This window comes from Periplaneta americana, chromosome 3 (genome assembly GCF_040183065.1).
Source record: "Periplaneta americana isolate PAMFEO1 chromosome 3, P.americana_PAMFEO1_priV1, whole genome shotgun sequence".
Lineage (NCBI taxonomy): Eukaryota > Metazoa > Arthropoda > Insecta > Blattodea > Blattidae > Periplaneta > Periplaneta americana.
The window spans coordinates 157,106,069-157,178,157 of record NC_091119.1 but is presented as its reverse complement, the minus strand read 5'-3'; the positions used below and the strand labels follow the sequence as shown (position 1 = coordinate 157,178,157).

At 34.8% G+C, this 72,089-nt stretch overlaps 2 protein-coding genes across 4 annotated transcripts in view; one reads left to right on the top strand and one right to left on the bottom strand.

Moving 5' to 3' along the window:
• The window catches only part of LOC138696758 (UV excision repair protein RAD23 homolog A-like), a 111,079-nt gene extending 101,728 nt beyond the window's left edge, over window positions 1-9,351 (top strand). For all 3 annotated transcript variants that reach the window (XM_069822144.1, XM_069822145.1, XM_069822143.1), the window contains exons 7-8: window positions 3,141-3,217; window positions 8,862-9,351. In XM_069822144.1, the coding sequence (XP_069678245.1) occupies window positions 3,141-3,217; window positions 8,862-8,978 (194 nt within the window). In that variant the 3' untranslated portion in view covers window positions 8,979-9,351. The remainder of the gene's footprint in view (window positions 1-3,140; window positions 3,218-8,861) is intronic.
• Window positions 9,352-14,785: 5,434 nt separating this feature from the next.
• On the bottom strand, window positions 14,786-46,807 carry LOC138696753 (uncharacterized). Its single transcript, XM_069822136.1, has 10 exons — window positions 46,674-46,807; window positions 42,318-42,433; window positions 37,053-37,316; window positions 31,173-31,259; window positions 25,039-25,228; window positions 23,542-23,635; window positions 22,952-23,076; window positions 18,180-19,098; window positions 17,494-17,666; window positions 14,786-15,114 (listed from the first exon to the last, which is right to left on the bottom strand). Exons 2-10 carry the CDS (start codon window positions 42,417-42,419, stop codon window positions 15,107-15,109), a joined length of 1,962 nt encoding a protein of 653 aa, XP_069678237.1. The 5' UTR covers window positions 42,420-42,433; window positions 46,674-46,807; the 3' UTR covers window positions 14,786-15,106.
• Between the last annotated feature and the right edge of the window lie 25,282 nt (window positions 46,808-72,089).

Below are 72,089 nucleotides of genomic sequence, written 5' to 3'. Positions count from 1 at the left end.
AAAATGTCAAGCTTCTAGTCAGTGACGTCACGACGGTTGTACAAATATACAATGAACAACAATTACCATTTATAAGCAATATTTATTGATCATATTAGTATTAATTATTACAATATTATTATGCATACTTATGATTTCCCTTTCATATTTTCATAACATCCTGCTTCATATTTATGTATTGACAGCGTTTGAAAAACCTTCACAATAATGTCGCCATTTTTCACTTAATATTGTTGTTATACATGCTAAATTCTGTTAACAGACGCTAGCCTGAGTATTGAGATCAGGATGCCATCAGCCAACCTAGCCAATTCATAAGTAACAAGAAATAAACTTGTTAGTCTCTTGATTTTCTTCAATATCGGGTTCAATCTAAAAGTAACAAAATAGAATATTTAAAATCTCAGTACTGGTATATGGAGGAAATAAATATTAAGAATGCTAACAATATTATTATATTCTATACCATACCAATATTAGTAATATTGCATTTCCACACGGACAGCTAAGTCATTAACAAGGAAATATTCATGTTAAAGTATTACAAACTTACGTTTTCTCTCAAGTCTGTTAGAAACAGAGTCCTTTGTTCTCCTTGGCAGTTTATATATTGTTCCACATGATGGGAATTGTAGGGGTGGTTCAAACTGCTCTTCTTCGTACAAACCAAACAACGTGCATCACCTCCATGTTCCTGACTGAGAAACATTAAAGCCCATTTCCCCTTAAATTTGGTACCGGTATATGGTTGTTTGTGTGCTCGAAAAGCCGCCTTTAACGCAGTCTGTTTACCCCTTGCAACACTGAGCAAGCTACCTGAGCAGTTGAAGGTTGGGCTGGAAATTAAGAGGTATATCAGCCGGAAAGCATGCTACAGAAATGTGCGCCGTGCAGTGCAAGCCTGATGGGCTGTGTTTGGGCGTGCCTGGTTTAAAGAATACGAAATCCACACAGCAGTGTCTTGACAAGAATATATTTAGATTTTTTTCAGGGATATTAAATGCAGTTTCGACTACAAAAATAACTCACATTATTCCTCAAGGATTAAACTTTATTTTTTAATTGATTGTTTAACGACGCTGTATCAACTACTAGGTTATTTAGTGTCGATGGAATTGGTGATAGCGAGATGAGGCTGAGAGGATTCGCCATAGATTACCCGACGTTCGCCTCATGGTTGGGGAAAATCTCGAAGAAAAAAAAAACCCAACAGGTAATCAGCCCAAGAGCAATTCTGGATCAGCAGGCAAGCACTTCAGCCAACTGAACTACACTGGTGGTTGGAATTAAACTTTTCAAGTTCTTATAGACGAGGGTCATCAAATAATTTTGGCAACACATTCACTGCAAGTAGACTGGGCCATGTCTGAAATTTTGACGTAGAACTAGTCTTTCTCTTCACTAGCTGTGGGACTGTGGGAGAGGGGATAACTTGGGAATTGATCATCACATAAAAACGCAACCCCCTTTCGCCATTGCTGCTTGTATATCCCTTGTTCTCCTTGTATTCCCACGACATGCTCATTATGCTCACCAGTAATTTCAACATAGACATATCCAAAAGTGAGAATGCCGTCTTCCTTGATTTCATGTATGACACGCGTTCGGTTTCAGGCCCACCTCAACAATGGTACCTACAAAACTCAGCAGTTCATGTGTTAACATAGTCTTTGTAAGAAATGTGGATGGCTTGCCATACAGCCACCATATATCACACTTATATCATTGCCACATTCTTGCACTGTATAATGGAATCTTGCTTTGTTGCCTAACAAATGATTTCATACACAACCTCATTTCATTTCTCGCATAACTCACACATAGTTCTACATAAGATATGCAGCATAGCAAAGATATGTCTTTTTTTTTTTTTTGCTATTGTTGTAATCTAATCCTTTACTAACACAATTCTAACCTGTAAATGTTCTGCACTTTACTTGATAGTACCTATTAAACATTTGAGTACTGGTTCTGAACAATGTTCTCATGATTGAACAGACTGCATTTATTGGGTTCAAGTTAACAGAGAGCAAAATGCAACACAGTGTTACAAACCTAATCAAATCTGTTATATTTGAAAACCAAAAACCGATAATTCATAATAATGCACAATTCCATATTGCCTGTGGTCGAACAATGGCAGTGGGAGGTGTTGGAGCATACTCCATACATTCATGATGAGAGTCCTTATGACTTCGACATAATAATTATGGAGTGATTACATGGGTGAGTGATATGTTGAGGAACCCCGCAGTGGCTGAGTGGTCAGACATTCCGCTCATCATGCAAGCGATCCGAATTTGAGTCAGGTCTGGCATGGCCTGGGATTTTTCAAACACTTATGGTGGGCAAGATTGGAGTTATGGTTTTTCTCAGGATTCTCCCGTTTCCCCATATAAGGCATCAATATCATTCCGTAAACAGTCCACACCTGTGGGGTAACGGTTAGCGAGTCTAGCCGCGAAAGCAAGTCGGGGCAAGTTACCTGGTTGAGGTTTTTTCCGGGGTTTTCCCTCAACCCAATATGAGCAAATGCTAGGTAATTTTCGGTGCTGGACCCCGGACTCATTTCACCGGCATTATCACCTTCATCTCATTCAGGCGCTAAATAACCCGAGATGTTGATAAAGCGTCGTAAAATAACCTACTAAGGTAAGGATTCCGTAAACATCTCTCCATTCTGTCATCATTCCATAGCATTACCCGAATGATGGCTGGTCTAAGGATGTGTGGAGTTGCCTGCTCGAAACCTGGGTACGCAAGAAACCTTAGCGTAGTCAGCCGATGTGGGTTTGGGAATAAGCCTAGCTCGAGGATTGGCGCAGTAATCTTGAAAGACCTCAGTACTGGGCCATAGTGTCCCCTTCTGAAATTCAATTCAATTCAATATGTCGAGGAATTGTAAAAGTAAAATTACTCATACCCTATTGAAACTCAATGTATTATGTTACCAATAAACATTTAATGACTCTAGTATGTCGATAGAGATTTCTTGAAGCTGTTAAGCTCATTAACATGGTGAAGAAACACAGGCTGAAGCAAATTTGTTTGTTTGTTCTGTTTTGTCTGTTCTTAATTAATTAATGTTACCATTTCCCTTTTACTTTATAATAATTTCAACATGTTCTTTCATATGCCAGATGGAAACAGTGAAGACAGCTCCACGGACAGTGGTGTAACTGAAATTACATCCCAGGACAGGGAAGCAATTGAAAGGGTGAGTGAAATAGGCATTCTGAATGGTTCACAAAACCGATTTTGTATTGTTACTCTCTCCAGAATGAACGAAAAGAATTTATTTTTATAACCAAGCTTTGAGAATATCTAATTGAACAAATGTTTAAGACAAGAAATAAGACAATTCATGAATAGAACCCGAATTTATATGCAAAATGCATATTGTATGCAAACTAATTTATCATATGCAAACATGTTTTTTTCTTCGATTATCATTACAATAATAATAATTGTGCATATTACATAAAAGGTACGAGAGATGCAATTGGACTGCTAAGAACAAGTGGCGAAGAATACTCAGAGAAGTGTATACAATATTTGTGGACTTAGAAAAGGCTTTTGACAGAGTGGATTGGAATAAACTGATGGTAATCCTAAAGAAAAGGCTGTCAGTAATCTTTATATGAAACATCGAGTCAAAGTCAGCATAGGAGAAGAAATGTCAGGAGGAAGTGAAATAGGAAGAGGAGTACGTCAAGGATGCCCTTTATCACCTACCCTGGTCAACATCTACCTGGAGAATTTAGTGAAGAACTGTTTTCAGAACATGGGAGGAGTAATAGTAGGAGGAAGAAGAATAAAGTGCACAAGATTTGCTGATGATATGGCATTGTTAGCAGAAGAGATGATACAAAAAGAAATGCTACTAGAGCAAAATGACAGCTGAGAGTAGTATAGGATGAAGATAAATGCAAATAAGATGAAGACCATAGTCATAGGAAGAAAAATAAAGAAGGTAAACTTGCGAATTCTAAACGAGGTGATAGACCAAGTGGACAGCTTCAAATACTTGGGGTGTATTATATGCAGTAACATGAGCTACAGCCAGGAAGTCAAAAGGAGGATAGTATTGGCAAAGGAAGCTTTTAATAGAAAAGGAGCATCTTTTGCCGACCTCTAGAAAAAGAACTAAGGAAGAGACTAATGAAGTACTTTGTGTGAAGTGTGGCATTGTATGGGGAAGAAACATGGACATTACGACCAAGTGACGAGAAGCAAATAGAAGCACATGAAATGTGGATCTGGAGAAGAATGGAGTGTGTGAAATGGACAGACAGAATAAGAAATGAAGCTGTGTTGGAAAGAGTGGATGAAGAAAGAATGATGCTGAAACTAATCGGAAGAGGAAAAGGAATTGGTTAGGTCACTGGCTGAAAATAAACTGCCTATTGAAGGATGGAAAAGAACAAGAATCATATGCAGAGACAAAGAGGAAGACAGAAAATAGTAAAGATTGGAGAAAGCTGGGTTTGCAGTAAAATACCTGCCCTTGGGCAGAACACTGAATGAACGAATGAATGAATGATTGCATGTTCTGATGTATATTTTTTGTAATAAAGATGGCATAATTCAGTAACTTTCCGAATGAATAATTCACACTCTGTGGAAATGCAGAATTATGCTCATCTCATTTATTTTAATATCACGTGAGTCTGTATATCTGAAACAATAACAAAAATGTAAGCAGTGTTCTCCACTGCAAGAGTCTTTGTCCTTAATTCAAAATGTTATTTTTGCTCTGACCCCTCAAAAACACGAAATTGCAAAAAGAAAAGTTTCTGAAAAACTTCAATCAGTGCTTGCAAAAAATCCGGATAACATTCTGTTTGTAAACAAAACTGTTACGTGGTGAAACAACAGGATTGTAAGAGGAGTTGACACAAGAAGAAATATGTAGTTTACCCCCTGCACCTTTGACTTCTTGTGATGTGGTGAGGTTATTCTCAATGTACAAAAATCTGCTATCCAATAGGCATAGGAGCTTCACCATCGAAATCATGAAGAGGACATTCATCGCTTCCTGCAATTCTCAGCTTTAATGCAGTTAAAAGATAGATATTTTATACAGTGGCAGTGTGTCTTATACGTTCAAAGGTTCAGAGAACCCCAGGAAATACAATTTAATTGCTTAAATAAATTGATTTATAATCTACACTATCATTATTTGTTTCTTGCTCATCTTTAATAAGTTTACTTGTGCCTCTAATGTTTTTTTTTGTCGTATGAAAATCTATGAACTGCAGAGATCGCACACATATACGAATACATGCTTACGAGTGCTTCCGAAGTTCAATTTCTCCTCTGAACCTCACCGAACCAGCTTCTGGACTTGCGTGGAGGGCAAAAGACAGGGGAAAACACTGCAGGAGAAACGTGTGTATGTGCTGGTAAGAGGACCAGTGAAGCTGTATAGTGACACTGTAATCAGCCAACACGCTCTGGGGGAAACATAAGAAATACGAAGTGATCCAAATCAGAAGTTAGCTTTAATCTGTAGCTGAGATTATGCTTTTAGCACGTGTAAGTATGTGTTATTGTTTTATTTATTAGTGATTTCTTACAATCTTTTAAATGTCCATTTAGTCCTTATTGGTGTTTTAGTCTTAGTATAGGGCAATTCCAATGAAAAGTGGACATGATCGATGAAAAAAAAGTTCTGTTATTAAAACAAAAAATTACCCTCCAATTAAGGGATGATCTGTAGTTTCTAAAACAAGAGTTGACAATAATGTGTCACATGACATGCTGCCATATTGCTTCATTTCATTAATGACATCAGAGCTTCAGTTGGACACTGACTATTATCACTGAATATCTTCTGTTCTTTTTTGGAAACAAAGGTACGGAACTGAAACTAATGTGGTACTAAAGTCAAGCTGAGGAAATGTACTTTCAGAATTGCTATGTCGATAAGTAGTGTGGCGTGTGGTTTATGGATTTATGAAAGCATTAAAATAACACATATTTGATGTTACGTCAGTTACGATTTTCGATAATTTTTTTTTTATATTTCAACATTCAAGATAGATATATATGTGATAATTACCAGATTTCTAATGGATTATGTAATGATTATGGAATGGTATGTCATTTGTTCGTAACTCATTTACTTTGGTAGTTATGAACTGTAACAGACGTAACATAGTTTATGTTGTATTTGTAGCATTAACAACATATGCCCCATAACCTATAAATGCAAAATAAGCTTCCTTTCCCCTAGATGGACCACAGCCTATAGAAAATACTAAAAAGAAACCAATGACACCTGCAGAAAGAATGAGAAAATACAGATCCAGATTGAGTGCAGAAAAGGCTGAAGAAATGAGGAAGAAAATGCAGAAGACCAGGGAAACAGAAGATCTGGATGGAATCGTAGCAGAAGGCGAGCAGAAGCAGCGAAATCAAGAAACAGAATGGCAGAAATGCGGAAACGTAAACAAGCGAGTGACAATCAACAGACAACTGACAGCAGTCCCTCAAAATCATTTGCGTCACCACAGTCCTTTGGCAAAGCTCTGCAAAGAGCGATGAAAGTGCAACCCCAGTCTCCAAGAAAGAAAGAAGCTGTAGTGAAAAAATTGTCTCAATCTTTTGGATTTATAAACCGAGTGACACACAGAAGGCTACCTGATGAAAATCCTGAAACAAGGTTGTTAAATTTTACGAAAGTGAAAACAGGAAGGAAAGAAGACAACTATGCAGAAGAGAATTTTAAATATGAATGTCATGGAAGCATACAGACTTTTTAAAGAAGAAAATCCGAGACTGAAATAGGGAAGTCAACTTTTGCTATTTAAGACCAACTCAGTGGATGGCTTAGGTGGTGCCATAAAAGGGCTGTGTGGAGAGCAATCCTTCAAAGGAAAATCACAATCACAAGTGCTATGGAATTCTTTATGCTGCATTGGCAGTGTCTGAGAAAATCAAAGTTATCTGCAGACAGCAGAAGCAACGTGAATGATCGAAGACTAACACTGCCTCCATTCCTGGTCTTAAGAATTTCCACTATTTTCTACATGATTCTACAAGGAATGTGTTCCAAGCTTGTGAAATCAATACTAAAGAATACCAGAGACCATTTAAGGATATGTATGTCTCTCACCACCAGATACAGAACAGAATGTAGGCTTGAATACTATATTTAAAAGAGATGATTTTGTTGTAATTAATGAAAATAATTAATTTTATGAGATTGTGACATATCAATGGGAATGGAGAGTTCCGTGTACGGGTTATGCATCCAGCCGGATGTGGATGGGTATGGCCACAAATGGAAGATGAAATATGGTACTCACCTGATGACATTGTTAGAAAGATAAATGCACCTGTACCTGGCAATACAAGAGGATTCTTTTCATTTTCAACATAAATATTCAGTTGTTACGTCCGTTACAATTGTTGAGTTACGTCCGTTACGCTTATATTTCCTTGAACAATGCCACGGTAATCAGAGTGGTATACTTTTAAAATAGTACCACCATAACATGTATGATGTCTACTTTAAAGTAAAAAAAAATTGGAATAAATATCTGCTGTACTTTCAGAGAAATCAGACATTTAATTTAGTGTAGAAATTACCTTGTCCTTTCTTTGTTACATCCGTTACGTTTCAGCTATATATTATTATATAAAGACAACAATGGTTAGGTCCAGTCACACTTCATACATTCATGCACTGGTATTAGATACATTTGTGGTAAAATTTGTTTTTATAGATGTGTATTAAGTTTGAAACAATCCAGATGTTTTCCCCAAATAACAGGTCTGAGAGTTACGTCCGTTACATTGGAATTGCCCTATATTTCATCTGTGAGTGTGACCAGTGTTAGTTTCCAAAGAAAATTAATAGTGTTCAATATCTGTTACAAACAAATTTTTCGGTTTTAATTTTGGAAGATAAGTGTAAAATAAAGAAGTTTGGAAGGCTGTTACCTCAATTCGATATAAAGCAAGTACAAACAAGGCGAGGTAAGACATTTTGCAGAGCTTTTAATGTAAAAATATATGAAAGAAACAGCTGGATTTGCGGTTGTGAATCTACAAATAAATTATTTTGTTTCCCGTGTTTGTTTAAGCCATCTGACACAGAAAACTAAGCAGCATGAAGAATCTATTGCTCATAAGAATGCTTGCCTAGATTTACCAGTCCTTGGAAGAACAGAAATTAGGCAACAGCATAACTCAGCTTTCAGGCAGAATATCGAAAGACAGAATGGTAACATAAGGAAAAATCGCTATGTTCTTTCAAAGATATCATCATCATCATCATCATCATCATCATCATCATCACGCTCATTTTAAGGCAATGATCTAATTTAAAGAACTGTAGTATTTTTTAATTTTTCAGAAATGAGATATTAAATTGTTGGAAAACTATGTAATATCATGAAAGTAGTGAACCCCCTGCCATTTTAGGCACGAATCACTACTGATTTTATACTTAAGCAACATTAGTGAAACTCAAGATACTTGTTTATCAGTGCTTTATGTCAATGTATAACATTTTACACAACGTCCAACAAATTGTGCATGTATTGAGGTTTAAACACAGCCATCTTTTTGCTCCATTTAAGACTAAAACATTTACGAGCTGTTATTTTTTCGAAATTTATATTGCATATTACACTGCATATTTTAAGATTTTAGGTATCGATAGCATATTTCGAGCTTTATACATGCATATAAATCTGGGCTCTACACTTGACATTTTGTTGTAGGCCTACATTGAAGATTTTTGACAAATATATTACTCAGTCTCCTACATTAAGAGACATACGGATATTATTTTTGCTTCTCTCTATATAAGCATATACAGGTACATAATCAATTTGTTTTTATTTCAGCTGAAAGCTCTCGGGTTTCCTGAAGAGTTGGTGATTCAAGCTTATTTCTCTTGTGAAAAGAATGAGAACATGGCAGCCAATTTCTTGTTAACGCAAAACTTTGAGGAACCTGACTGAAACAGAAACTTGTATTCACCAAGACATATAGTCGTGTTCATAAAATTTGACATGATTCTAAACAGGCAATGTAAAAAAGAAAGGACCCCTTTCTCAGACTCTTTCTTTTGTCAATGCATAGGTGTAATTTTAAACTGATACTTTATATGTGTTTTCTAGTTACAATTACTAGTAGTACTGGTAGTGTTCAATGTTTATTATTTAAATATAGTTCAGAACATAAATGCACATGAAACAAATTAATTTCTTACAATGGTTATAGAAGTTTTCATTTAAAAAATCACAAAGTATAATATTGTTACACAGAATCTAATTTAAACATTGATACTGTGTGGATTGTCAAGAAAGAAATAAAAGTGGTAATAATAAAGAACATTTATTTCCAAAAATCTGTACCTTTAAAATTTATAATCAAACATTATTGGAATTAAGCAATATAACTGCGTTGAAAAGATAAGCTGTGTACAAATAAGTAAATGTAATGCAAGACATTCAGTTTTCTGTAATTTCAATTTTTTTTTACAATGGTTGGGAAGTAAAAATTATTTTTTATTTAGTTTGTTATTTTACGATGCTTTATAATCTACTAAGGCTATCTAGCATCTGGATGGGATGAAGGTGATAATGCCAGGGAGATGAATCCAGAGTCCAATACCGAAAGTTACCCAGCATTTGCTCTTAAAGGACTGAGAGAAAACCCCGGAAAAAGCCTCAATCAGGTAACTTGTCCCAACCAGGATTTGAACCCGGACCCACTAGTTTCAGGGTCAGACGTGGTAATCGTTACTCAACAGCGGTGGGCAGTAGAAAGTATATGAGCACAGAATTCATTGGAGTAATTTCATTAGTAGTACAAACTGGCAGGCTGCCACACAAGACAGAGATAGATGAAGATTACTGAGGGAGGCCTGAGCCTGCTGTGGGGTGTAGCGCCAATGAAAATTTCATTAGTACTCACTTTACATAATGTAAAATCTATATCACAGACACACTCATTGCTAAAACTCCAGTTGTGAACGAAATTCCTCCATGGAAATGGGTGATTCCAGAACATAGCATACAAATTCCAGGAAATCATTCCAAAAATGATCCTCCATACATTCTTAAGTTACATTCCATGGAACTACTCTGCAGTACATACAAGGATCACCTTCAAATTTATACAGATGGATCTCTAAATCCTAATAATGGGACATCAGGAGCAGGGTATTACGGTATATTCCAAAATATCAAGAAAGTTATTTCATATCATGTTCATCCTCCTCCAGTCTTGACACTGAATTACTAGCTATTGATGCTGCTCTTCAGTGTGTTACTCAAATTTCTGAAAAATCTATTTGCATACTTACCGACTCCAAGGGGGTATACTTAATATAATTAAATATGTACCAAACCTATATGCACATAGAATTATTCCAATTCAGAAACAACTAAGTAAACTAAAAGAACTCCAAAAGGAAATAACATTTTAATGGATACCTAGTCATTGTGGTATACCTGGAAACGAGAAAGTCGATAATATTGCAAAACAGGCAACATATTTTCAACTACGACCTCTTCAAGTGATATCTCTATCCAATGCTTTTGCTTCAGTAAAGTCTCATTTTACAAACCTATGGATCAACAATTGGCTCTCTTCTGACAAAGGAAAAATTTTACAATCTGTACAAAAAAAGCCAAATGACCTGGAAATGTACAAAAACTTGCCCAGACATGTTCAAACATTTTTAACAAGAGCCAGAACAGGTCACACTGTCACTCAATTGTACCTACACCGATTTCACATTTCTGATAATCCTACTTGTCTGTGGTGTAATAATCATGATGAAGATCTGGAACACATTCTTCTATACTGTCCATCCATAACCCACAAAAGAAGTAAATTAAAATCATCAGTACCAGTTGCAGAAGACACAGCCCTGCAGTATATAATGACTATACCCCACCTCTGGCTATTAGCAACAGGCATCTATAATGAACACCGATCAAAATACCCCTCATTTCTCGTGAAAAACAACAAATGAATAGACTATAGTGGACTTTATGTTGTCAGCAAACAGCTGGATACATTAAGAAGATTGATTGATTTTACATAATGTGCAGCCCCTATACTGAACAGAGTTCACAGACATAGTCTTAAGTTAAAAATGACAAACGCGAGGAGATGTTGGTAAAGCCACAGATTTAAGTTTGAAACAGCCATTAACACATAATCCAAATAAAAGTAGAGTTATCTAGTATTCCAAGTGATTATCAGATAAAGATTCTTAATATTGTTAATTTAGCAGCAAAAAGACTTGTAAAAGCTTTATTTATTATTATTAATTATAATTTCATTTTACACAATAGAGAGAATCTATACCCAAACAACTAATCTGCAACTGCTTTCCACTTGTATAAAATGGAAATATACTCGTATAAGGTGGTCTACAAGTTAGTTTCTCTTAAGTGGATCAATTTAAATTCTGATTTTTCCAAACCTCATTAGAGGTCTTTCATATTGCATCATGGACGACATTCTGTTGGGCCCCACTCACGGAGCACCAGCTCTGATATTTTGAATGAAATGATCGATTTTTTGTGGATATTCAGGTTTTCCTTAACAAATTGGGCAACTTTTGTTTAAAACATTTATTTTTTTCTAAAGTGAGGTCTTCAGAAGTTACAGCTTGTTTGAAAATAATACAGCTGTACTACTCAAAATATTTGATTGAGGTTCTGGCTGATACATCTATTTATCAGGCAATACATCTCACTTAATATGTATCATAGGAAGACAAATTTTGTTTGTATCCATATTAAATCTGATTACTGAACTATGTTACTAGTCAATGAAATATGTAATGGAGAGGGAAAGAAACTGGCCACCCTACCCCATTATCTCCTGGTTTAGTTGCCTCATGAATGATTCTCTAATGTCACTTATGAGGACTGTTGACTAAACATACTGCTTTTGTTTACATGGTCTTATCTACGATACCCACCATTTCACTTGTAGTAGTTTGTGTCTTGTAATTACCTTAGTATTTTTTTATAATAACTTACTTTCTGTCCGGATGTTTATAATAGATTTGTTGAACTGTGCACGGAGGTTGCCAGTGGTGTTACAAGAAAGGTAGTTACATGCATAACATGGAAGGTAGTGGGAATTTATGCTCCAGTCCTAACAATATCACTCCAGCTGATTTGTATACTCTATATATACAATAGATCTTTTTGAAGTTTGAGAAGATATGTTGGTAAAGCGTCAGAAAGATTAGTCTGAACATTTTTTTTTTAATCCAATGCCACCAGGTTGTCTTTTCGACATTTCTGGTCTTCTCTCCTGGCCGTGGCTTAGTTGTAACCCACCTGGAAGGCAGAGTTACATTACCCCGATGATGTGATAGGATGATTATGATAATGTGGTGCCAGGAGAGGTCTTAAATCTAAACTTAACCTAAATTCCAGACCATGGGCGAACACAGGAATAATCCCCTTTAAGGAAAAATTCCTGTGCTCTAACTGGGAATCGAACCCGGGACCTCATGAACTACAGCCAGAAGCTCTGACCACTAGACCATGAGGCTGGTCAAAAAGGTTTATGTTGGTGGCGAGAAATGAAGTACAAGATGCTTTTTATTATACGGGAAAAATATGCGATTGCAGCAGTTCCCAACGTGTGGCCGTGAACCTCTTGGAATCTCAATTGATTCGGAAGAGATCCACAGAACCAAAATGTTTTTTTCAAAGGGTATTTTAATTAAGCTTAACTTCATCTTGTTCTCGTTTACCTTACACTCTTTGAGACACAAGAATGCAATCACCTGAAGGACTTGTCTTGAATTGCATTTCTTGCCTATGTTCCTAATATTTTTAGTCTGAACATACAATTAGGGTTCGGAAGTTGATGAAATATCATCTTTTTTCTAAGACATCACAGATAATGCAGGATGCAATAAAAACTCGTTTCACTTCAACACGAACTAATATAACCTACTTTTATTTTGCATTTTTCGGTCTTTTATCATCTATTTGTAATTTTGTAGGAAATATTTTACTTTTTGTAGCATTTTTGTCTTTTTCTGCTTATGAACAGACTCTATATTCTAGAACTTATTGCAGATTGCTTACACAGTTCGATTGTATCTTAAAAGAAATTTCCTTATGGTTGGATCAATCTTGACTCCTGATCCAGCTAATTTGTATACTCTGTATATACAATTAGTAGCCTATGTACAATAGAATTGTGTGTATAATATACAATAGATCTTTTTGAAGTTTGAAAATATGTGTTGGTAAAATGTCAGAAAGATTAACGTGTGTTAGGTACATGCTTCCACTCGGTAATGAGTTTTGGAATAATATTCTGGGGAAATTCCACAGATAGTAACAGTATATTCCTACTACAAAAAAAAAAAAAAGAAAAGATAATTAGAATAATAGTAGGTGCCAAATCTTGGAAATCGTGTAAGACTATTTTAAAAACTACAAATAATACCCATGGCTTGTCAATATTTTTTTTCCAGTAACAATCTTCCTCATATGTAATCGTGAAAACTTTGTAACTAATTCAACAGTTCATAGTGTAAATACACATCAAAAAATGACTTTCATATTCCATCAGCAAGTCTATCGTGCTATCAAAAAGGAGTGTGTTATATGGCAGTAAACATTTTTAATAGCCTCCCTATGGGTATAAAAAATGAAACTCAAAACAGGAGATTATTTAGGGCCAAATTAAAGAAGTACCTAATTTCTCACGCCTTCTATTCTTACGTAAATTCATGATGTTAAACAATGCTTCATGAAACTGATACTAAAACTGTGTGTTATACTAGTAGACTATATTATAAATCTCTTCTGTATATATTTCAACTAGACTGAGACTATAAATTAAGACTTTATAGTAGTATCAAGTTTTTTGACTTGTTCCATATTCTAGCTGTGAAGCAATGTGCGAATACCATGGAATGTTAATAAATACAATACAATGGGTGATTTCGAAATATGAGAAGCAAGATGCAAGTATGGAATCCCCACGTTAGAAACGTATGCTAATTTTAAAGAAATGAAGCTTGGTAAAATGGTAGACTTCTAAAGATATTGCTAAGATTAAACGATGCGTTTGTTGATGAGCTGTTTGTGCTGATTTAAAGAAGCTTGGTGAAACCGGCTAATAGTATTATAAAAAAGAAAATGAAGTGAGCATCTAATATGAATGGAAAATGAATATCTACTAAAACAGTCTTATAATATGAGCTGTTCAAAGCAGAAGTGGTGTAAGTCGGAAATGGGTAATGGGGATTAAAGTAAACATTCTGTAAAATACAGCGCAAAGTAGCAATTAATATTCAATTTATTTAAACTATTAGTAGTCAGTGGCTAGCAAAAAGGCCATATTAATTGCTCTTTTGCGCTGTATTTTACAGAATTTTTACTTTAAACTCATTACCCAATTTTGACTTGCACCATTTTTGTTCTGAACGGCTCATATAATGTCATAGGGAAAGGTCAGACGAACTTGTAAAGAGTTAGAATACACTTCTTTAAACTTCCTTCATTAGGCTAAACCCTGCTGCTGCTGCTGCTGCTGGTGATGGTGGCGGTGGTAGCTGCAGCAATGACGAAGACGATGGTAATTATCTGCATTATGAGCAACGAAACTTAAAATTTCATATTCTGGTCTCAGTAAGGCAAAATGTATTTCACCCTCGAAGGACTCTTCTTTAGAAAAGCTACTGTCCTATAGATCACTCTGAAATGAATTATTTTTTATGATGTGTGAATATACAATATGTGGTAAAGTGGTAAATGAATGACAAGTATAAGTATGCAAATTATTTATTTAATTTCAAAATTTTAGATGCTTATACTCTGAATATCTCTTTGGTCTCTATGGAATATTAAATTAATAAACAAACAATAATTTCGTTTAGAAACTTAATCTCAAATGAAAAAAAAAAGGCTATTATATTTTCCATTCAATAGAACATAAGATAGCCAACAAGCACTTGGAATTTTCTTGTGATATCATGTTTGCCATATCACGTTTTTCCATCTGAAAACAGTTGATCCATTATTTATTTTAAAGCTGCATCATTTTCATAATATAGGAGTTGGTGTTGTTTGAACTTCTGTAGAAACAATTACAGATCTGCAACACAAAATTCAGTAAAGATTATAAATTACATACGAAGAAAGCAAATAGGGTTGTCATATAGCCCAAAAAACTGGGGACATCCTGATGTTGAACATAAAAAGATGTCTCAGTACGGAAACATTGTAAAAGGTTGAAAATCTGATTTCAAATAGCATACAAACATGTCAGGTTTGATATAAAAGCATATTTCAGTAAGTGCATGGTAAATTTAGATGTGCTTTCGAAAGAAAACAGCAACATCTTACAGTAAGTGAAAGATACTATGTTAGTTAGTCTTTGGTTTAATTAAGGTCACTTGATTCCATGCTTGGCAAATGTATATTCGCTACATCACATTGTATTAATACAAAGTAGGCCTATTTTTTCCTTTCATGTTATTTTCCCCTTATACCATGCACAACGAAAGTGTTTCCTCTTGCAAATGCTCAATGAACAGGATATCAACAATTTCTCCCAGAATAATCACACAAGTATAATATGAGACATGTCAGCTAGTCTAATTTGCAGAAAATAGAAAAATCCGTTTCTGGACTCTTACAGAAAGCAGAAATAATGTATAACTTGTTTTCTATGGAAAGAAATTGAAAATTTGTACAAAATAAACGAACTTAACAATCTGATAGAAAGCTGTAACCCCTGATCACATATATTTGGCCATTCCCATGTTATGAAATCGCAACATAAAAAGTGAACCACCACCAGAACCTCCACTGTCGAAAAGACATTTTTTGGTAATGACTGCTAGATGGAAGTACAGTTGCAAGCTATTACTCCATTCAATTCCTTTTTAAGTACCAGGTCTCTTGGACCCTTGCCTTTTACAAAAATATGATTTTATAAATTGAAATGTAAATAGGTTTTGTTGAAGAAAATTGATTACTAAGACAGTCAAAGAAGGAAGTATTTGTTTGAACTTATGTTATGTCTCTTAGTAAAGGGTTGGCATGATGAAGTAGCTTATTCCTGTATGTAGTCTGTAGATCTTGAATATGAGCAACCAGGAAGGGTATATGAAGTTCATTGTAGAGTTTGACATTGTCCGTGAGGTAGTGTGCACCAGTGATTGTTCTGCAGACAGCTTTTGAATTCCTTCCAGACTCTTCAGGTGGCGAGGATGAGCTTGGCCCCATATCTCACAGCAGTAGTGAATGTATGATCTGATGACTGATCTAGGCCACTAGAGGGAACCCAAGAGGTGGAACTTAAACTGAGAGGATTCGATCCGACATTGGGGTGGGAATCCGATGTGGCTTAGTGGATAGAGCATCAGCACGTAGAGCTGAAAACCCAGGTTCAAATCCTGGTGCCGGAGAGAATTTTTCTCTGTTCCACTCATGTTTCATCATATGATGACGCAGAATATCTGCACGAAAATATCGTTTGTACTGCGGTACAGCATAATAATATATGATATGCGAAAAATAATCACTTAGTGATTTAAGACGGCGCTTATTCCATCGGATCCCAGCCACTTAGTCACTCATATCGAGTGCACCTCTGCACATGTGTGGACATTGTGCCACTGTCATACATCTATGACCCAGTGCATGAGGATAGGCCACTAGAGGGAACCCAAGAGGTGGAACTTAAACTGAGAGGATTCAATCAGACATCGGGACGGGAATCTGGTGTGGCTTAGTGGATAGAGCATCATCACGTACAGTTGAAAACCCAGGTTCAAATCCTGGTGCCGGAGAGAATTTTTCTCCGTTCACTCATCTTTCATGATATAAATAAATTTTGTTGCAGGTAAATTTGGCACTCAAGTTTCAATAATGGTATCTTCAGTATACTGATTTAGCCACCAGGAGCGCTGCTGCTGATTTTCTTTAAAAAAAATGGCTTCAGTGCAGGAAAAAGCCCAATGTGTTCTGTGGCTAGCAGAAACAAAATCTCCAGTTACAATGCTGTGAACGTTTAGGGTACAGCATGAAAAGAACCCACCTGATGTCAAAGTCAATAAGTCATGGAAGTCTAAGTTTTTAGAAACAGGTTCCATTCAAAATGAGATTAGCAGATTCTTCACGCCTTGGACGATCATCTGCCTTATCTCCCAGATAATTTGGACTTTGTATGAAACAATTTCAAACATTCATTGCACTATAACTGGAGATTTTGTTTCTGTTAGCCATAGATTACACTGAGCTTTTTCCTGCACTGAAGCCATTTTTTAAGAAAATCAGCAGCAGCACTTCTGGTGACAAAATCAGTATACTGAAGATATCAGTATGAAAACTTTATGAGTGCCCATGTTTACTTGCAACAAAATTTATTTAGTTAGTTTCGTTATCATAAATAGATGAAATCAGGGTAACATTTGTGGACACTCTTTATATAAAGTAAAGTTTCCCTATACTGAGAAACTAATCTTACCAGCATCAGATCGTGACTGCGAAATGCCAAATGTTGGTATAAAGCTGGATGAGGTCGCAAAACCTGGTGGTGGAAACCTAGTTCTTCTGGAAACAGAACTTCCAGCTGACATTCCTCTATTAAGTCCTAAATCATCCAGTAATTTGGTACAGCCAGTTACATTTGTTGGCAGCCTGTGAAGTAAAAACTGTGTGAAGAACATTTGTAACATCAAAAATCTCAGTATGGACTATTTCTAATTTCTTCATTATTGCAATACACAAAATTTATAAATTTGGTACTACAAAACAAACGGCAATAGTTATCCAATGCATCCTTCTATACTCGAGAATTAGCACGAAATTAGCAATGGAGACCAATATACCTTTACTATAACATTCCAATTACTTACAAATGACTTTTAAGGAACCCAAAGGTTCATTGCCACCCTCAGATGAAAACTGAATCGACAGGTGGCTCCACACAGCTGAGTAATTCTACAAAATCGCGATAGTTCGAACTTTAAAAATCACTCCAACTATAGAATCTGTAAGCACAATAAGCCCACCTGAGGCTGAACTACCTTCAGCTCCTTCCTTCACACGAAGGGAGGTGAGGGAAGAGTGGAAAGTAGGTGCTCTAGAAATCTGTTTAATTGCTCATGCATGTTTTAAGTCTAAAAACATCCTAAGAGATTCCACACTAACCTGTGATTCTGTCGCTGCTGTCTGTTAACTAGAGTCCCCGGATGACACTCCTCCACGGCATTCAAATGGTTTGGAAGCTGACTGAAAGCATTATGCTGGTTAAAACTACGACGCATCAAAGTTTCCTTCTTCACCATTTCTGCTAAGGCTGCATGGCTTTTTCGGAAAGGATCAAATCCCATATCATTGTAGGTTCTCCCATTGTCTGTCATCTTTGCATCATTCATTATGCTTTTTGTATATTTAGCATCTGCATCTTTATTTTTATGCTGATGATAGAGAAACCCTGATGAGTGTTTCCCTTTATCTTTACCATTTTGAAATCTGTTCATACTGGGTACACCCCTCTTCACAGCCGATATCTGAGAATGAAAATTTTTATCACTTAATTTGCTTTTCATATTCAGTGATTCTCCATCACCATTATCAGTGTGATCATGTTGGCGGTCTTTCTGTCGTGCATCATCATGGAATCTTTTGTTTGTACGTGAAGGCTGATTGTGCATGAAAAGTTGAGAGCCGCTTTTACTGCCTGAGAGTTGATTTAAAGCTGTATCATAAAACATAGGCGAATGTGAATTATCTACAATTTTAACATCTGGGTTCACTCTATCTGTAACAGTGACGCTGACACCCAAATCTTCATCAGCACTGGCGGCAACACTGAAGCTGTCAGTCATTTCGATTATTTGTGAAGATGTAAGCATGCTGTCTTCTCTATGCGATGAATTTTCCTTACTATTAACAATTTCTTTTGGACTAAAATCACAGACACCTTTGTCAATCTTTGTAATGGAATGTGACTGTGAAGAACCAGCTGACCTATACCTTCGTTCTTGCATACTAGGTGACTTTGTTGAATCAGTAAATGGAAATCCATGTTGCCTGTCATCAGACAGTACACCCTGTAATTTTGATGCTGGAAAAAAAGTACGACTCATGTCAACATTTAATAAGAAAATTCTAAATTTCAGAGTTACAAAATAAAAGATACAAAAGATCTTTAACTAACTAAGAATAGGCAGCAATACAATATATTATGTGAACAGAAAACTTTCGTGTTTACAGGTATAGCTACTCTAGAGAACACAGAATTTCGCATTAATTAAAAAAATTGTGATGAAAGTATTATATTTCGCGCTTTATCGCGAATTACTTGCAAGATTATGGCAATAATTTCGTATAAATTGGAAAGGGATTTTTACGTTAAAAGATTACGCTATATGATACATATTAGGCATAAAAACGATAAAAAAAAAGTTTCGTACATCAATTTATTCTACATATTAAAATTAAACGCAACTTTAAAACACTGAGTAAAAAACATTATTTATCTGTCGTTTCTATTTGTGGACTGAAAGCATAGCAGAAGTGACAATATTATTTCCTTTTATTCTGCGCCTATGGTCACGAACAATTAAATTATACTTTGAGACGAACCTTTCTGCAGCAATCGATTTACAAGGAACCCAGACATTTCGAAACAGCAGCTGTAAATTCAAAGTAATTAAACATGAGAGCTCATAATCACGTCAACTTTAACACAAACTCAAGAACATTACAAACTTTGTTTTTTCTTGTTTGGCTTTCTTCTGATGATCAAACAAACCTTCGATTGATGCTCGTCTTTTAGGACCTACACTTTTTCTTTAAGGTGCACATGCTCTTTATTTTTGAAACAATGTTTAGGCACTGTGTCTCATTTCTCCCAATTTACTCGCATATTACAAAATTTACGCATTAAAATATTAGTCTCCGATACATAAAGACCTTCACTAGCAAATTCTTTAGTAGCTCTGGGATTAAGTGTAACTGTCGATCTTTACAACTAAATAATGGAAAATGTTCCTAAAATTGCAACACCCTTGGGCTTACTATTAACACCAGCAAACAAAAGCTACCTTTCAGCTGGACCATACCTTTTCCCCTCTGCCAAGTGTCCAATGACCGGGTTGGAAATCGGGGTGATCTCTTAATTTCCTTTGGAATGTGTATTTTTTTCAATCCTAGCTTTGAGCTTGTAAGAAGAGTGCATGTAATGTTCACAAGTTAAAGGTGTTTAAATGATGCACCAAATGTTTAAAAAAGTAATGAAATACAGATTTTGAGTAAATGTGGCTTCTTTCACGGAAATAATTTATTTTGCTCTAAAACATGCATCTATCGCGAAAATTCGCGATAAAATAGTCATTTTCGCTACTGTTGCAGACTTATTCGCAAAGAAAAACAACTTTTTTTTAATCAATAATTTGTCGCTTTTATCGCTAATGCGAAAATCTGTGGTCTCTAGGCCTATTCATAAACTTTATGTTTGCCCTCACAAGGTCATAGCCTATATCCATATTACTTAAATAATATTTAACTAGTTTCAGGAAATCTTATGGATAAAGTCTTTATAGCACCTATGTGAAAACAAAACTGTCTAACTTTGACATAATACCCTTTCTGGTGTCAGTAAGTCCAGTGAAGCAATATGATACATTCTCTCCATCTGTAACATCATGCACATAAGCACCCAAGTAATACCACATCTTTCGATGTATTTTAAGCAATATAAAGTAATACACTGTAACATGAAGTTTTTGGCTTCCATTGTGCAAGACTTGATAAGCATGTGTGCACAATGAAACCAGTTCATTATTTACTGAACTGTACAAAGTATAATGAATAAATTTATATGTAACAGTCTGCTAGCAAGAATCAGGTAAACATTATCTTGTCATGGTTGTTTTGACTTGACTTGGCTTTACTAGGGTTGGACCCAGGATGAGTCTATACATTTAAGCACACTTTGGCCCATTGTGCACCCTATATATGTGATGCTTGTTCAAGTCAGATAGGTGGCATTCGTGAATCCGATACTGATAGGTGGGTCATCCTGCCTATAAGTCTAGGGGCCCATAGCCTCAAGCCTTTCATTTCTGGCTGACAAAAGGACCATCCTGTCTCAGCCACTGATAGGTCCCATCTGCACACGAGTAGCCTGATAAGCCCCAGGGGTCCAGAATCCCAAGCCCTTCTTGTATCAGCATTGAAAAACCGCATTACCCCCAAGATTTCATCCCAGTCTACTTTTACTATTGCAGAAAATTGATGAAATGAGGGGGAGGTGAAGTGTGTTGATGAAATGATAAAGAAAAACGGAACTACCCCAAGAAAAACCCTCTGCAACATCTCTGTCCAACACAAATTCCATCACGATCTGGGTGGGGCTCGAACCCGGGCCACCTGGATGGAAGACCAATGTGTTAGAACTTGAGCCACAGATGCGGCCAGTCATGGCTGTAGAAAGATCTTAAAATTCACTACCCAAATAAGAGCTCAGCCTGCATGAACAAGATTATATTGTGTAATGCATGTCCGTATATCAATGAGTCTGTAACAACACTGATGCGATTATGACAATTATTTGAAATTTTGTGGATCTTGAACTTGTACAAAACGTTTATATATATATATATATATATATATATATATATATATATATATATAGACATTTCAGTAAAAAATTATTTTTCACTTCTTGTGAATTTATCCTGCAAATGTGTATGAAAACATTTTGTTACCAAAAATACAAAATTATAATGCAATACTTCCTGAAAATACAGGTTTGTAAACAGCATATTTCTGTAAGGACAACCAACCTATAAGACAGTATAATGTACACTTACCATGTTTGTAGCATACGTGATGATTTTTTCTACTTAAGTGTCTGAAAAAATTGCGTCAATCCTTAATTTTCATATTACGATTAAATAAATATTAATTTCAGTTTTAATTTTCTCATCAGAATTTTAAAATCTTATTAACATTGTTCATTATATAACATGTCTACAAAAGGAGGTTAGTGAAACAGACGTGCACATAAACACACTAAAAAAAGTTAGAGAGAAAGAGAGAGGGAGATCCTATCACATAGTAAATAAACAAAATGACAATACTCGATTGATTTTGCGGATTCTTCTTGTGCATTTATTATTATAAATCAGTCACAATAGGAAAGAATGGTGGTGTTATTAATAATAATAAAAATAATAATAATAATAATAATAATAATAATAATAATGAAAATAACAATCATTACATCCGCAAGTTCATTCATATCACGTGCATTACAAAACACACACCTATTACTTATCACAGTTCTTTTAATTTAATCACACAAAATTCAAACTGAATTACTCAGATCTAGCAGCCATAGCAATGAATGCATTAGTTCGAATGAATAGGTATAATACAAAATAAATGTTCAAATAACACAAAACATGAAAATATTTATACTATTATGTGTGTGTGTGTGTGTGTGTGTGTGTGTGTGTATCTAATGCTCTGGATTTAACAATGAAGTCATCATCCTTCTTGCTTCCCAATATTTCGATGGAAGGTCCACAAATATTTATTATTATATTATATTATACTATTATTTTTATAGCAAAAATGGCATTCTTCCTGAAATTCATTGATTATAAAATACTCATTTTCTTTTTTGAATAGTGGGAAAAAAATTTGTAAACTATTCTGTGTCTTTTGGCAAACACATGTATCTATGTCAGATTATAACTTCATTAAACTTTTATAACACACACAAAAATTAAATAATACGAAATACCCATTATTTTATCATAATGATAAATAATGTGAATTGTGACTTTGTTGAAAAAACATTTCAAATCTTTATTTCTTGTAATCATTTGAAAAGGTATTTTTACGCTGGTTTCATTGTAATACAATTTCATCATAACAAAGTACTGCTACATAATTTTGTCACGTACCACTATTCTGTCCTGTATGTTGTTTGGTACTGCCATCCAAACCAGCTGGACAATTCATTGCAGAACCATTCATAGTCTGACAGTTGAAACTATTGGAAGGCACAACTACAGCAGATGCTTGTTTTCTGTTGAAAATAAAATTATATTTTTTTGAGTGTGATACTGATTAAGTTAAATAATTCCTTTAGGTTGTCCATTACATATTCTCTATCTTTCAGGTAGAAGTAATGAGGATTAACAGAAAAATATATCAGACTTATTAATTATTAAATATCACGTGATTTGTTCACACGTATTAAAAATAAAAAGACTTCTCCTGTAATGTCAAAAGTTCGAAAATCAACGTGAAACTTATAAGTGGCATTACTTAAAAATTGCAACAACATTTAGTGCTACAGCAGAAAATGCCTATGTAGAAATTTAACAGCTAGAGATCAGTCATTATGATACTGAGAAGCAAGAACTTCAATATTAGCAACAAACCAACATATTTAAAAATACTCCGTCGTCTATAAGAATTGATTTTCGTAATATTTATGCAATTGTTTGCTCCTAGCAACATGTCTTTTTTAATACTTCTTTTCAATTACCTTTCCCTGAGGAATTGCTCATGTAATCTCTTTTCATACTCCTGGTGTTTTCCTTGTTGGATATCTTCCTTTGTAAAACTAGCTTCTGCATCTCCTACAACACAAGGATAACAGTTCTGTTACAATAACGGAATTATTAATATAGAATATTTACACAAACTGCTCTAACAAGTTTTATTGTAGATATATTCCTTAACTCATTTTCTGCCATAGTTAATTTTTAAAATTATGCAGACCACATTATCAACAATAATCATGACTACAATAATATAGAAACAGATATGGAAATTTTACACATCACACCAAAAACTTCACAGTTAAACATCCTAGAATAATACGAAATATATAAATATACAATAAAATACCCACAACATATACTTAACACACAATTACAGTTCAATACCCACACATTATTTGACGTCATGATACGTCATAACACACAAACAACCAGCCCCCACCATAAGAGCAACACACCCCCACCCCTACTATCGACAAATGCACATCGCAGAATTCAAGATCACCAGTAGTTCAAGAGACACTGAAGAAGATGTGACATAACGTCGAAACGGGCCGTCTGTCGAAGGTATATACCTTTTTTAAAATGTTAACACTTTTTAACGTATGACTAAGTAATTTTATGTTTTTAATTTTAAGACAGTAATCTGGAGCATATTCAACATTTTTATAATTTCTGTGATTAGTCTTTAAAGAGTTTCTCATGAAAGATGTTTACTGTATGGCAATCTACGCCACTCTAGTCAATGGTCAGATGTGACTACTCTGAAGTCAGTTGTTGCTCATTTCTGAACTGCATATGTAAATCAACACCTGAACACCATCTCCGCCAAAGAGACATTAAAAATGACGTAACTTTTATTGGAGATATTAAATGCATCCCATACTTACAAATGGCTTTTAGAGACCCCGGAGGTTCTCTGCCACCCTTACACAAGCCCACCTTCGGTCCCTATCCTGAGCAAGATTAATCCAGTCTATAGCATCATATTCCAACTCCCTCAAATCCATTTTAATGTTATCCTCTCATTCCTGTCTTGGCCTCCTCAAAGGTTTTTTTCCCTTCAGGTCTCCCAACTAACACTCTATACACATTTCTGGATTCACCCATATGTGCTACATGCTCTGCCCATCTCAAACGTCTGAATTTAATGTTCATAATTATGTTCGGTGAAGAATACAATGCATGCAGTTCTGCGTTGTGTAACTTTCTCTATTCTCCTGTAACTTCATCCCTCTTATTCCCAAATATTTTCCTAAGCACCTTATTCTCAAACAATATTAACCTTTGTTCCTTTTTTTTTTAGTTGGTTATTTAACGACGCTGTATCAACTATTATTTAATGTATGTGGAATTGGAGATGGTATTTAGCAAGATGAGGCCGAGGACTCGCTTGCTTCTCATGTAAAGAAGAAGTGTTCATACTTTTCTGTGAACACCTACTTACAGTAAATAACCCGCAAATAATTTTAAAATCTTACCTAATTCATGGAGGTACATGCAGTCTGGTTTAGGGCACATTTGGTTCTTCAGGAAGTGGGAACAATATTTCGTTGTACCTAGCGAACTTCTTATGGGTCGACCATCAACTATGATATTATTGACCGCCTGTATTGCTCGAAGAGCATCATCTGATTTCTGGTATGTCAAATACGCACTTGCACTAGGCCCCTGAAAAAAATACACAGAACAGAAACTAATGAGAAAGAAAATTAACACAATTACTACAACTGTAGGGTATTTTTATATAGATATGAATGAAAATAATATGCACACTTGGCAGTCTTTCCTTTCTATGGTATGAAAGCAAAGTTCGTGGTAACGAAATGTTAAAATGTCTCATTTGTGGGAATCAGTGGGTCTGAAGGAGATATCAGAAAGTGAAGTTTCAACAGATATTATATATATAGTGTGTGTGGTGATATTCGGCCAGTTCGAACGAACTGGATGTTAAATTATTTTTAGGTAGTGTTTGCAATTACCATGGAAATACAGGTACTTATGAGAGAATTGGTTGCACGCACACACCCAAGCGTGCACGTAATTATCATTTTATAGTATTAAATAAAACGGTCTGCTAACATAATTTAAGATGTCGAGTATTTTTCATTACTTGGCACGAAACTAAAATGAAGTTAAGAAAACGAAAAATGCTTTATAAAGTGATAATGTCGCAATCTATAATGAAGATGTAACTAACTCAACTGTAAAAATAAATTGCTCACCCTGGTAAATTTCATTCGCACACACAGTGTGCCTTCTATAATAAAACCTAATTCTAAACATTTCCCTTCACACTAGTAGCAGAATATTACATTACAATTCAATATAATATCCAGTAAATTGATATATTAATACAATGTACTTAAATGGAGTGTCAAAAACGATCTGCAGTAGATGTCATGCTTCACAAGCTACATCCAGTACACCTTAACTATTTCATGCTGATAATCATTTACTTTCTATGCATTATATGAACATAATTAATGTCATATACGCAAACAAATTAACAGTCTCATTAAGTTTTGTCAGAAGCAAATTCAAAATTCATTGTATTTACTATATTCATTTTGTTTCTCGAAAAAATTATTTCGGTGACAGTTGTTCAAAATTTGAAGAACTCTAACAAAACAAAAATTTAACACGAAACACTAACAAGCAAACATTCTGATGGGGGCAGATAATTTTTTTTTTCTTTCACCATGTCAGAAGAACTGCTTACACAAATTTTGGCCACTCGACCACAATTCCAAGGGCCTTAAAACAATAAGTTCGCCAGGGACTGTTAACAGAAAGAAAACCAATTTCATTGAAAAAAATTAGTGGAACAGACACAGGAATTGTTGAGCTATTTTTCAACATATTCCCCACCAGAATTGACGCATATGTCATCATGGGATCGACAGAGAGGTGCAGACAGCTGTCAAACACTGGTTCCGATCCCAGACAGCCGACTTCTACTACACTAGGACACAAAAATTGATCCCATGGTATGACAAATGTCTCAATTCCAGTGGGGGATATGTTGATAAATACCGCAACAATTGCTGTATCCGTTTCAATAAATCTTTCCATGCAATTGTGCTTTCTTTCTGTATATGGCCTTAGGGAAAATCACTTTCTGAATGGCCTCGTAATTGCGGTCGAGTGATAAAAATTTGTATAAGCAATTCTTTTGGCATTATTAATATGGTGGAAGGAAAAAATTTAACTTTTTTATCTGCCCCATCAGAATGTTTGCATGTACGATATACTTCGAGAGTTTGAACACTGTTAGCCATAACAAATGAGTTGAAGCTGTAGATTATGAAATATAGAACACATTATTACAAACAATATTAAATTCAGTCAGTTAACTCTGATATTGAATAGCAAGATCACACATACAGGTACATTATTTTATTTAGAATAAACTTTATTTATCTATTCACCTTCCTCCAAATGGAGGTTGCCTAAAAGACAAAACTTTAAATAAAATTATTAAAACAAATATAATGAAATAGAGAAAATGTTGTTGTTGTTTTCTAATGCCAGGCATATGACAATGAAGTCATTTGACCTCTTGCACTCCAATATTTTTCAAAGATATTATCATGACCAGCCACTGAAGCACAGATTTTGAGATGTTCCGAATCCATTTCTTGGTTTGAGTTGCACAATGGACAGTTAGGGGACTGATATATTCCAATTCTATGCAGGTGTTTGGCCAAACAATCATGGCCTGTTGCCAATCTAAATGCAGCTACAGACGATTTTCGTGGTAAATCGGGAATTAACTGTGGATTTTGATGCAGAGAGTTCCATTTTTTCCCTTGGGATTGTGTTATTAAATTTTGTTTGTTGAAGTCTAAGTATGTAGATTTAATAAATCTTTTCACAGAGTAATATGTAGATTTAGTAACAGGTCTGTAAGTAGCAGTGCTGCCCTTCTTTGCTTTGCATTCTCTTTTCCCAGGATTCCACAATGGGATGGTATCCATTGGAATACAATTCTTTTATTGAGTGATATTAATTGAGAGAGCATTTTAGTTATTTCTGCTGTTTGAGATGAAGGTGTGTGTTTAGAGACTATTGATAGAATAGCTGCTTTGGAGTCTGACAATATAACTGCATTCCTAAATTTATTGATGTGGCATAGAAGATTCCTAAGACTTTCCCTTATTGCAATGATTTCACCATCAAAACTTGTTGTTCCATATCCAAGAGATCTATAAAGTGAGAAGAAACAGCACGTAACATCTGCACCGGCACCTTGTTCTCTGGAGATCAAGGATCCGTTGGTGTATAAATGAAGCCAGTTTTGTGGAGGGTACCTAATATTAATTGTCTCTAAAGACAATTGTTTCAGTATTTCAGTGTTTACTTCTGATTTCAGTATTTCTTCTGTTAAATTTAGATTATATTCTATATTTAATAGAGTTAAAGGGTTTGGTTTAATTTGTAGGTTTTCTTTTAAATTCGGGATATTGATTTTCTGTTTTAATTCTTGAACAATGGATATGAAACTTTTTTGAGTTTTCAATCCACAGAGAGGACTGTATGAATGCCAATTATTTCCTGGTAATCTGATAAGTTTTTCATATTGAATCAGTGCTTTTTCTTCTATTGTCATTTTGATGCTGTTAATATTAGTGAGGAATCTCATAGAATCTATTGGAGTTGTTTTGATTCCACCAGTAATGAGTCTGAGAGCTTGGTTTTGAACATATTCTATGTCGTTTATGAAAGGTGAAGTAATCAAAATTTCTCCGCAGTATGTCAGCACTGGCTGTATAAACATTTTGTATGTAGTGTTCAAAGTATTTCTAGAGCATCCCCATTTCTTTCCTGCTAGTCTTTTTAGAAGGGAGAATCTTTTACGAGCTTTTTCAGAAATGTATTTCAAATGGTTGCTCCATGTTAACTTAGTATCGAAAATAACTCCAAGATATTTGGATTCATAAGTCCTAGGAAGGTATTGGCCATTGTATTGGATATTGAATTCTCTTTCTTTTTTACCGAGTGAAAATATTTGGTAGTTACCTTTGCTTAAATTGAGTGTCATCAAATTTGATGTATTCCATTCATGTAGTTGATTTAGAGCTTTAAGAGCAGAATTTTGAATTTTGTCTCTATGTCTGTAAGATCCAGAAGTCCACAAAACTATATCATCTGCAAATAGTGCTGTTTTCATGTTTGATTCCTCTAATAGGGAGGGTAAGTCATTTATATAAATATTGAATAAAGTTGTGCTGAGGACAGCGCCCTGAGGTACACCTCGATATGTTTGTCTGTAACTAGAAAGTGAGTTATTGAATTTAGTGGCAATGAATCTTTGACTAAGGAATTCTGATATCCATCTGAACATATTGCTGGAGATACCTAATTTCTGGAGTTTTAGTAATAATTTATTTCTCCAGAGTCATATGCTAACAGAAAGTCAATAAATATTGCCAAGGTATCTTCTTTCTTGTTAAAACTGTCTTTTATTTCTTGGCCGAGGCGTATGACTTGTTCATTGGTAGAGTGTAGTTGTCGAAAGCCGGCTTGTCGTGGTGATAAAAGATTTTTGGATTCTAAATACCAAGTTAATCTGTTAAGATTTGATTTACAAGCCTATTTGTAAGCATAACCGTCTTTATTGTCATTATCATCATCATTAAAGCATTCTATAAGGGTATTCTGAAAAAAAAAAAAAAAGGTTCCAGTATTTAGAAAGGAGGTAGTATGGATTAAAATAAGAAATAAAAGTACTTATAAACATGGTTTCTGAAATGAATATCTTCTGAGAAATGAGCAAATGTACACCACAGTCTAGTAGGCCTACATACAGTCAGGAAGCTCAATACGTAGTAAATATGCATCCACAGATAGTGGCTAACCACTAGGATCGCTACTATCTCCTCATTACAGACAATGCGAAATAGTACCTGCACAGTCTATTGTTCCTAGTACCGGTACCCTTATAAACTCAAGCTTTGTGACTGTATATACTAGACTGTGTGTAAACCATAACGGTAAGAGCAGCACATCTTCCACTGCCTGGTCAGCTTGATGAGTTAATGACTGAATTTGGTATAATTTTCCTCTAACCAATATCTAATTCCCTCTTTACCCTTTCATATCCAGTCCTCTGACTGAACTCTTACTTTCTTCGACCCTGACGGCATTAGAGCATTCAAGGCCTAGGGGTTCATTTCCCTTTCCTTCCTCCTCTTTCTACTTTTCTGTTCCTAGTGCTGACCTGCTATGACACTAAAATCGTCCTCCAGTGGCTTAAGGAGGGAAAGCTGGTGATCAACAAGACCTCCCAGCTAGGTCCAATGGACCAGTCGACCAACAGCAGGTGTGGTCCTCCAGACATTCTGGGGGTTGTGTGTGAATGAAGTAGCCACCAAAACGTTAAAATATGGTGTTCACTTAAATCGGCTACAACTTGCCATTTTTCACTCCAATAAGAAATAGAGAAAATAATTGAGATGGAAAAAAAAATACAATTATAAATAACTAAACGAGTAAACAAAAAAAAAACCATCATTGATATCAGTAGAAATATCAATTCTTCCAAGTATCTATCATGTTATCAGATGATCGCAATAGTCTAATCAGCACTAATTGCAGGACCCAACTTAAGCGTGAGCAGATTGCCAAAGGAAAGTGATCAGTCTATTCTAGTGTAGAGATGGTTTCATAGGATTTTTATAGATTCCTTCACTGCAGACAGAGATACTTCGGAGACAAGAGTTTGTCCTACACCAAATTGCTTGCAAAAATGCGCGACTCTCTTTGTGATGGTTCCTCTAATATGAGTAATCCAATAACGTCGATAGATGATATTTTTCCTTATAGTATGGTATAGTGGGTTTGTATATATATCGCGTTTTTCCTGATGTATCTCAGCAGGTTGATTCTCGTATGTTTCCATCCTTACAGTTGAGTCAATTGTGAATCCAAGTACCGATCATGAGTCTCATGAGAATCTTACTGAAAAAGGGAAGGAAGACTAAATCCTCTTCATTAATTTTACATTTTTAAACCATCTCGTGACATATCGTATGACTTCTTCGACATTCAAGGCAATTTACAAGTTCACCTAGTCTGGTTTTCCTATTCTGTCTGATTAGTCCAGAAGAATAAACCTAAAGAACAGGCAACTCTTCACTGGCTTCTACTATTGAGGATTCAACTTGTAAGGAGCTCTAACATGTCAAATATCTCAGTGCACAGATGTTATGGAACTTCTTTTTACAAAGGCTTAACCTTCCACCAGATATTCATTTATCACAACACAGCACATCAAATAATGGATCAACCTTAATTCTCTATATAGAGTACAGTAGGTAACTGATACTGTGATCGAGTTTCACATGAATTTAAGTGTGTTGTAGCCCTATGTCTACCACGACTGGTTACATTACAATACAAGCTTTTAAACTAATCTCTATATCATTGTGTACTTAAAAGAATTCTGGATTTTATGTCACATTATCACTATCAAAATATAGGTATTTATTGCACATAAAAAGTTATTTCTCATAAGGACTAATCTGTACTTGCGAAGAAGAAGAAGAAGAAGAAGAAGAAGAAGACGAAGAAGAAGAAGAAGAATTCAAACATACCTGTATATGTTACATACCTGAGATCCAGCATAAGAGTTGCTTTTATTTATGACAACTTTCTGAATTTTTCCATATTTTCCAAAATATTCATGTTTCTTCAGTACCTATGGAAAAAATAACATCTTTTAGTACAAATTAGATAGGTTTTTATTTATTTTTATTTTTTATATATAAAACAAACACGTGAGGATTAAGCCGGAAATTCAAAGAAAATCATCAGTCAAGTTTAGCAACATCAATTCTCACAAAAGTCTGGATGTTAGAGTCATAAAGTAAGAAGTATACATTTTCAAAATAATATTGTCTTTCACCACATAATATATAGCAGTTGCATCAGCCTTCTGATGAGACCTCAAGAGAAAATATTTGGTTATACAATCTTAACTCCGCCCTTGACAAATCTCGTGAATTATAGAAAAAAATAACATTCCAAAAAAAAAAAAAAAATGAAAGTGAATAAATGAGGTATTTCATAAAATGAATGCACAGAAATGTAGTGTAAATGTAAGAAATAAAAAAAGGAAGCTTAGAAATTGAGATCTTCTACTTAAAACTTGGGTTTGAAAATATTCCTAAAAAAATAAAAAAATCACATCCAAAACATTCTGGAGTTCAAAATTTGGATTTTGTTAGTCCTGTACATAGTAAACATGTTCTCAAAATTTGATTAAAAAATTATTAGGAAAAAAGTTGTCATTTTTAGTGGAGTGTCCCCTTAAGTGATGTAAAATGTGGCAAATAAAATTGTATTATTTTACAACATACGTTCATAATTTGATTTAAATATTGTGGGTCCCTATCACCACGGCATGGCGCGTCCTCAGGTTGCGGATAGAGGAGACGGCCTCCAGATATGGAGGGTAGCTGCGAATATATTGAATAAGCAGTCGTGGACAGCCGATAAGGGGTGGTCCTCCAGCTTGGGGGTTGGGCGAAGGGTTAACAACCCATCACCGTAAAAAAAACAGCTTGTTACGTATCCCTATAATAAGCCTCGGAATAGGACTGATTCTCTGGCATGACCACAGCAAAGGAATAAGGTTTTGAGATTTGGCACTTGGAACGTAACTAATCTCTATAGAACAGGAGGGGTAACATTAGTAGCAAAAGAACTAGCTAGATATAGAATAGACTTCGTAGGAGTACAAGAGGTTAGGTTAGATGGGAATGGCATATCACAAATAGGAGATTACTTGTTGTATTATGGGGAAGGAAACAATAATCACCAATTAGGAACAGGATTCTTTGTTCATAAAAGAATAAAATCAGCAGTAAAAAAGGTCGAATTTATCAGTGACAGGTTATCATATTTAGTACTTAAGGGTAGATGGTGCGACATCATAGTTATAAATGCTCACGCCCCTAAAGAAGAGAAAGACGACCATATAAAGGATAGCTTCTATGAGGAATTGGAACATACTTTTGATCAGTTCCCTAGATATCACATGAAAATTTTATTGGGGGATTTCAATGCTAAAGTAGGACGGGAGGATATTTTTAGACCAACTATTGGAAAAGAGAGCCTACACGCAATTAGTAGTGACAATGGAGTTAGATTAGTCAACTTTGCCACATCGAAAAATTTAATTGTCAAAAGTACAACATTCCCCCATAAGGATATACATAAATATACTTGGACTTCTCCAGATGGATTGACACACAACCAAATAGATCACATCTTGATAGATAAACGGAGACATACTAGTGTAGTAGATATTCGAACTTTCAGGGGTGCAGACTGTAATTCTGACCATTATTTGGTGATTGGAGAATTAAGAGAAAGATTATCAGTAGCCAAGCGAGTAGAGCAACAAGTTAATATTACTAAATTCAATATTTTGAAATTAAAGGACGAGGAAGCTAAGCAAAATTATCAGGTCGAAATTTCGAATAGGTTTGCCACTTTAGAAAGTTCCGACGAAGTTGAGAAAGAATTAGATGTTAATAGCGTGTGGAAAAATATCAGAGATAGTATCAAAATTTCAGCTGAGCAGAGCATAGGTTATTATGAAACTAAGAAAAAGAAACCGTGGTTTGATGAAGATTGTTGCATGGTAGTAGAAAGAAGGAAACAGGCAAAATAGAAATTCTTACAGGATCCAGTTGAGGAGAAGAGAGATAATTATTTCAATGAAAGACGGGAAGCAAGTCGTACACTTAGGAATAAAAAGAGAGGTTACTTGAAGGAAAAACTGAATGAGGTAGAAACAAATAGTAAGAATAAAAACATTCGAGATTTATATAAGGGTATAAAGGAATTTAAGAACGGATATCAGCCAAGGGTAAACGTGATCAAGGATGAGAATGGTGACTTGCTTGCAGACTCTCCATCAATCCTAAACAGATGGAAAAACTATTTTGCGCAACTACTAAATGTACATAGGCCAAATAGAAATGATCGGGACGAAATTGAAATACAAACTGTTGAGCCATTTATACCCGAACCCACGCTTTCAGAAGTCGAAATTGCGATAGAAAATCTGAAAAAGTACAAGTCTCCAGGTATCGATCAAATTCCAGCAGAATTAATACAAGAGGGTGGAAGTGCATTATATAGCGAAATTTATAAACTTGTACTTGCTATTTGGGAAAAAGAAATTGTACCAGAACAATGGAAGGAGTCCATAATTGTACCTATTTTTAAAAAAGGGGAACAAAACCAACTGTGGTAACTTTCGAGGAATATCACTTTTGTTGACGTCGTACAAAATTTTGTCCAATATTCTTTCGAGAAGATTAACTCCGTACGTAGATGAAATTATTGGGGATCATCAGTGCGGTTTTCGGCGTAATAGATCGACTATTGATCAGATTTTTTGTATTCGACAGATAATGGAGAAAAAATGGGAGTATAAGGGTACAGTACATCAGTTATTCATAGATTTCAAAAAGGCATATGACTCGGTTAAGAGGGAAATATTATATGATATTCTTATTGAATTTGGTATTCCCAAGAAACTAGTTCGATTAATTAAAATGTGTCTCAGTGAAACATACAGCAGAGTTCGTATAGGTCAGTTTCTATCTGATGCTTTTCCAATTCACTGCGGGCTAAAGCAGGGAGATGCACTATCACCTTTACTTTTTAACTTCGCGCTAGAATATGCCATTAGGAAAGTTCAGGATAACAGGCAGGGTTTGGAATTGAATGGGTTACATCAGCTTCTTGTCTATGCGGATGACGTGAATATATTAGGAGAAAATACACAAACGATTAGGGAAAACACGGAAATTTTACTTGAAGCAAGTAGAGCGATCGGTTTGGAAGTAAATCCCGAAAAGACAAAGTATATGATTATGTCTCGTGACCAGAATATTGTACGAAATGGAAATAGGCTATACAAATTGGAGATTTATCCTTCGAAGATGTGGAAAAATTCAAATATCTTGGAGCAACAGTAACAAATATAAATGACACTCGGAAGGAAATTAAACGCAGAATAAATATGGGAAATGCGTGTTATTATTCGGTTGAGAAGCTCTTATCATCCAGTCTGCTGTCCAAAAATCTGAAAGTTAGAATTTATAAAACAGTTATATTACCGGTTCTTCTGTATGGTTGTGAAACTTGGACTCTCACTCAGAGAGGAACATAGGCTCAGGGTGTTTGAGAATAAGGTGCTTAGGAAAATATTTGGGGCTAAGCGGGATGAAGTTACAGGAGAATGGAGAAAGTTACACAACACAGAACTGCACGCATTGTATTCTTCACCTGACATAATTAGGAACATTAAATCCAGACGTTTGAGATGGGCAGGGCATGTAGCACGTATGGGCGAATCCAGAAATGCATATAGAGTGTTAGTTGGGAGACCGGAGGGAAAAAGGCCTTTAGGGAGGCCGAGACGTAGATGGGAAAATAATATTAAAATGGTTTTGAGGGAGGTGGGGTATGATGATAGAGACTGGATTAACCTTGCACAGGATAGGGACCGCTGGCGGGCTTATGTGAGGGCGGCAATGAACCTTCGGGTTCCTTAAAAGCCATTTGTAAGTAAGTACATTTAAATTTTACCTTTCACAGATTCATTCTGTTTCACTAACTTAAAGTCACTGGAAGTACAACTTCTTGTCTCTGTGTATTTCATTGGTTTTAATTTTTTTTTTCATTAAGAGCTAGTGGGGCCCAACTAACACAAAATTACATTCCGTATTAGACTGAGGCATAACTAACACAAAACAATTTCAAGAAGTGGCCTTTAACCTGGCACCATCTACTGATGTGTATTTGCAGTAGAAACCAGCACCAAAGGGACCAGGCTATTTCCGGATACGAGATTTTGCGAGATAACTGAATAAATACTGGCATATACAAAAAAAAAAAAGTTTGTATTTCATGGTGCCAAATGTTGAAACTGCAGCCATGAAGCTTATTTCTCTGTCACTTGCTCATACCTAAATAAAGATAAAAACTGTGTGGATTTTCTTCATTAAAACACATTACATAACACAAATACACTAATTTTAAGTTAAAACATTCACTGAAAATGAAAGCTCGTACGAACTTCCTAATATGGCAACACTAACGACCCGAACATAACTAAATAAACATAAAAACTGTGTGAATTTTCCTCATTAAAACACATCACACAACACAAATAATACACAAATTTTAGGTACGAATATTCACTGAAAATGAAAATTCATGCGAACTTCCTAATGTGGCAAAACTGACGACCCAGACTGTGGCAATTTGACATATTTAAACCTTTTTTTTTGTCCAGTCAAAAGTGACGTTGTTTTGGTATAACCAGTTATTTGAGGGATTTTACTGTACGTATTTAAAAACAACAAATAATATCAAAACTATAAAACTTTAAGTTAAAATGTTGAAAGTATTAAAAATTTAAACAAAGGTAATATACCTTAATAGCAGACAGGCCAGTTTCAACACTGACGTGGCGTCATCATGTGTCCGTCCAACTATTCCAGCTCCAGCTGGTCTTGATTTCCGTGATTGCTTTCCTCAGTAGTGGGGGCGTACTGCTCTTATGGTGGGGAGGGTTTATTGTATATATTTTATTATGAGCTCGAATAATGTATGTGTATTAAATTGTAATTGTGTATCAAGTATATGCTGTGGGTATGTTATTGTTTTAACTTAAAGTTTTACAGTTGTAAGTATTAAAGTGAACAAGAAAAAGCAATAAATAATATTAAGTGAAATATTTTAAAGAGAGTCTCCCAAATCGCTTCATAGCGTAGTAATAAAGCATTCAGCTATAAATCGAAAGGTTCTCGGATCGAATACTGGCAGCTGCACGTAAGATAAATAAACATAAAATAATATGTATTTAAATTAATGTTACATGAAAAATTAGGTAAGAAGTAAGAAAGTCAAGATAAACAATAGACAAAATAAGAAAAAGGGAGAGAAAGAGCGATAGGATAAAAAGTGGAGAGGGAAAAAGGAAGGGAGATAAAAGAAAGAAACGATTCAAAATTCTATTGTAATTTCTTTAAAAAAAATTAACACATTATATCCCATTGTGAATACAAAAGCGGCATAAATAAGTCGACTAAGTATTATGGTTAATCATCTTTCTAATGTATCTTGACATATTTCACTACTACAGTAAGCTTATACTGCAATGAAATTACGGTCAGGAGTTCTTTGTGATTTTCATTTCATCTTATTAAACAAAACATTTAAGACACACACATTAAAGATATTCTCAACCACAGTTCGCTCAGAATCAGAGGTAGGACTATTACCACTTCTCAAAAAATGGAACTAGCAAATAGTTCAATATTTCACGCAAAAATAACAAAAATTATCAATGAAACATAGTATCAGGAAGAAAATATTCCAGCAACTATCATATTGATGCAACACTTTAAAATTCAATTCAACAAACGAAACTAAAGCAAATAAATATTATATTACTGTAACTGACCTCGCCATCAGCCAGTCTTGAAGATAATCCAACAACAAAAACAAGATTTCGTTGAACTACTCGAACATTGGCAAGATGTTTGCGATTCTCCATTATTTTCTGCTTGCGCTGTTGGTTTTTTTGTTTTTTCTGTGCCTTTAAATGGGCCACTTCTTCTCGTGAAAGTGGCCGAAAATCTGCAGGGTCTTCTGCATATGGCTTCCGACATGCTGGACACAATCCATTTTCATCCGTCCGAATTCTGTGCCAGCAGAAACGGCAGATCTGAAAAACAAGTCACACTGAACTGTAAGGATCTGAGTTTCGAACCACCGAATATGGCTGAAATTAATAGTTTTGCTGTTCAATACTCGACATCAATGACACATCCAGGTATTATCGTAAGAAAAGAATGATAATTTTATGTTGTTAATACGCATTTCTAGTTAGTCTATTTAAAAACCGAATGTTGTTATTTTCATGTTCGAAACAAAATCAATATTACATAGTATACAGTACCTATTTAATAACATTGATACGTACCACCTTTTTGCTTAGCTATTCAATTAAGTAGATTAAGATTTCGCTGTTACCTTCCATGTACATGTCTATTAACATGAAACAGCTTTAAAAATGGGAACAAGTGATTATCTTAGATTTTGTTTACAAAAAACAGACGAGTTCATATCGCTTATTTACATTTAATTCCAACTCCCAATGGAACAAAATGAGAAGTGAATGTTTCCTTTAATTGGCCAGACCTTTAGAGATAAACACCATACCTACCATCATGCAAATTGATCCTCTGGAATACATAGATATCAATATAAAACTAGACATGGATTAAAAAAAAGGATGATCTACCTGAAGTATTAAGATTGACAGCACTAATTACCCTAAACAAATACTATCCATTAGAAACAGCGTACAGAATCCACACAGGTGGTTGGTTCATTTCAAAACGGAGAACTGGTTTTGGAATATATAGTGAAGACTTCTCTTGGTACACTCCATTAGGACAGCATGCTCACAATTTCGATGGAGAAATTCTACCATTATGGCTGCATTAGAAAATATATTATACAGACCTTCAATAAATAAAAGCATCACTCCAAATTATCGTGAACTATAGAATCCCAACAACAGTCAACGAAATAAGAAAACTATATCGAGCAGTTCAGAAAAAATGCAGAAGTAGCCTAGTTCTTCAGTGGGTTCCAGGTCATGTCGGATTGATAGGGTATGAAATTGCTGATGCTCTGGCAAAAAAGGGTTCCAGTATAAAAGCAAAATCGAATTTCGAACTAGAGGCCTTCCAAATTGGAAGAAATTAACTGAACAAGAATAATAGAACATACAACAGAAAATCAGGAAAAAACCATATGAAGACTTCAAGACTCACAAACAAAACCAAGAAAAATTGGCATTGCCTCATTCCGATTAATGGTTGGACATAATTGCTTCCTTGAACATCATCTTAGGATGAAAGTAATCAAGGATGGCCTTTGCCCTTTGTGCAAGGATAAGAATGTAGTTTTAAACAGGAAACATCTAATGACATGCGACAAGTTTGATGATGATGATAATAAAATTAATAATAATCTAAAAGTTTTATATTGGGAAACCAGAGAGAAAACGAATAGTATTAACAACTCCTATGGTCACTAGCAACGAACCAACAAACCTGTTTCCTTTAGAATTCATTACCTGTCAAATGAAATGAAGTCAAAGAATGACTACCGTCCATCCGAGTGGTTATGTCACTTGGTCATCAAAGCAGGGGAAATTACGTGACAGTTACTTAACAGGGTCCTTTTCTTTAAATTATTTTGAACAGTTGTAAAATATTACGTGGGCTTCCAATTCCGTACAACAAATATTTTCAAGAAAGAGGCCACTAGCCTTAGTTACAGAGGGACCAACAGAAATGGGTGGGGGGAAACCAGGATGCGACAGTACTACTCGGACAGACAGTAGTACAAGTGCAGAGAAGCTCTGATGCAAGTTCAATTTAACCAAGATAATTTGTTACATGTTAAAAACTTCAGACAAGAACAAATCTCATGACTGATTAAGAAATGAACAAGACCCAGGACGAATATTCTAAAATCAAATAAAAAAAAACCATAAAAAATATGAACTGTAATAGGTATATGAACGATTGTTCATGCTTTGTTTTACCAAGAGAGAAAGCATTACGTATATATAAAAATTACGTTTCTTATCAAGAGAAAGAGATATTCTAAAACTGCAATACTAATTAGAAATTTTCAAAATAACATATATCCAAAAATCAGTTAAACATAAAATACAAAAAGAATTAAGAATAAACTACACTTGCCTATATCGAGTATTGGGGTTCATGGCAGCATCGTGATTAAGGCATTGCGCTGCAAGCTGGAAGGTTGGCTATTCAATTCCTGATGGGGTCATGGATTTTCTTCACCGATCTAATCCTTCTGACCATACTATGGCCTGGAATTTACTTAACCCCTAATACAGTGGTTCCTAAATTTTTTGAGGGCGTGAAGCACTTTTGGGAGAGAGGTTTGTTTGCAACCCCATATTACCACACTGATACTGAACCCCAATCGAAAAATACAAAAATATAAATCCCTGTAAAATCGAAAAAGATAATTCAACTCAAAATCAGTGGATATCAATCAACTTCTAATGTACCTGTGTCTGCAAGATGATAAATCGGAATATGCAAACTTATTTTCCAATTCTCTTTGACTTCTTAGACTGGCCTTCCTTCCTAATATATTTTTCGAACATTTTGAATAGTAGATTGCAAGGCCAAGATGTTAACATAATAACTGCCAGAGGTAAAAATAGATTGCTTTATAAGAAAACCTGATTTCTGATCGAAATCACCTGAGAAAACTAAATTTGATTCATTCCAGTGTATTAAAGAACTGATGGAAAATTTAGCTACTTAAAGTATGATGAGACAAAATACTAACAATTAAGTTTGTTTTTGCGGACATGCAATTAAGTTTTCACAATTTTAAACAATAGCTTTTGAATATTTTCCGGAAGAAAATCAAAACAATTATGAGAGGTACAGATGGATACTGAATCTTTTTTTTTCTTTAGACAGTTGCTTTCAACTGGGTGAAATTCCAAAACAATTAAGGAAATATATAACTTATCTACTGATGGAATGTTGAAACTACTTGTGTAATTTTTCCAGAGCAAGATTACTTTTGGATCAACGGAATGCAAAAATACCTCGAGCTTGCAGAAGAAGCTCTTAAATTTTTGACAGCATTTACAAGCTCGTGTTTATGTAAAATAAGTTTCTAGTCTACAATAGCCAGTAAAACAAAGGCAAGAAACCTCCTTGAAATTGAAAATGATATCACTGTGTACATATCGAATACAGAATTCAGATTTGAGAAGCTACTTTGTCAAAAGTAGGCACATTTATCTTTTTTTATGTTCAACGATGTTTGTGTTTATATTTCTAAACACTGTACAACATAGATGTAGGCTACGGTATGTTAATACCGGAACTGTACTGGTAAGGCATTTTTTGTTTTATTTAGTAAATCATCTCGTGACTCCTCCTCCCCACCAGGAGGTCACGACCTATACTTTGGGGACCACTGCCCTAATAGAAACGAGTACTAGAAGTACAACTCTGTCACTAACGTTTATTCTCTGTGTAAGTGAGAGTCTTTCAACTTGCCACTACTCTGTGAGTCTCTATCAGTGACGGCTCCTGCATATTTCTTACGAGGAGGAAAGAAGTTAACAGCACAAAATGACACCTTCTTGAATGAAACGTGCTACAAATTAGCCTACATACATACATGTAAGATCAAGTAGTGTTGGGGTTGGCCTTCCCTTTTGTATAGCAATAACCTGTTCTTGTAACCTGAGTTTCCTAAATTGTCCAAAATATAATATGTTTTCACTTCCATTCATTGTTGAATAATTGCACAAATTAACAATTAAAAGGAAATTCACAAACTCGCAGCATTTTTCGCGCACACTACAGCATCACACGTGTTGGAAGAGACTAGCTACTAACACGTAACCGGCACCGTTTTACGGAAATCGGAATGGAAAATAATCTGTTAGGAAAGCGAGAACACTACACCCATCCACGTGGTCTGTGTTGCCACATGTACGTACATTTTACAAGTTCAGTATTACATGCTTTTGAAAAATGTCAGTTCTTGTGAAGTCATATTACCATTATTGTTCAAAGCTGCCGGTGGTCCATTAATTTTTTTATGTTAAAAATAATGTAGTTTGGAGTACTTTCAATTTCAAATATATTTGTACAAAAATTGACAACTTGGCTGTTACCCTGTCTTGTAGACAATGAATGGAAGTGAATTTCAGGGGCCAAAAAGATCTGTGATGATAATGTAGAACTACTTACTCTTTGTTTTATATTATAAACCCGACTTTATCCTCGAAAGTTTCAAACCATGAATACTAGCCTATATAAAGTGCAATGAATAATATATTTTGATTTATAATTTTAAAAAAGTTTGTATGATGTCTTTCATAGCTTTGCGTTAAAACTGCTTTTATTGTGTCTCCTTCTAGATGTATTATAGTCTGGTTGAATGCAACATCGCATGATTGCTGCATGACAGTTGGTTTCTGTCTGCTAAGTACACTATTTCCCGCCCATACGCTGATTCAGAGGAGGATCTCCTCCCTATTAGTTCATTTACTTGCTTTAAAACTCTGCTTCTTTCTCTGGCCGCTAGTGCGCTGTTGTCTATGAGCGTTAACTGCAGTAAAGGAGGAAAGGATTGCCTTTCCTCCACACAAACAATCTCGCATCTTTCTCACAGTTTTCTAGCAGCACATGAACGCGCGTCGTTTAAAACTCGATTAACCGAGGTTTTCTGATAGCTGTCAACTTAAAAATTATTGAATCTTCCTCGAATTTCAAGGCACATATTTTATTTTGTATTTACTTTCAAAAGAAGAAAAATGTTAGGAGGTCGTTCCTCCCTTCCCTCCTCCGAGGAACTGCCACTGATCTCTATGGTCTATAATAGAGATTACTACCTATATCAATAACAACTCAAGCTTTATTTTAGATGCAAGTTATTAAGTAGGTCTACCTAAAATTATTAGTATACTGCTCAGGAAATTTATTACTTCAAAATTTAAATATATTGTCTATGCTGAGGAAATTTTATTTAATAACATCACTACAAATACATTGTTTTTACATTGTGAAAAATGATTTATACAACACGAAGCTGTAAGAGAATAGTTATAAAGTAAATTTATTCTAACTATTGTACATACCTGATAGCCACATGTACATGGAAAAAATGTTAGATCATCGACTTCCAGTGGTTCCATGCACAATGGGCACTCAATTGGTTCCTCACCGCTTTGGGTCAACATGATTGCTTAGATGCCTGTAGGAATGAACGTTCCTATATAAATAAATTAGGTACAAAACTGTTTATTTATTCTTTCAATTTTTTGTGAAAATATGAAATAATAATAATAATAATAATAATAATAATAACAATAATGGTATTAGTATTCAACAGCAGAACAATACTACAATCTCACTGCATCCAAGATTACGAATTTAAGTTCCACCGAACGAGTACATTAGCATATTTCAAGCATTCTGCGTCAAAGAAATGTAACTATTCACTCATCTGGATTATTTAGGCTACTAGAAAACATAAAATTGTCCATAGTACTTACTTTAAATACTGAACCATGTTAAGAACTTAGTATTTTTCAAAATAAATACCGCTATAAAACATATACAATTCTTTCTACACTAATCAGTTTTTCCTCGGCAATTCAAAATCTTTATAAAATCGTTCAAAGTTAGCTTCCCAGTAGTATAACATTTCTGTAACAGCAGTTTTCAGGCCATGAACATTTTCAGCTGACAATTTTTTGGATAAATAATAAAAGAAGTTCTTGCAGTTAAATATAAAACACTGTATTGTATTTAACACACAAAATAGCTTTCACACACTTTCTATTCTGTAGATGAATTCTTGACATTTCACAGTACTGTGTAAATATTTTAATACTATTAAATGGTAAACATATTGCATTGTGTAAAATATTATTGTTATCAAGATATTAATTCTGTACATATTTCATATTTGCATTTTATATGTTAAAAGTAAGAATTGGACATGTTCTTTATTCTATGCTATAACGCAAATGTAAGAATATTATGAAACGAATAAATCTATCTATTTATCTAAAATAGCACTTAATGAATATAGAACTGTCCAATGTCTTCCCTTCCAGCAGGTAGAAGGAAAATGCTGAATTTACTTAATATTATTGATATTTTTGTTAATATCGATATTAAGATCTTAAGCTTTGTTTAATAGTAGGCCTATACAAATTTAAAATGTTTTTGTATTACCGGTATCTTTTATTTTTTTGTGTAACTGAACGTTAACTAGTTTCTTTGCTGCTGTCCTAAAATTTTGTTAAAAAGAATACATATTTCTGATGACATGGAAGAGAAGGCCTGATGGCCTTAACACCACTAAAATAAATAAATTTGTTACCATATTATATTACTTCAGATAATTATCCTTACTGTAGGTTTACTCTTAAAATTCCTCCTGGATGGTAATTTCAAAACTTAAAATGAGGGCGTATCGAGGAAAAAATTAGAATATGTTGTAAAACTGGATCAGTTTAATCCAAACTGTATCAGTACACATTATACTAGAAAATATTTCAGGGAAAGTCTACTTAAGTGAACGTATTATTAGCAGTACTTTAGATCTTTTGCCATAATCGATCTGATTTAAGTACTATACCAATACCACTTATCTGGTGGAAATAAAATCAAAGGATATGCATTTGTGACTTTGTAGTTTCAACATACCGTAACTTGTAAACTAACAAGGGAAAAAAAATACTAGAGAAAATAAAAATGCAGTACGAAGTTAAAATGTAAGATAACAGCTCTACTAGGTCTACTCTCAGCATTATCGATTAACACTGATACACTCTGTAATACAAAAATCGAAAAATAATAAAGACAGATCTACTGTATCATCATCATCATCATCATCATCATCATCATCATCATCATCATAATCATAACACAAATGAGGAATCTTCCAGGTCTGTCTATACATACGGACTTCATTTCAATAGGCAGGCTAAAAAATAAGGTACATATTCGAGATTAAATAACTGATCGATGTAAGATACAGGCTTAAGAAGAGATGCTTTATATAGGCTAAATATGCGAGCTTTCGAAAACTAATCTGTCACACATCATACATTTCACTTCAGTTTGATGAAGATAAAGACACTGACTGATGCTGGATGGTCTACAGTATGGAGAGTCCTCGGCCTCACTTCACTTCACTCCTGTTTGGTCTGATTACCTGGTTGGGTTTTTTTTCGAGGTTTTCCCCAATCATAAGGCAAATGTCAGGTGATCTTTTGGCAAATCCTCGGTCTCATTTCATCTCACTACATCTCGCCAAAAAATTGTAAAAAAAAATGTACAAAATTGCAGAAAATTGCAAAATTATAAAAACTGTAAAAATGTAGGCCTAATTGTAATCTTGTAAAATTTTGATTTGTTTCACATCTTAAAGCTTCATTGAAATGTAGAATCTATGAAATATAATAAATGAAATGAAAAAAAAAATGTAAGGAGGATTGAATCTGGCAATCTATTGTTCTCAAACCAAATTACGTCCTTTGTTTTTTTAATGTGTCGGAATGTCTTTCCTAAATACGAAGATTCAATTAAAATTTAGGCCGATCTTCGATATCGCCCCACACCACACACGGAACTGGCGTCTGATTTTAAAGTTTCTTTATAGATTAGATGGGTTAAATGAAGGGACAGCTAAGTGACTTTACGTCGAGGTATGTGACAAGGTTAGTGGATTAGTTGAAGGGATTATATAAGTGATACGAGGCTGTGGAATGTGAAAATTATTTAAGTACGTTTTCTCTCCCATGTGTAGTGTGGAGGGGGATATCGAAGTTTTACCAATGATTCTAATATGGGCATATGGTATACGTTCACATAATTTAAAAGTGAACATACTGCTGTCAGAGATGACTAAGTCTAAAGTCCTATTGATTTATTTTGTGTAATGAGAGATTGCGCAAGCTATGCCTTACTTACGCCTATAATAAAAAGATGCAATGTAAAAATTGTTTTAAATTTGTTAGCCTATTTTAATGCAGACCAAACTTCCTCACAACATAAATTAAAGTAGTCTATGCAACTGATGTAAGTCAACTGTGATTAATGTGACTGATATTGTAACTTTTTTTTTTCAAAATTAAATGAGCAAATTGGAAAGTTCATGAGGCTATATATGGTCAAATTTCAAACTCATGACATAAGTACATTTCTATGGAGTGAGGTTTCATATAATCTTACTACGATTTTACACATTCTTCGTATGTAAAGTCAAATTAATAATTTATTCAAAAGTCAGACAAGAATATATCAATAAAATTTCCCAACTGAAGAATTAATTGGTAACAAAAACAATCGAGAATGTCAAGTCACAGTATACTGTGGTCAGGTCTCTAGTGAAAGCCATCACTTCATTTCCGAGGAAGTAGGCTCTGTACCAGTATAAAATGTTAACAGTACCTATGAAGTTTGAGATAGAACTCTTAAAAACGAGAAAAGAAAATAGCGCTCAAAGCCAAGTCATGCTTTACTTAAAGAATTTTAATAATCTCCTACAATGTCTAATTAAATTAGTCGACGAACGAATCTGTAGGCTAGACTTAAATTCAGTAAGTATAAGAAATGCAAGAATACCTTACGTAAAATAAAATTCTACAATCAAACTGTTTTATTAGAAGACAACGCTTTCTCAAAATTGGGTTACACCTAAAAAAAATCCTAAAATAGTGTCCCGTATGTTCTACGAACCAAATAACTGTCATTCTTAGAAGGTCAAAACTTCTTTAAAACATTTTTTATATAAAAATATACCGTAATTTAACAATTACTTTTTACTACCATAGCCTACCTTTACAAATTACGATTAAAATTTTGTTGAAAATCAATGATGAATGCGTACACTGTTAAAGAATTTATTATTATCGTCGTTAACAACTGTTGCTGTCAACAAACACCCAATCACTGCAGGTTATTTGCATTATATCAAAGCTTTGAAACTTTTACCACGTCACTGAATCGGATTTTCTAATTATGGAAGGCTGCAGTCTAACTAAATGCACCCATTGAAATACTGACCAAAATATTTAAAATATCTGAAATGCGATTTTTATAAAAGTGACGTTTAAACATTTTGACGTGTACTAACCTGGACAGAAATGTCACTGAATGTCTACCGATTCTAACCTATCAATCTGTCAAATTCTAGAAATGGTATGTAACTTACTCTTAGAACACAAACACTGCAACATTATGCAAAGCAGTAATAAATTTTGAGTTTGGAAACTTAGTTCTAAATATTCAAAGAATTTTGATCACAAAGTGTTAAAAAAATGAATTACTTATATATTAAATACTACTTAATAACGTTAGTGATTAAAGAGACGTATACAATGCATTACTTAAAATTACTGGCGTCTTAAATGTTTCATCTAATAGCGTTATATTATTATTGGCAACTAAATTTTTTGACATTTGCTTTGACTACTTACGTCTTATTTCTAACTAGCACAACCTCCAACAGTAAATTTACGATCGACAAATTAATGTTTTCTGCGCATCCACTTCGAATAAGCTATCGGTTAGTAACTTCGTATATCGATACTGCATTTCGAGACGAAACCACGACGAAACACTGCGGAAGGTCCTGTCCTCTATCAGGAGTTTCCTGTATGAGTGACATTGATGCGCATGTTTCTTTCGGAATTACAGTATGTCAAAATCAACGCTGTCAATAAAAATTGTCAAATGCGGAAAAATAAAATAAATATGTCCTAATCAGTGCTGTCGTGGTAATTTTTCTCTTGGCCATACGCCCCACCGCTTGTTTTCTCCCTTGAAACATATTTTATTCTTCTCTCTCCATCTCTCCGACTGTCATTTAATGATTTTTTTAATATTAAAGAAGAAGTAAAGAAATTGTTTTACTTTACATTTTAAGTGTACAACAAGCTTGATTTAAAGTATACACCATATAGCCCTACCGTAGATGCACACTTGCCTCCATGAATCTTGGAGTGTGTATTTGTAGCACTTCTTGTTTTTCAACCATTATTTTGTATAATTCTGGATTCCAGTGCTGCAGAGGTGGACAATTTTTATTTATGAATATGAAACAAAATGCATTAGGAACAGCAAGCCATGATCTAAGATCTGTACAGATCTCCGCGTACAAAACTTAGGCACATATATGCCGTATGGCTCCATACAGACAAAATTTTCTTTTCCTCATACGATTAATTAAAAAACTTGTAGGTTCCCATACGGTGTATGGCCCCGTATGGCCTCCATGGCAGCACTGGTCCTAATCAATAACAAATTACATAGTTGATGAATTTTATAATAATATGTTTCCATATCTGAATTTTAACTTATCTATAGTAGTAGTAGTAGGAGTACTAGTAGTAGTAGTAGTAGTAGTAGTGCTCTTTTCTGGCAGATGCGCTGGAACTCTCCGGCACCTTTTTGTTTTATTTTTCATCATGGCTCGACAGTGGCCTATTGTGCACTCCGAATTATGTGCACCGGCCGCATGAGACCTCCTCCCCTCTCCCGTCTTAAGTTCAGACCGCCAAGGTGGCCAAGCAGCACAGAATCCAGTCCGATAGCCCTTCTAAGGTGTCGAAATATACTTTATAACGTCGAAGCGCCCTCGGAAGTTCTCTTAAGGAATGAATCCTGGCAGAGATATTGCAAAAGGTTCAGAACCCAGGAACGGCTTCGGAGGAGAGGACGTTCCTCCTGCAAGCGGACGAAGACATGCATCATGACCTGTCTACAGAACGTCAGAACGAGAATAACGAGATGATGATGATGATGATGAATGCTATGAAATCTATATTCTTTTTCTACAGGAAAGAGAAAAGGAAATGGATCATGGCAATGAAATTTCCATCCCGGCATTTGTCTAAGTAACTGTGAAAAACTACAGAAAAACCGTAATTCGAACCGCGGACATCCCGAATGCGAGTCCCATGCTTAACGCATGAGCCAGTTGGCTCAGTATCTTACCTATAAGTTATTTTTAATTAAAACACTAATTAGGAGCGAGGTTATGAATTATACAATCATGTAATAATTTGAAAGTACGACAATATTGTTACACCTCAATCTTACAGATATCCATTGCTTTCTTTCTGCAAAAATTAAAATAACTCACGGAATTCCTGTCTTAACGAACATTATACCTATGCTTTCCCAACTTCTAAAAGCACGTCGACTTGCTTGATTAAGGATGTCTTTTGTGAATAATATGAAACAATAACCAATAGGTCTATATTTATTATATACCGTACAACATTAAAATATTAATAAACAGTGTTAGTTATATAGGTACTACCACAGACCAGTGGTAGTGGGATCAAAGATCCCACCTTTGCAATCAACATTAGTATTGGGTGACCAGAAGTCCTCTATTTCCGTGGAGAGTCCATCATTTTCAGTTATTCTCCATGAATAACAAACGTCCTCGTTTTCGTCCCCGGAAAATAATTTTGTCCCCTGAAGTGTAGATCTACTTTTGCTGTAGTAACAGTTTACTTGGAGGTTCTTAGTATCTTGGCAGAACTGTTGTAATTAATCTTGATCTCTGGACGATGTTTCTTGTTGGATGTTGGATCGAAAAAAAAATGTCCTCAACATTAATAGCAGTAGGAATGTTAGTCCTACGTGCTTGTCGCCTTTATCCCCAAAGAAAGCTTGTTGGGTGTCAATTTGAAGGCCTTGATGGAAGAAGGTTCTATCACACATTTTTTAATTTTTAAGATAAAAGATTATTTTTTTACCAAGAAGGGAAAGAGTGAGTTTGGGTTCTCTTCTTCAATAACAAAAATAACAATGTTAAACATATTTCATGATGAAAGAACTCGTAAACGTACTCACTAGATAATGCCTGGACCTGCTATTATATTTTCAAAAAAAAAAAAAAAAAGTTTAATTTTGATTGAAGAGTGCGTTAGACCCTTCTTCCGCTAAGCTCTTCATTTCTGTTACATTCTGAGTGTCTGAAGTCGGAAAGTTTAGGTAAATTGAAAAAAAAAAAAAAAATCCATGACCCCATCAGGAATCGAACGAGCTATTTTAGGCTTTGTAGTGTTGCTACGCAACTGCGGGTCCAAAATAAATATTGATACTGGATTAAATAATTTCTATATTGATATTACACATACCAGTAGCCTATGCAAATATCTTTATTTGCTTTTAATATAAATTATTACAACAAAAACTGTACATACATTATTTATTTCTTATTTCCATTAAGTGGGCTTAATTTTGTTGATTTCGAGAGAGGCAGACTTTGTGGCTTTTTTTTATATAGTAGTACACATATTAACAATTATTCACTTCTCACTTAATCTTCCAATGACACAGCTTACAAAAACTTTATACAAACACATTATTACGTATATATAATTATTGCACTTTCACACTTCGACTATAAATTAGTATAAAAAATCAATTCTAAAGATTTTGATAATGATTTGGTTTATTTTATTCTTAAAAGAAAAAGTGAAAGTCATTGTGGTTGTTAAAAGAGGAAACACTCTCAAAAATGATGTCACAGATGTCGCACTCGTATATCCCTGAGTTGGTCATCTCCTCTTCGAGCATTCGTCTGTGAACAAGAAAAGAAAATCATACACAGAAATGAAAACATTTTCCTGACACCAGTGCGAGAACTCAGGCATCACAGATACACGCGCACACAAACACACACGCACAGATATATACAGTGCGTTTCAAAAGATACGCATATTTTATGCTACAGCTAAATGAAAATGTTTTTCGAAAAACGCTCGGAGACGTCAAAGAGTATATTCTAAAAGCCAATTTTTCACAAAAACAAACAATGTTGTTTTGTCATCGGAAACATTTTTAAATGACACCCTGTAGTTTTCTGTATACCACCTGAAAAATTTTATTATTCTTTTTAATTGTGTTTAATTTTGCTACATTATGACATTTTCTTGGAATTACTGATAAAGCTTGGAAAAATAATATCATAATATGTATGTCATATATAGCCTGACCTATACAGAAAAATACATGATACAGTGTTTAAATTCTATCAATAATAAATCAACTTCCAAAGAGAGTAAAGGATAAATATACTGTATAATATATAATACATTACTATAGTATTATCGTTTTTATTTCAATACAACCCGATAGAAAACATCAGGCAGCATTGAAGACGACATTGGACATAGATTGAAAAAATGAATAAGGAATTTTAAATATAATTTTACAGAAATTAGGAAAAATCTGTATTTTGCCAATCCCTTTGACATTCCGGACAAATATAACTCAATTTAGGACAATCTATGTGTCGGAGGAAGAACAGTTGTTTGTATACATCTGAAGTCTGATTAATGTGATGTGTAGCTAGTCGGCGATGTATGCAATGGAGGGGAAAGAACTAGCCAACTACTTCATTATCCCCTGACCTACTTGCCTCATAAGTGGTACCTTCTTGGTATCTTTCTTCGGACTGACTAAATAACAACTAGGACAAAGGACACACCATTAAAATCCAGAACAATCCTGGGCTTTCGGTGCTGGACCCCGGACTCATTTCACCGGCATTATCACCTTCATCTCATTCAGACGCTAAATAACCTAAGATGTTGATAAAGCGTCGTAAAATAACCTACTTAAAAAAAACAATCCTGGGAAATCCAGGACGTTTGGCAACTCTGGATCATAGACAATTAGCAATACAGTCGTGTAGCATCAATGTTTGCTGTTGGACTCATTACCTCTTTTTTTTTTTTTTTACGAAATATTTAATGACAGCACGAAGCTCGATATTTTCTATTTTTGCCAATCTGTTCGGCGCACTAACTGTTCGTAAGAGGAAAGTGAGCTTAATAAATTATTCTTAGAGTTTCTTGCTTTATACTCTTTTTATTTTGATATGGCTGAAATTTAAAAATGTAAAAGTATGTTTTTTTAACAACTAATGTTCCTGCAAATGTGAGGAGTGGCAGGAGTGCTGTTCTACGCATGCGCAGAGTGTTCCATCCCTGTCTTGCAGAACTATTTCTCTTCCTCGCACAATAACGGTTTCAGAACGCACAGATGAAGCAGAACTATACCACTAGGCCAGTTCGCTCTGTAATGACTTCATTATGACGACAATGACAGAAAATAAAATCACATGAAAATATTTCTGAGTTACTGAATTAAATAAAACACATTCAATCCTTTACACGACATACATAATATAGGTTGGTATACTTCACAGTAAATTCATGAAACCCCACCATTCTTTCTCAGAGATATTATTATTATTATTATTATTATTATTATTATTATTATTATTATTATTATTTTATAACCTCTCCTGCCAAATCCCATCCTCGCATTTCCGTGGTGCAACATGATTTTAACCAACGAGGCTCTAGGCACCGAATCATGGCGGTATAACCATTAATCTTATATGGAGGATATGCCATGTACAGTATGTATAGTCTGTTATAAGGAAATTATACCTACATTCAAGTCTAAAAGAGACAGAACTGAAATGATTTTGTCAACACTCGAATGTGACCTAACTCTCCCAGGACACAATTTTCAAAATTATATTTAAAAAATCAGATATCAAAGTAAATATTATGAAAAATGTTCCCTCTTTTGTGCTCTACAGTATTGTTGTTTAGTGAACTGTCTGAAGACAGATCGGAACATCATAAGTGACACCAATAATAAGTCATTATTTATAAGGCAACTAAGCCAGAAGATAATGGGATAGGGTGGCCAGTTACTTTTCCCCTCCATAGTATATATATATATATATATATATATATATATATATATATATATATATATATCACTGAGTAGTAACATAATTACTCTAATCAGACTTGAGATGTATACAAACAATTTTATTGTTCTTCCTCTGACACATCGTCAAGTGAGATGTAGGCCTACTGCCTGATAATATATGAAGGGTTCAGAGCCATAGTGGGCCAAGCGCCATATATTAAAAGCGGAGAAAACAAGGGTTAAAATTAAGTGAATAGCATAATTCAATGAAACATATAGCAAGTAATATAAAATATGCACATTATAACTAAATGATATGTCAATTTTCATTAAACTATGTTATTCACTTAACTTTAACCCTCGCTTTCTCCGATTTTAATAAATGGCGCTTGGCCCACTATGGTTCTGAATCCTTCATATGTAAGCCTATATATATCAGCCAGAACCTCAATCAGAGGTAATACCAGTTCTTTTATGCCAGCTCCCTTCCATGCGGTATGACTCATCGACGACCCAATTAAAAAATGTTGAGTTGTTTCCTTTTGAACCGGGCCGTCGATATAGGCTACGTAGTGTGTATGTCTATCCTACATACTGAAGTACAGCAGGCCTATACAGAGTGTAAGGGGTGTAAGTGCCATTATTTTAACTTATGATTATAAATGTCATAAGGAAGAAAAAATGTCCTCACATTTTTTTTCTAATTGCAATATTTAACTAATTATTAAAGTTTACAATATTAGGCGTTTGGCAACGTTGCTGGATGGAGAGGAGGGGGTTTACAAGTACACAGTACAGCTCAAGCGGATAGAGACATGCCGGTACAAAGCAGATGTTCTGTTCTAATGCAGGGGCGGACCAGAACAACTGTTGTTTAGATAAAACGAACAACAAATACAAACTTTCAATCTTATTAATAGAACATTATGGTAAATTTCCATTTTATTTAACAATATTGGTCCATTTTTCATTATACGTCTAAAAATAAACAATAGTGGTTTACTACACAAAATCGTACGAACTTTTCTTTTCTAATGAAATATTTTAATCCCTCCCGCTTCCTTAAAGCAGTATCATTTTGAAAGAAATTTCTGGGTGTGTGATTTTCGAAACGGGGTAAGAGACTCCTAGTTTATAATAATCGTTGATAAACCGCTACAAAAGTTCGCCGATTAGGTAACCTTTTCTGCGGAAAAAGTTGACGGTACATCTTCTTGCCTCGCTTGGATTACGACGACTTTCTGCATAAATTAATAACATAAGATATTCCTCAACTGTGAATGACTTTGTAAGTTGTTTATCGAATACCTGTAGCCTATTGAACTGTCATCCCTCGGCAGTAGACCTATGGATAGGGAGTTTGAACTCAGCTGAGCTGTACGTCTGTGCAGAGTAAAGGCCCATTCACAATGAAAATTAAACATAACCGTAACATAAACACAAATGTTTGCGCCCAGGCTACCAAATGGGATCATTCACAATGATTCACATAAGCATAGACATAAACATTACCGTAAGACGTTAACATGAAAGTTTGCAAACTCCAAACTTTTATGCTTATGCTTACGTGATTTACAGATAGAATACAATCGTGGAGCGCTGAAGTATACGACAGAATATGAGGAAATGGCGTCTTTGTTATGTTTCCATGGTTACCAAGTATGTTTGCGGTTATGTTTATGTTCCCATCGTGAATGATCTTGATTTTACCGTAACGTTTATATTCTTAAGTTAACGCTTACGTTATGTTTAATTTTCATTGTGAATGAGCCTTATATCCTGCTGAACGTTGCCACGTCTCTCACGTCAGAATATTAATAAATTTAAGCAAGCATTATTATTTAATTTCACGAAAACGTACCCGTAATAGAAAACACAAATAATTATTTAAACTGATATTAACTCTTTGCTAGATATACCTACTGATGTAATTGTTTTCGTAATTTTACTAACCATATAAGCAGTATTGGCCACCCTATCCCATTATCTCCTGGCCTAGTTGCCTCATGAATGATACCTTATTGGTGTTACTTATGAGAATCAAACCTGTCTTCGAATAGTTGACTAAACAACAACATAAGCAGTATAACGCAAATAAGAAAAGAAATTTGGGGGGGGGGCAACTATCAAGTTTTGACCCTATGATGTATGGACATTTTTTGATCCTGTAGACCGTCCCTGACGACTGTGAAAAGGACGGCACTTATACCTCTTACACCCTGTATAACACATTTTATAGGTTACTTACTGAGGTGACGTAGATTCATATGCTGAACTGTTGCTCTGGCAGGAAGTTTTGTGTTCATTGAACTGGCTTTTGTTTTTAAAGACCTGTTGACAAGACAGACAACAGTACTGTCGTCGTGTAGTAGTCTTCTTAGGTGTCTGTTTTGCTGGGTTCTCAGTGCGCTTTTTTGTCTTCGCCCTGCCACATTACATCTAATTACAACGTAAACCGTAATAAATTAGTATAAGTCCAGGGGCGGCTCGTCCATAAGAGCTGCGGAGCTGCAGCACTCCCTGCTTTGACAGGAAAATAAAAATAATATTTATTTTAATTTTTAGAAGAATTGTTACAGCTTTTATTGGTAAATTGCTTTATATTTCATCTGACCGGGAATATGTACTATTATCTTATGCATAATCTTTTTGCGCGTCGATTGTATTGGAATTGACACTGCATTCAAAGTCGTCCTGGGATCTGCAGGGTGGTCAGCTCATGGAGAGTGTGTCTTGCTTGTTCAGGGGGTAGAGAGGTGAAGGGGAGCAGAGGAAAACTGCCGCTGTTTAAAACCCATATTTCGCTGCAGTGGTTGCAGAGCCAGGCGACAAGGGAAGATCTTTCCTCTCCTCCCACACCGCTATTGTAATGCTGCGTCAAATGGATTCTCTATTCCCTTGAAACTTAATGACACAATTTTTCTTTTCTTTTCACATACTTATTGTTGTAGAATCTTATCGAGTTAATATAACGAAATTAATATTCTCTTTTGCCTTATTATTACGTATATATCCAGCCTCCAGCAGAACCTAATATTTGCCTTAACTCAAAATGATTGCACGAGTAGAATCCTTTTGATATAGCACGTAAAATACGAAAGAGACATCTTTTCCAGTTTTAGAAAATTGTTGACCATCAGTATATCTGAGTGTTGCTTTGGTGTGACGTCTTAATACCGTAACTTAACCAGTGCAAATGTGCAAGCATGAGTGTGTGTGAATTACAGAGTATTAATTTTATTTTTCCCTTGCGGAGAATATTGATGTAATGAAGTGAAATTAAAGGGTCGTCCGTTACCCGACTTAAATCTTACTTAAGCTTCATCCAGCCGAAATAGTGCATATATGTAAGGAAGTATAACAATGAAATTTACGCTCAGCATTTGTGGTTACGTGGATGTGAACAAAAAAAAATCTGTATTTTGTTTTCCTTGCCTCCTCTTCGGTGGCGATACTGCATGGACTAGGAGTGGTGTGACAGATTTAGGACATTTGCCCCTAAAAAGCAAAATGCACGAATCTTCGCAGTCTCACCTGAAAAATGTTGTTTCATTGGCTATGTTACGCAACTCATACTGCTGTGCAATTAAGTGAAACGAACAGAACAAACATTCTCAAACATAATCAAGAAGTGATAAAAAATTGTGAAATTATTTAAAAAAAACTGATTGTATCAAATTTTGTGGCCAATATGAACTTCCCCTTAGGGGACATGATGAAAAAATGATTCGAAGAACCCTGATGTGTTTCGTGGGTTTCTACAATTCGTGAGTAATCTAAACGAGCCTCTCAAAAATCATTTGGAACATGTCACTGTTTAAGGTTATTCTAAGACAATTCAGAATGAACTGGTAGATTGTACGTTGAGTGTCTGCCGATCTCAAATTTAGACTGAAATCGATGGTATTAGTTTTTCTTAGGGATTAGCAAATGGTCCTACAGACATCTCCCAACTAAGTCAGGAAGTTTTGATTTTTCGATATGTAGTGCATTTATTTTTGTCCTATACTTATTAGTAATGGTATCAAGAAGTGAAATTTGTATGTACCGAAATCTACTGCAGCTCTCCCAATCCACAAGTTCACGAGCCGCCACTGAGTATAACTATTCCTACACAGTTTGCCATATACAAATTATCATACCAGAAATTAGATAATATAATGATGATTGCATAGTTTTCATTCATAATGTGAAATAGGTCTACCTTTCCTTTTGCACCGCTCAGCGTGATTTCGCACTCTCATCAATGCTGCTAGTATACAGCTGTCCGGTATAATAAATTATAGTAAGGTATTTGGTCATACCAATGTTACGATAAATAATTTTTACGAACTTATACTGTTATTAGATATAATAACTCAATTTTTTTTGTGTGTAGGCTAGCTTCAAAAGCCTCTTAAGAGCTTCGCCACCACTGCACAGGTGTTGCTGGTAATTTGAATGCATTGTTGACACTCTAAGAAAGATAATTTGCCAGCAACAATTGATATTTATATCACGCGCAACTCGCTGTGTTGAGTATTATAGCGAGAAGATTATAGTTGTATAATTACACTGCTATATTTTTGTATTGGAAAATTCCTGTATAAATCATGTAGCCTACTGTACTCAATTAGCTACTTCATTAAATCATTGCATATATTCATCGACACAGAAAGTTAAACACATTTTCTCACATTTTATTACAAGAACTAAGTAAATGTTATTGATAACTATGCAAAGGCATGATTTACGGCGGGAATGAGTGCTACCAACATTTTAGATTATCGATTTTCACTAGAAAATGAGGGAGTCAGCAACACATTGTCATCGTCGTTCTGTTACACTATGGCCTAGCACTGACCTGTTACAATTTATTGCGCTAATCCTCAAGCTAGGCGTATTCCCAAACCCACACCGGCTGACTACACTAAGGTTCGCTGCGTACTCAGGTTTCGAGCAGGTCACCCCCCTCCGTGCGTCACCAGCCGGCGATTGGGGAAATGGTGAAGGAATGATATAGATGCCTAATATGAGGAAAAACGGGAGAACTCCGAGAAAAACCCCAACTGCGGCCTTGTCCGCCACAAGTGTCACTAATCCCAGACCTGACCAGGACTCGATCATCATACTAACGACAGGGATATCAAGGCGACTGCACTGCCTACTCATGCACAACATGAGAGATGATTGTATTTAATCTTGCTGAAAAGTAAGCCTTGCTGGATTTGTATTACTTGTAGCATAAGCACGCAGTGAAGACTCTTGAACAACCCTTCTTAACGAAAATATGTTGGTTACTACAATAATGTACCGAGATTTTGTTTAATTTAAAATGAACAGTTCAATTGTTTTCTACTTGCAAACATACAACCTTTTGTATGAATACCTTAAATTTAAAATTGAAGTTTTTCGCTTTTCGTGCCCGTATTTTGTTAATAGGGTAAATAACATAATATTTAATTGTTACTGTAAAATATTAGGGATAAAGTTATTTTGATTTTGATTTTATGCCCTAAAATATGTTTATTTTGCAAGATGATCACGCGGGTATACGAGTATTGTTGTAGATTAAATTCAACAATGGTAGTATAATTAGGACAAAAATGAAAGTGAAATTACAACCCAGTGTAACTTTGTAATGCAGTGAAATCTGTAACATCAGAAAAGTTAAGCATTACAATTTATTCATTTAATCTAATGGTGGAGACATATTTACCATTTGTCTTCTGGCTCCCAGTATGATTTCCATTTGACCTTGTCCAGTACTTCTTAAGTACACTATACCTACTTCCTAAGATGGTCCCAATTCATGACATTTCCTTTGCACAACATGAATTTTGACGAAGCAATTATTTTTTATCTATGCAGGTGTTCTGCTGAACACTAGTGACCTCTTGTTAAACGAAAAGTGCAATTTTCAGCATAATTATGTGTAATATCGAGTTGTGTAAAACTGCAAATTCTTTTGAAAGAGACCACAATGTTAAATTATTTCAATGTTCTACACACTATACAGTTTAATATTTTTATCCTGAAATATTTTTCTATGTTTATTTACATATATTTAATTTTTCAGATATGAATAAGGATTTACAGTATCATGTTAAAAACAAGACTCACCACGTAGAAACACATAGTTTTGATGACGTGAAATATGTTTCCTGACACAGTATATATATATATATATATATATATAGGCCTATATGTGTGAAATATTAAAAAATATACGAACTTACCTCATTTGTGCTTCTACTGCAGTACAAAGATTTACTTTCTACTTCCGTAACAATTATTTTTCTATCTGTGTCGCAAAGGCATGATTTACGGCGGGAATGAGTGCTACCAACATTTTAGATGATCGATTTTCACTAGAAACTGAGGGAGTCAGCAACACATTGTTATCATCGTTCTGTTACACATCCAAGAATACGAGTAACTTAGACCATATGTTGCATTATTAAAACGACTTTTTATTACTCCTGTTAGATTACTGGTGTAAATAAACACTTGTCATCAATAGGGGGCGGATTTTAGCATATTTGCGTGTTTCATTCCTTGTTGCAAATCATATGCTCACATTACATAAATGCATTTCAAGTTATTTGTAACCTAAGGTCAAGATTTTGATGTCAGAGAAGATGTGCAGGTGCTAATAAGGAATTAGAGGAGGTGTGCTGTGGACAAGAAAGATTGGGCGAGAGCTGTACCAGAGGCCAGAGTCCTTCATGGACTGCAGCGCCAGGAGAATGAATGAATGAATGAATGAATGAATGAATGAATGAATGAAAGGTCAAGATACAGTGCATATATAGGCCTATGTATATTTAATGGGATTTCAGCTATTAGCGCATATAAAAGCATATTTTGTTATTTTTTAGCAATATGGTGCTTAAACCAGGATTATTTACTTACTTATGGATTTTAAGGAACCCTCAGGTTCATTGCCACCCTCGCATAAGCCTGCTATCGGTTCCTATCCTGAGCAAGATTAATCCAATCTCTACAATCATATCCCACCTCCCGCAAATCCATTTTTATATTGTCCTCTTATCTACGTTTCGGCCTCCCCAAAGGTATTTTTTCCTCCGCCTCCCAACTAACACTCTATATGCATTTCTGGATTCGCCCGTACGTGCTACATGCCCTGCCCATCTCAAACGTCTGGAATTAATGTTTCTAATTATGTTAGGTGAAGAATACAATGCGTACACTTCTGCATTGTGTAACTTTCTCCATTCTCCTGTAACTTCATCCCTCTTAGCCTCAAATATTTTCCTCCTAAGCACCTTATTCTCAAATATCCTTAACCTCTGTTCCTCTCTCGAAGTGAGAGTCCAAGTTTCACAACCGTACAGAACAACAGGTAATATAACTGTTTTATAAATTCTAACTTTCAGCATTTTTGAGAGCAGACTGCATGACAAAAGCTTCTTAACCGAATAATAACAGGCATTAAACCAGGATTAAGAATAGGGAAAATCGGAAAAATTGAATGCAGAATAAACTCAGACATTGAAACACATTACAGAGTTATATTTTTTTTATTGCAATCTGACAACTGCAGACAGTGCACTGCTGTTGTTGAATCATTTTCGACAAATGGCAATCAAGCAAGCACTCAATTAATAAGTAGGCCTACATTGCTGAGCTGTGCAAATTTACAATATTGGGATGTTATGATGGATGAAAATAAAATTGTGATTAAAAGAGCAGTTATTCAAAACAAGAAGCCGCCTTATTGCCTACTTCGCACGTGCATAAGATTTTGTCACTAGAACGCTACAATATGATTGGAGTACAAGTTACTGAAAGTGTTCATAGGCTTCTTTGCACTCACTAAACTCGAATTTCGCCACCTGTCAACAACAATATAGGCACGACAATGTAAATTTCTGCTTTTTACTTAGAAAATCAGAACATTTCATTTTATTATAGGGACAGATCTTAGAAACTTCGACAGTGTGTAGAGTACATTGTATTTTAGAACAGCTTATCTGCAAGAAAATTGTGAATTTTGAATTAGTTGTATCAACGATGCCTAACGAAAAATATACTAGAAGTGTATTGCTTATGGCGTATGCCATTATGAAACTCCAGGACAACAGGAATTTTACTCGAAGCAAGTAAAGAGATAGGCTTGGAAGTAAATCCCTAAAAGTCAAAGTATATGACTATGTCTCGTGACCAGAATATAGTACAACATGGAAATATCAAAATGAATTAAATGGTAACAGTTATAGCATAATATTATTTTTAAAATAATTTTATTTTAAGACGAAGACATCGTAAGTTCAGAGAGGCACACCCAATAACTGATAACACGAAGTCTGTGTGTTATAATAATGTGTGGCTGGTGTCTGTATAAACAATATTTTGATAATAATGAATTAATTATTTCTTATATTATATATTATTATGATGTACCGAAGTACATATGATATTTCCGTGCAGATATTTTGCGTCATCATATGATGAAAGATGAGTTGAACGGAGAAAAATTCTCTCCGGTGTGGCTTAGTGGATAGAGCATCAGCACGTAGAGCTGAAAACTCGGGTTCAAATCCCGGTGCCGGTGAGAATTTTTCTCCGTTCCACTCATCTTTCATCATATGATGAAGCAGATTATCTGCACGGAAATATCATATGTACTTCGGTACATCATAATAATATATGATATGCGAATAATCACTTAGTGATTTAAGACGGCGCTTATTCCATCGGATCCCGGCCACTTAGTCACTCATAACGAGTGCACCTCTGCACATGTGTGTGGACATGGTTCCACTGTCATACATCTATGACGCAGTGCATGAGGGTAGGCCACTAGAGGGAATGCAAGAAGTGGAACTTAAACTGAGAGGATTCGTTCCGACATCGGGATGGGAATCCGGTGTGGCTTAGTGGATAGAGCATCAGCACGTAGAGCTGAAAACCCGGGTTGAAATACCGGTGCCGGAAAGAATTTTTCTCCGTTCCACTCATCTTTCATCATATAATTATTTCTTGCTGAAATACATAATAAAATTAATGTTCAAAGTGTAATTAAAGTAAGTTTTATATTATTAATTTACGACGGAAAATCAGTTTTTTTACACCTGCTTAAAAATTTGTTTTTTACACCAAGTGAATTACTAGTAAATTACGTAAAATATGTAACAAGTAAATTACCTTGCCAACTCTGCTTGTAACAGTAAGCCTCATTGCTCCTCGTACTGGATCCTCTTGCTGACTCTTGTTAATATTGGAAGGAGAATATTGCTGTAAAAGCATTACAAGAAAAAACTTAACTCCTGAAGAGACAAAAGTTGAATTCATTGAATTGACTACCACGGATAACCACTGGCTTGTAGAAACTAGTTAGGTAGGAATGTAGATAGATAGGTAACTAGGTAAGTAAATAGGCAGGCAGGAAGGAAGGAAAGAGAGAAGTACGGTAGCTGGGTAAAAGGACAGATGTATACATAGCTGAATATGGTAAGCATAAACATTAATAACTTGATTGATCCTGTTTTAGCCAAAGAAGGATGCACGCATTAACTTGTAAGTGAAATTTGAAATGTTCATTTCTTTCTGCCAGAAACAAAAATTTAAACTTTTTAAAGATGTGTCGCTCACAACGAAGTTTCCAAGCAGAGTGAAATGCAGTATTCTGCTTTGGATAAATCAGTTTCCGGAAGCTGTACGCGTGAAGAAAAGAACCCGGATGAGAAAATCTGTGCCTAGAGTGATAAACATTTCTCTTTCCTCAATGCATCACGTAGGCCTACTGTATGAAACACCTGAAGTTTAGTTAGTGCATGTGAAATTCAAATCTCATAGCTTAATTTCAAAAGGACAATTATGAAGCACGTTGTAACTTTGCTTGTCTTAAAGACAGTGCTGTAGTTGGGTTGGAAGGGACAGGATAATAATTTAGTTGGACTTTACTGTTTAGGTTAAAAATTAATGACTTCACCGTTACGGTATAAATAACCTTTTAATATTAGCTAAATATTTATCGGTAAAATGATTTTTTTTATCAGGTTCAGTATTCGAGCAAATTTCAATTTACGGTAGGCTTCCATTAAACAGAAACACACAGATTAAAAAAGGACGAAGTGAGATGTCAGCAGTCATCTTTTTTACCTCTATGCAGTCCAGCGCTATGCACGCAGACAGAGAATGCACTCAAGAAATGTCACCAAGCTATCAATTTCCAGTGTCTTTTTTTTATTGGGTTATTTTACGACGCTGTATCAACATCTAGGTTATTTAGCGTCTGAATGATATGAAGGTGATAATGCCGGTGAAATGAGTCCGGGGTCCAGCACCGATAGTTACCCAGCATTTGCTCGTATTGGGTTGAGGGAAAACCTCGGAAAAAACCTCAACTAGGTAACGTGCCCCAACCGGGATTCGAACCAGGTCCACCTGGTTTCGCAGCCAGACGCGCTGACCGTTACTCTATAGGTGTGGACCCCAGTGTCACTAATTGAAATTTTTTCTCGCTAAGTGATGAACAAATGAATTTACTTGTCAACAGCAGAGTGCAAAAGGTCATTCAGCACAATGAATGAAATAATATCAAAGAAGAGAAATGCTCTCCTAGTCTCACGGGGATGTGGGTTAATTTTCATAAGCAATGTTGGTCCTCCACTTTAAGAGTTCAATCCATACCCTTATGTACAATCGTGGTTGCGAGATGGCAGATGAAACAGCATGTAGGAAACGACAGCCAGCGAAAGAAGTTATATATGAGGCAATCTGGGGTCTTCTGAAATAGACTGTAAGTGGTGAGTTCCACTTGAAATTTTTTCCCAACTATAGCACTGCTTAAAGATCGATAATAGTAGCTGGGGAGGAACTGCTTCTGGAATGTGTGTAATAAGCTTTGCACATATTCAAATATCGAATGGACATGAAGGAAGCACATGTTGAAATTCATTAAATGGGGTAGCCTAAATTTTATGAAGTTCTTTTATGTATTAAAGTTTCTAACTCTGTTGACCTCTTGTTTCAGTTCGTTTTTCACCATTTCTATTGAAGAAACTTAAGAGAATTTTGTAGGGGAATTGTCAAAAATGGAAGTAACCTAATAGCTATCACAAAAGGGAGAACACCGCGTCGAAAATCGCAAGGGACATTAAATAGAAATGGAGTGAGACGGATCTCGTGGAAAACAATGAGACACGAAGTTTATCTCACTCTTATGTTTTCATAGTACCACGATTAACATCGGAATAAGCCTTTCACGTTAAAATGTTACAATTTTTCTCTCCTTGCCGTAGGTCGAATATAAACATTTCACGTCAAAATTTATAACTAACGGGTGAAATTTCTTCATTTTGCACTGTTTTGTCTTTATTCTTCAGTTTCTATGTTACTCTTGTGTCATTTTGTAGTGATATTATATTTTGCATAGCTAATTCGTATTTTTTTTTATAATTTTATTTAACGATGTTGTATCAAATACTATATTATTTAGCATATGTGAAACTGGAGATAGTGAAATGATATTTGGCGAGATGAGATCGAGAATTCGTTAATTATTACCTGATATTCGAATTACAGTTGGGAAAACCCTCGAAAAAAAACTCAACCAGGTAATCAGCCCAAGAATAGAAACCACACCCTAGCGTAATTCCGAAATAAATACAATTTTCAGCGCATGTTTTTTTTTAGAAGACAGTTGAACGAAATATATGCCAATCGAGCTGCGTTACGACATCTAATAAACTGCAGTGTTAAGCAACAAATACGAAAATGTTTTACAACTAGTGCAGAAATGCACAGAGAGCTTATGTTAAATCATAATTACATGTGACTGCAAAATACGTAGGCTTATAACTGGCTCGATTTACAGTAGGCCAATACATCTCCTTTATTCTAGCATGCTAATAAATTGGAAAATATAAACTATCATGTTTTAATTTAATTTTGTATGTAGTCTGCAGTCTATATGGAAGAGTCAGCTAGTGCGCAACTGCTGAATTACGAAATATTCGTACTGAATTTGTTGTTCGTAATTTTTACGTACTATCTATGATATTTTAAAAGAGATTTGGCCTAACTTTTATGGAATTAACAATGTTTTCTGTATATTTCGCATAACGATAAAATGAAATAATTGACAATTTTGAAGGATCTAATCATTTTGGGCTATGCATCATTCTTTGTTCCACCCGCTCGCCACGTTGAGGCACAGGATACAGAGCATAAACAGTAAGCTGTTAAACTATGCAGGTGGTACACCGGTATTACACAGTACACTGAACATAAAAGGTCCAATAATATTTCCTTATAATTACAATGGTTAGCCTAAAAAAATAGTTTCGAAAGCCCTGCATTTTTAAGAGTGAATAATAACGGATGTTTGAGATTCTCATCTCAGCATAGCTCTTAGGCTCGCCAATATTGAACAGCTCATATAACTGAATGGGAATAAGTTATTTGAAATTATATGACTGACGAGATTTGGTGGTTCTTCTGTTCAGGAACATTCTGATATGCATAATTTTATTATGAAGAGAAGAAGCTTATCGCAGGAGCAGTACTTTATCAAGAATGCTCTCCGATAGTGGTTCCCTGCACGTTCAACATTTGTTGCTGTTCCCATTAGTTTAAGATCAAGATGCATTCGGTGATGTGATCTATATAGTACTAAACACCCAAGACAAAATATATTTTATTATATTAAAATTTAAGTGCGAGACGGAATAAAATTTTGTAAGCTAAAACTTTTTTCAGTGGATTTCGGTGTACCGCCTACATAAGTTTGGCAACTTGTAGTTTATCGTTTAAACTCTGCAGAGCGGGACCTGAAAAGAAAAGAAACAAAACAAAAAGAAACAATGAAAAACATGAAAACAAACGAAGGAGTAGATTAAACATTCAACTGTTTGTGATACATACCACTTGAACTTTACCATCTTCGTATTCTCTTCTTCTTTTTCTCAAACTAAAATCGCTATCTATTATGCGTTTTTCTAACCTACGTTGCAGTTTGAAAAGGAAGTAGAAGCTAAACACCGATTATTTAGAAAGCACAGAACGTCAGCAGTACAAACACAGGCACAAATGTGCCAAAACTCTATTAAGCCTATCACTCTCTAAAATAAGTTACCAACATTTATATAATTTAGTTAGCGTGATATTATATCTATCCTGTTCCTATCTGACACGTATATTGTCTCTATTTGCTAATTCTAACTGTTCTGAGAGAGCTTGCCAAAAGGAATTTATAAACTCTATGCTCTCTCCATCACGCATTGGTTATACTGAGAAACTAGTGTTATCCTGTAAAGAAAAGACACAGACATATGAAACACTACAGACACATACACTTAACACTAATGTACTTAACCTGTTCCTGTGAAGAGAAAACACAAACATATGCAACACTATACACACATGTACTTAACACTAATGTACTTAACCTGTTCCTGTGGAGAAAAATACATGGGTACATAAGAAAAATGTTACCACATAACCTGTACCTGTAAAAGAAAAGAAAATACACAAAAAAATCTACTAAACGCAGTAACATGGAACAAAAACTTTATCACTGGCCTTTATCCAGTCCGATGGCTTCATGTCTTCACTGCGTACTCCAGTAATCCTTAGGTCTTCACTGCGTACTCCAATAATCCTTAGGTGATCCATTAATCCAAATGTTAGGCACAATAACACACGCGACGCGGACGATTATCACATACACCTGCCTGTCACATGTATACAGCGCACTTTCTTCTTTCACTTATCTAACATCCATTGTTTCATTTAGCTAACTACCCCTTTCATCGACCGTAAAACTCTGGTTGTATTTCTAAGCTGACATACTTCTTTCACTTATCAAATTCACTTTTCGTTTCATCTATTCGCTTCTTTTAACGTTCATAACACACACACTTTATTCACTTCATCAACTTACCTGTGTGTTTCGTTCACTTAACACTTACTATTTCTTTTTCCTCATCCATCTAACACAGTATCTTGTTTCATCTATAATACATTCACTTTCTTTCTCAGACTAGACTATCTAACACGATTGCCTATCTCACCTACCTAACACACCTATCTATTTCAACTAACACGCCTGCCTGTTTCGACCTACACTCCTGCCTATTTCGATCAACACTCCAGCCTATTTTGACTAAAACGACTAATACGCCTGTCTATTTTGATTAACACTAATGCATATTTTGATTAACACTTCTGCATATTTCGACTAACACGCCAGCCTTTTCGACTAACACGAATGCCTATTTCGACTAACTCGCCTGCATATTTCGACTAACACGCCTACCTATTCAACTAACACTTCAGAATATTTCGACCAACACTCCTGCAAATTTTGACTAACACGTCTGCCAATTTCGACTAACACGCATTTCGGCCAACACGCCTGCCTGTTTTGACTAATATGCCTGTTTGCCTCTCCTGCCTGCTCCAATTCAAACGAGTGTATGTACGTGTTAACTAATAGGACTTTTTCAACTAATACGTGCCTGTCCGAGCCACCTAATAATGCTAACATTGTAACACGCTTGGCTATCTGAGTTTTAAGTAACATGCCTCGCTTACTGAACTTTGTAAATTGCCTGTCTCTCTTAGCTATCTGACGGTTTATTTCAATTCCAAGATTCACAAGCAAGAAATTGTTTAATTTATAATTACTGCAAAAGAATATTAAAAGCGAAAGAAGTAAAATTATTAAAATTACGATTATCTCGTAAGAAGCAGCATTTCAAACTATGTGGCAAAAGACCCACAACATACACAATTCGTAACAACGGACCTCTTCTTTCTGACAGGTTAACAGAGTGAGTAATCTGTCTTGCAAACGATAGCTGCTATTCTTAATACACTAATAATAATAATAATAATAATAATAATAATAATAATAATTTGATAGTTACTGAGTCCTGAATTAATGTATTTATTCAGAACACAGCCTAGACTAATACAATTTAGTACAGATAAAAGAGTTAAAGACAAAAATAGAAATAAAATAAAATAATAATACGTAGCCTATAAGAAAAAACTGAGGATATAATTATGTTTAATAAATTTGAGTACCGAATTAGCAGTGCACGGTTACCTTAAATAGCACAATAGCGAACAAAATGACTATGTACGTGTTTATTTGTAAAACTCAAGAATCAATGACGAATATTGTCCTAGCAGGTACCTGATAAATTTAACTTCGCAACAAATTAATTCCATTAGAAGAAATAATTGAAATTTAACATTTTTTTTACAATGCTGTGAAGAAAATTAAATGGGAATCAAGTGAAATAAATTTGAAAGAGTTCCAAACAGATGGACAGAAATGTTACTTGTAATTTAAAGAATCGTAGAAATACAAAATTATCCATAATTATTCAGCATGTTGTTCTATTTATGAGTAGTTATTTCACATAGCTGCAGGAACACCACAACATAACCCAACAAGTTGCAAATGAAGATCACAGAAGATATGTAGACTACAAGATTATAAAGAAATAAACGAAGAAAAAATCACGAAGAAGCTAATAACAATAACGAAATGAAAATGGGGAATGGGATAATGAAAAAGAATCGAAGGGGAAGAGTTTGATGCATTGATGATTCTGCTGGCGATAGTTCGTACCGTTTATGTTTAAATGAGAAATAATGTGTGATAGACAGTTTTGAAATGATTCGTAAGTAATGATCAGGTATGTTACCTCTAATTAAAACATTGTAGAAATACAAATGTTACATAATTTTCCTTAATGTTGTTTGTGTTTTTGAGTTTTCATGCATTTGAAGAAACTCTGTAACATAACCACCAAGGAAGTCGCAAACGAAGATCACAAAATAAACAATCTGAAAGATTATAAAGATAAAAGCGAAGAAAAGTTACGAAGAAAATAACAATATAATTACGAAATAGACAACAAAGATTACTAAAAAGAATAACAAAACAGGTTAATGGGGAGGATAACGAAAAGAAAGAGAAAAAGATGGTGATGCAGTGATGGTTTTTCTAATGATGTTTGAAACAACGATATCAATAGCAGAATGGAATAGTTTGTGCCCCTTATATTTAACATACGGAGTAACTTGGAAGCATTATAAACTTTGTATAGTGCAATCCCTCTGGACACGTTATCTTATACCTCTAATCAAAACATCATGCCCAATGCTTTTACAAGCAAAATATTCATGTATTAATTACATCACGCTTGCAATCGTTTTTAAGAAGTGAATGTTATTACTAAATAAGATACAAATTGAGATATAAAATGCTATGTGAAATATTAATCTGAAAGTTTGGTAACAGAGGAACGTGAATGCAACAGATCATAATATTATGCTAGTTGTTATGTGCCGGCCATGCAAAGAAAACTACGAAAGACGAAAGAAACTACAATAAACTCACACCAGAAAGGAAGAAGAAATGTTAGTTGTTAGTAACTAATAGGTGGATGATCTGTTCCATGCACGTTTGTATTACCAAAAAAAATTGCCAGATATTCTAAAATAATAAAGTTAATGAATGGATAATTTAATTTATAAAAGAACAAAATGTAGTAATCTCGAAATAAAAGCAGACGAATTAATTCATTGGGACACAGTTCCAATAAGTGGCCTTTAAGAGAATAATACTGGGGACGACTTACATAAAATAGTATTTATTACACGTCTAAGTAAAATGAACTGTTTTTTAGAAAAATATTTCGCCTAACCCACCAACATAAAATTAATTGACAATATTTTTAAGTTAAATGAGGCCTTGTCTGTTAGTTTGCATAAATTTATATGGTTATTAATTTTATATAATTATATTGTTTTCTTTCATTACCTGTAATAAAATTAGATTTCGTGCTTCTAGATAATGACTGGAAAATCTGGGCAACTTCATATGAGGTACTGATTAAAATATGACATTGAAGATTGACTGTTTGAAGACGCCCTCCGTGTAATCGGATTGTGCGAAGAATAAAAATTAAACATTCCTTGAAAGATTAGCATAGAAAAGCATATGCTTGCTCAGGGCAACAAACCTGAAATTATCAATGACCTATATAATGGCTGTATTCTGATATAAAATATACAGTAGATAGGTTTTTAACACCAGAATATGAAAAATCAGTATCAGGCGCAGGGTATTAAATGTGACAGTTTAAAGAAAAAATGACATGTCTTAAATATTCAAATTATAATGATCATGTGGATAGGAGATCTCTGGAGATTGAAAAAAAAACTATGAATATTACAGGGACAAGCACTTATGATGATGATGATGATGATGATGATGATGATGATGATGACGACGATTACGACGACGACGAAGACTATGAAAACGATGACAATGGTAAATGATATATAGGCGTACATAATAGGTCTAACTATTATCTTCAGAACACCTTTTAATGTTTTATGAAATCTTACAGATAAATAATTGTGTAGGCTAGGCCATAATTTAAGAATTATCACGTCGCCAGGAAAGTTTTAGTACTTATTTTATAATTTACGAGTATTTTAAAATGGGTGATAGTGATAACATAGATAACATTGCCTACTTTGTCTTTTGACTAGGAAACTCCTGGAAGATCATATCATCTCGCTCAATTGAAATCAATAGAGTTGGCATTAATAATGAAAAAAGGAATGATGAAATTAATAATTCCAAATATCTATACCACTACATACGATAGTAAGGAAAATAGAATAGCCTATATGGGAATTTCTTTGGAAGTTAAATATATCAAGTAACAAAAATTCAGATTTTTCTGAAGCCAGATAGGCCTATTTATGAAGTCTGCTCACAAACAAAATCTTAGAATTTACAGTTATGTAATTTCAGTTTACTTGAAATACCATTAATATTTATTTTAAAAGTTATCACGTTTCTTTTTAACGTATTTACAAATAAATGCTATACACGATTCAACGCCATTATAAATGCATCTACTAAACACACAATATGTAAAACATGTCTCTTATATCTTAATCATTAGATAATAATAATAATAATAACTACAGTTTTTAATCAAAATAATATCGACAATACAGTCACTGATGTACCATGGCGACAGAAGTTAATCTTTGAAAAGTTATCCTTATTACAGGCCATGGAGGTAGCAGGAGGTTAAGGCCTCGCTTTGTAAACAATCTGCGTTAGTAGCAGTATGGATATCAATCTTACGTGCTTGCCGCAAACTTTAAAATTAGCTCTTAAAATTTAATTACAGTGCGTTATTGAGACAATCTAGGACCACAAAGTAATGCACGCTATATTTAAAAACTAATCCCTATCATACGATGACAATAAATGTACAATAACCATATTTCTGGTGAAGAAACACCTGATATTCCTATAGTTTAGCAGTCGAAATAAATTTTTAATTGGGTTTGGGATACATGTTTAATTCTGTTTATAACTTTAAATATTACATTTAATAAGTAGGCTACTGATAATCCAAACTTGTTGCTAAAAAAATTTACAAAGGAACTGGTGCTATTAACTGTGGTTAAAGATTAAAGAAAAAGATAGCTAATAATCCCTTTGGGGCAATTTGTAATTAAATTAATTACAGAAACAGCTTATCTTTATGATTAGTAAAAATAGCAAAAAGGAAAAATAGTTACATTGAAGTTAACATTCGCTGTGAATTAACTTCTATGGTTCCTCAGACCCGTTTATCTTACGTCATTAATTATGCAGAGTTATGCGACAAAGCTAGAATTTCCCTCGATATCATTAGCGGCATATATACGCATCCGAAGTCAATGGCCCTGGTTAGTTTAGAGCAAAAATGCCTGTATTAATTCGCCTCTATAACGGTGAGATCAACAAATGACCTTTAATATTCATAATAAATTAAATAAATGCAATATATTCATAATCTTACCCAAGTTTCTTGACAGGCAGGCAGGAGGACACGTTTAGAATTTAAGAAATGGCCGACGAAATAGCCGCGTATTGTTGGCGCCACAATTATGCAGCAAGAGTTACGGACTATTTGATATAAACATAATGTATTATATAAAATTACTTGCAGATATCGGAAATTATAAAAAAATGAATAATTAGTAAATTATCATACGTAATGTGTTATTATTAAGTCTGTTGGTGCTACTTAAAAAAAATCGAATATGAAAGATGGCGTATCTCACACTATGCAGTTTGATGTAATGTCACTTTTATATACGATTTTAATAAATGTTCTTAGAATGGACTGTGGGAGTTACAGGAAATAAACTTAAATTTTTATTTAAACAAGAATTATTCGCGAAAACGCCATAGATAATATGTAAATTGCCAACGAAAATCAAAATAACTTGAACTAACTGGCAGCGCACAAGGAACACGAAAGGACTCGGAAACAAATTTTTCAATAGTTGATTTCGAATGAATGGTACTTCCATATTAAAAATACAGTTTTCCAAAATACAATTAGAATATAATTATAATTAGCGTCACGCAAAAATTTAGAACTATAACAGGAATTTAGATCCTCATAACTACTTGATAGGTTACTACATGTATGCAGTTAAGTGCGAATTCAGCGTACTTAGGTACGTATGGCATAATCAGAAAATTCTTACAATGTGATTTGATGTATAATTATATCACAAATATTTGTAGCTAATTAATAAAAACAATCTACAACAATTCCTAAATGTTTACCTCATCTAAATAACTGAAGACTGGCAAGCCTCAGGTGCTATAAAACACAACTCTACTGTAGCAAACGGCGAAATGGCCGCCAACGAAATTTAAAACAATAGAAGTAGAAGCGCAACGGGGTTCACTAAGTAACGCGAAAGGAAACTAGGATTGCCAACGTTATTTGAAGGAAATACGGGGGGACAGGAATCGGCAGAGTTTCACATAGAAAATTGATAAATTATTCAGTTGAATAAAGAAAAAAAGGCAACAACGTTATTCTACACCAGGCTCCGCCAAGTCGAGTCAAGATCGCGAGAGGGCGTACAGGCCTGCTTACGGCTTCCACTGCGGGCAGCACACTTGTACACTGCAGTCTATCAGTGGTGGAATCTATCGAGGTCGCTTGGGGGCACCGGTGCACTGCATTTTGCACCAGGAATATTTATGTGCTAAAACGTGAACCTTAGCAATGTAATGGATGTTGTTATGCGAACAATTAATTTCATAAGGTCTAAAGGACTCAATCACAGGGACTTCA

Bases quoted from the DNA above. Each gene is read 5' to 3' on its own strand.
- LOC138696753 (XM_069822136.1), bottom strand. From the start codon at position 42,419: ATGTTGACCCAAAGCGGTGAGGAACCAATTGAGTGCCCATTGTGCATG. The intron at 23,636-25,038 runs GTAAGATTTTAA...CTTGTGTTGTAG, and splicing joins CATGTACCTCCATGAATTAG to GAGATGCAGAAGCTAGTTTT. The intron at 23,077-23,541 runs GTAATTGAAAAG...TATTTTCAACAG, and splicing joins GAGCAATTCCTCAGGGAAAG to AAAACAAGCATCTGCTGTAG.